This window comes from Thalia democratica, chromosome 2 (assembly GCF_965202585.1).
Source record: "Thalia democratica chromosome 2, ktThaDemo2.hap1.1, whole genome shotgun sequence".
NCBI lineage: Eukaryota > Metazoa > Chordata > Thaliacea > Salpida > Salpidae > Thalia > Thalia democratica.
The window spans coordinates 55098834-55159781 of NC_139166.1; the positions used below are offsets into that span (position 1 = coordinate 55098834).

A 60948-nucleotide genomic window follows, 5' to 3' on the forward strand; every position below is an offset into this window, starting at 1 on the left:
TCCAATACAAACTTATGGACCGCAAATTTTTCAACATCAATTTTCTTGGAAATTTAAAAAATCACTAAAACCTATCTTCTCCTTCATTTTTTGATCTAGAGACCTCAAACTTTCAGAAAAAGTTCTTCTTATAATTTAGAAGACTTTGAATGTTGGAATTATGAAAATATTAAAAAATAAAAATTATAGATAACAAACACAAAAAAAATAGGTGGTTTTTTATAATAAAATTATAAAAATTATTGGGCCTAAAAGTTATGTAAAATCCTTAATTTTTTTTTATAAACAAAAATGTCTTTATGAAAACGCTAAACAAGTAAAAAGTACTTTATATTTTGCAGAGAAACTTTTTCAACTTTAATACTTATTATTTAATAATAATAATAATAATAATAATAATAATAATAATAATAATAATAATAATAATAACATGTACCTCACAACAAAAGTTGTATTTCATACAAATCTAACTGTTACTGTAAAGATATAAGTCTTATATCAAGTCTGTCAAAGAGCACATACTCAAGTATGTAAAAAGGTATTTAATTATAGTCGAAAAAAAGTATAAGTTTATTTTAGTTGTAATTTCTGCAAAACTTGTGTTTATGATTAAAATCTAAAATAATATATAGTTATATATGTTTTAAATCTTTAATAATGTCTTTATTTAATTAAACTTAAAGGAATTTATAGTTTATCAAAATAATTGAATTTATGTGGATAAAAAACTGAATATACTCTATTATATATACTTAATTTATTTTTTTTCTTGCTTTTCTTATAAGATTTTTCAATACTTATAATATATGTATACTTACTGAACTGTGTTTTTGATAAATTTTATAATTATACTATACAATGTATGTTCCAATTATGTTAATGTGGTTACAATTTTTGCATGTCTAAGGAAAAAATAATGGGCTTTTTATTTAAAAAAATAAACTTTGGCATTTGTATGAAAGCTTTAAGTGTATACTATAAGATACTCGTTGTAGAAAAAATAAATCATTTTTTCTTACAAAATATTAGTTTTGTAAAAGTTTTTCAATACTAAATCAAATTTATAGAGGTGAACTTTTTCATGGCTAATTTTATTTAAAGTTTGAAAACTTACTAAAATATATATTTCCTCTTACATTTTTAAAGTAATTTACTCCAAAATTTTAAGAATATTTTAAAATCATTATTTAAATAACTTGTAGAAAGCAGAAACTCATTTCTTCTATTTGTTATTGAAAAAAAATTATTTGGAAGATTAAAGATTTCTTTTGACAAGCTGTTCATAAAATATAAAAACGATTCAAAATCTGTAACAAGAGATAGAACAAGTGATTTTTTTATTTTAAGTTGTTGCCTTCAACAGGGTTACCACTTTTTTAGGCAAAAAATTCTGTCTAGGGTGAATCAAACTGGCCTGAGTTTATTTTAAAACTGAAAGTATGAGCCAAAAGCCAAAAAAACTATTGATCAAGCAAAAATACCTTTAAATATTAAATCAATATCAAAAACAGTGATCAAAACAAAATCTTAGAGAAATAAAAAGATTAAAAGTCACAAAAAATTAACTTAAAATTTACTAAAAGTATCCAAACTAGTCTGAGTTATCTTGAGTGTATGGCAACTCTTGACTTATTCAATAATCTACTTAGATTTTTCACGTTGATCATTTATGATTCAAAAACCATTAAATTTTTTAAACGATAAAAAAATAACTAATTGCTCATTTATTTCTGTTAAAATAAGACTATACTTCCATATAAGCTCTAAAAGTCTAAAGCAAGGTTTCCCAAACTTTTTTTAAAAAGGCCCCCTTTAAAGAAATAAAAAAAGCAATGACCCCTCCAAAAGACTTCTGAAAAAACTACAACAAAACAGCCTAATAAGACCTTTTTTTGCTCATCATCAACTCCATAATACCTAGTGTTAGTTTCAAATTATGACCTCATGCTCCCCTTTCGCCCCTTTACCACTCATGGCCCCTAAGGGGCCACTTGGCCCAGTTTGGGAAATCCGGCTTTAAAGTTTACTGTTATTTGCATTTGTAATTACCTTTTGTTTATAAGGTTTTTATAAAATACTTTAGTATTTCTATAGTGTTATATAGTTGTTCTATAAAGTTATAATGTTTATGCTATGTAATTAATGACAAGAATAGCTTGAAATTTATTTACTTTTACTGAGTTAAGTATCCTTTAAATTTTTTATACATACATTAACAACTACTTTTTATCATGTTAGTTTTAATCCTATAAGCTTTTATAACTGACTTACAGTTATATATAAAGTTATTGAACTAATGAGAATATTTGTAAAAGATGTGAAAACAAATCTGTTAGTTCTACACTAATGTGTACAATGTACATATTTATTCTATCAAGTCTTTTAAAATTAATGAAAACAAGACTATTAGATGAACCAACAACTAGCCTTTCATTAATACGAAACTTTCTGCCATACGTAAACGTGCTGTTTAAAATTTGTATTTTGCTTGATAAGCTATCCAACAAATTTTGACGTCTTTCCAGTTCACCCTGGGTTCTGTTTGCAGTGTTATTGTAATGTATTCTACTTAAAAATATTCTTTACATTATGAAACTGTATTCAAAACTAATAGCTTTTAAAAATTTAATTTCAAGCACACTAAAATGTTTAAGCTTTGTATAATTTGTTTTATATTTTTTTAGCAACAAAAAACTTAATACATGTTTTGTAATTTATCAATATGTTAAATGTTTCTTAACTTAAGCTATTACTTAAAATGTTTTATTGAAATTTCTAAAGAGCATAAGGGGGCCAAAAACTATTTTTTACAAAAATTACATTTGCCCTTATTTGAAAACTTTGAGTTACTATTAGTTACTTTTTATAGGAGAAAAAACAAAGCAATTTTTAAGATATAACCAGTTTTGTAAAAAAATCTGATACCAAAACTATGAAACCAAAGCTATGAAATCAAAACTTTTCAAGGCCAAATTTCTCAAAATTTGAAAAAAAAAAGGAAATCAATTATATCTTTTACTTTTAGAGCAGATCATTTCAAACTTTCAAGAATTTTATTTTTTTATATTACAAATAACTAACAGGAGTGAATTTTTGAAGAAAAAAAGCATTTTTTAAAATATTATAACAAAATAAAATAAATAAATAAATATGTTTATTTTAAAAATATATAGAAAATACTAATAGATAAATATATTTTCTACAAATTGTTGAAAAACTATCAGATTACTCTGAGAAACATTTAAAACAATTTCATCTCAAAAACAAGGCATACTTTTAGGGGTAGGTGTCAAATATTTCTGAAGGGACTTTTTTGCAAGAAGGATTAATTTTGCACAATGACACTTTTGCACAAAGTTTCACTTTTGTACAAAGGGACATTTTTTGCCTTGAAAAGTTTTGGTTTCATAGTTTTGGTATCAGATTTGTTTACAAAAATGGTTATAACTTAAAAATTGCTCTGTTTTTTCTCCTTTAAAAATTATCTAATAGTAACTCAAAGTTTTTAAATAAGGGCAAATGTAATTTTTGCACAAAGAGTCTATTTTGCAATGGTTCAATTTTTACATTCTATCACTGTTACCCCTAACCCTGACCCTCAGTTGGTAACTTTGTCTTTCCTATTTTTTTGATTTTTTTTAAATTTATTATATTTTATTGTCTTTTTTCAACAAAACTTTATTTGATTTTTTACTTTTACTATCACTGTTACCCTTAATCCTGCAAAGGTTACCCTTTGTGCGAAATTGCTTTGTGCAAAATTGTCTATTTGTGCATATTTGACCCCTTGTGCAAAAATTTCTTTGTGCATATTTGGCTTGTATACATTTTTAGTGCAATAGTCTAACTTTGTCTTTTTAGTTTGCACCTGCCATTGAGAACCTATTTAACCCTTTAACTTTTATCACTTATATATCTTTCTCTGAACATATTTTTAGCTTCTTTGGATTTTAACAAGCAGTAAAAAGTAACTGGTAGATTGATTATTTACTTAGAAAATTATACTAATTTTCAAAAAAAGGTCTTTTACCCTCTATGCCTTTAAAAGTTAATATTATTTCTTTACATCAACTGCTTAAAGTTTAACTATCTGACTTTCTTTTTATAAAAGTTTTTGAAGTTAGAAATATTTTAAGAAAAAACTTAAAAAAACTCAAAAATTTAGGTACCTTTAAGATCAACCCTTTAAAAAAAAGTTTTTTTATTTTTATTCGTAAACATACTTTTGATTTAATTTTGTTGGATTATACAGTTCGACTTTTAGTTGCTCATTCAGTGAAGTAATCAACAAAATATCTTTTTTAATATGATCATTTACCTGTGAAATGTAGAAAAACACAATGAATTTTTACATTTTGGATTAAAACAGCAAAACTATTTCTGTACAAAAATTACATAAGAACCTTACTTACAGAATTTTTTTTGATAGTTAAAATAAGTATTAAACTGTTAAACTAGTAATATGCATATGAATGAATTTGAAAAATCTAAACATTTACTTATTAACACATTTTTAAACAAATTACCTAAATTTCAACTTAAGTTGTAAGTATGTTAAAAACCTGATAATAAATCAAAATTACTAAGTCTTGTCAGAAATTAATGCATTTTCAAACTTTTGGATACATAAACATTAAACAATATCAACAGGATTGTTTTTAACTGGTATAAAAAGTATAATAATTATATTTAAAATATTATTATCTTATATAAGCATATATTTTAATTTTCATACTTACATTAGCAACAGATGATGTACTTCCAAAATGCTGTTCATTGTGTAATTCATTTATTGATTCTGCTATTTCTGTGCATATTTGAATTGCATTCTGATACTTAGCAAGCCTGTAAGAAAAGTAAGAAATAAGTTTTAAAATAATCATTAGCACAATAAATTGTTTATAAATTAACAAACTACATTTACTACTCACAAAACAACAACCAATTGCAAACCTGAAAACAGAAGCTATGATCAATACAAAAACACAATCAAACTTTGTAAATTAATACTCAAACGAAAACTAGAAAACAAAACCTATGAACGAACTTGGAAAATTTTAGTGAAGGAAAACAAGTATATACCAAACAAGGAAACGTGCAGTCTTTGTTTGAAAGAAAAACTTTAATTTTACAAGCAAGCTGCAATTGTATAACCAAGAAATAAGACTAAAAGGGATGTTGCTGACACAGACACAAACTTATATTTGTAAATAAAAAATAAAACAAAAAGTTAGAATGCAAATGAGTATGTCTAACAGCGGTAAGTTTTTTTTTAATATACCTGAATTTGTTAGCCTTTAGAAAACTTAAAAGAGTGACTCATGTTTGTTAAGCAGTTTGTCAAATGTTAAAGTAACAAACGGCCACTAAATTATCACCAATTTAAATTCACATTCCTAATTACTTACATAATACCTTAATTTTAGCTGTACGTAGAAAAATTGTATTAAAACAGTTTACAAATATTGAAAACTATTCGTGGTGAAGAAAACTTATAATGGTAAGAAAAACTATATGAATGCTGGAGTTGGCTTAAATTAAAAATGCTGCAGTTAAGTTGGCTGTAGGCGTTTCAAATATTTATTCTAACCGCCTTCATAAACACCTTGAAATTCATTTGCTTTCCGATAAATATTTTATTAGGAACCGTTGGTGGTTTTGAACCCTTAATTTACAGATGTCGTTGAATTTCGATTGTTTTTTTATTTTGAATATAAAAACGCAGTTGTTGTAATATTTAAATATGTATTCATATCAACTTAAGTCAAACAAATCCAGAAATTTATAAAAATTTCAAGTTGTTTATAAATACACAAAATATAAGTAATATGTAATGTGTTAAGTATTAAAATAAAAATCATTTTACAGGTTTTAAGAGCAGACCAAGTAACTGAAAACCACGTCAGTTGTTTCGGTGAAATGGTTAGATGTGTTTTATAAACTGTTATTTAACTATTATTAAACAACAATTTTTTATAGTTATTTAAGTGTATGTAGGTAGTTTTTTGAAGGTTTTTTTTTCTATTACAAATATTTTTTACCTCATTTCTAAACTAATTATAAGTTATTATGCAACTCAAAATAAACTCAAATCAAATCTCAATTGGCTATACTCAATGTGTAACTATGACGTCACAGTTCAAGCTGACGGGGGCGGCGTTGGAGGAGGACGACCCGTCCACGATGCATCACCTCGTGTCGGAAGTGAGGGACTGCTCGCTCACCGTGGAAGACTCTCGGGTGAGGGGGATTTACCTCAAGTGCGTGCAGGTTTACGCGGGAAGGTGGGGAAACGTGGAGCTGGCGCAGAAGTTTGACAAAAAATAATTTCACTAAATTTTTTTAGGTAAATGAATGTGAGAGTTGAAAAGCTATTTTCTTTATTTCTTTATCAAATTAAACTTTACTTTTTTTTTAATACTTAGCACTTTTGTTGCTCGTTTCAGTGACAAGAAACGTTGCGAATACAGCCTCAACGTGTAGCAGCTTTTTATTTATTTCAACTAAGATGCAACTTTTTCTTTTTTACTTTCCAAAATATTTCTACTATATTCAAACGCCGAATGCTTGCTTTTTACTCAATTCGTTTTATTTATTCAAGTTCAAGCTGTTCGTTTTTTGGCCTTGTTTAAATATTTTTTTCTTTAAAACACCAGTTGCTAACAACGGTAAAAATATTCAACGAAATACAAAGCAAGTTTACATGGTGCAAGACTTCATATAATCTTTGTGACTATATGAAGTTAATTAAGTGAAATGCGTATAAAAGTTGCTTTGCTGCTGCCAATAAATTATACCAAAAAAATACATTTACTTATATATATATATGTTTAAATTTTTGCTTTAATTTTACTTAATTTTTCCTTGTTTTTTTTTGAATTTAAGTGTCATGTATGTTATCAATTTTCAAAAGTATATATTTAAAGAATATATACTTAATTTTATACTTGATAAAAACAAGTTCAACATCACTTCAGCATAAATTTTGTAGAAATAGGAAATTAATATATATTTAACTCATTTCGTCTCAAAATTCGTTTCAATGTTTTTTTTGCAATATGATAAATAAACTGCACTTGGTTGAAATAAACTGGCTTGTCAACTGACAGCTAATAACGACAAGCTTGCAGGAAAATATAGGCACTTCAGTTTAATATGAGTGTCGTCAATAACGCGATGTTAAGTGACGAGTTTGCATTATGACGTAATAACTAGATGGACCTTTGACTTATATGCTGGTGACTGATGTCTGTTCTTAAGAAATGTCAGCAAAGAATAATTCTTATAAGCTACATATTGAGTTTTAGCAAATGTTTTAACTTTTAAAACTAAAAAATCAATTGTTACAATACAGTACTTAATTGTGATTTGTAATAATTTTGATATTGATTTTATTGCTAGATTTTAAATATTCTGTATTTTATATTTTAAAATTTGTATTAAATCTTAAATGTGTTTAAAATTAACATATAGTATTTTTTTTAAAGTTACCTTCTTATTATATAAAATAGTAAAAGTCCTTATTTTAGAAATATTTCTTTATTCCTACAAAGTTCATGTTTTCTTTGTATTAAAAGTCTGTCTGACTTTATGAAATATACAAAGTTTTTAGAAGAAAGTTTTACTTTACATAAATTAAAGTACTTTTTTGAAATGATACTGAAATATTGAAGCAATCTTCAAAAAAAATCCATGTAGTTGGCGATAAATGAATAAGCGCTCAAAGTTGTTTGAAAATTGATTACTTCATAGTTTTTTAAACCGTAATCAATATGAAGTTTAATAAAAGTTAAGTACCTACTTTATTTTCAATTTGTCCAATTATATATTTTGTAAAGATCAGTAAAAAAAAATTTAGATAAGATATATTAAAGTTTCAATAGTGGTTTTGCTTTTGTATATATCTCATATAGCTTTTATACCCAAAAGTTTTTGTAGTATGCATTCTTTTGTTTTACTATGGTAAATTATACCTTTATATACTGTACAACCCAGCTGGATCGAGATCTAAATAGTTTTAAAGGGCATGAATCGAGTTACTTTGATAGAAAATTTTTTCTATAGTTCACAAAATAATAATTTAAATTTATAACAGTAAATCCTTTCCAAATATAAAAGCACTAAAAGTCTAAGCAGACCTTAAAAAACAAGTTAATCATTGAATACTTTTACAAACTTTATGTTGAATTTTTGGGTAAACTATAATTAACAAGTATATATTTTTTTCTTGCGAAAATGTTCAATGGAAACTCCAATAGAAATTTTTTAACCTGCACCTTTATGACATATGTAAGTAAGATTAGTAATATAACTTTGATATATCTTTTCCAAGACACATTAACACTTATATAAGTAAGAGTTCTTACAATAATAAAGCTTTTTGATGACTAAGATTTTTTTTAATATCGCAGTTATTAGGAAAAAATTAATCAGATTTTAAATTTCTAATTTTATTGAAGCACTATGTAAAACATTTTGTCTTCTGGGACACGTTTTAAAAGTATTATTTACGTGGGCTTCAAAACATTCTTTTAATTGATTTTTTTTAGTAAAAAGTTTTAACAAAGAACAAAAAACACCTTAGTAGAGTTTGTTTATATCGTTACAAAATAATAAATATTATCAAAAACTAATAAATGAAAGCAAATTTAGCTCTAAAAACGATTTTTTTGATTGAAATAGTTAATGGTAATTGACAACTCAAATACATACCTCAGGTTGAACATCTGTATGCTCTAACATGGTAACAATTGACAATATTATATTATATACTTTTTTAATTCGCCGGATCTTATTATCTGGATCCGGTAGATAACTAGTTATTACTATGACTTAAATTTTATCAACAGTTTATTAGACCAAGTAATAGTCTTACTGTGGGGTGGCACACTGGAGCTGTTGTTCCACCTATTCAAAAACAAAAAGAAGAAAAAGTAAAATTTATATTAGTTTCTTTTTGTTTTTTTCGTTAAATTTAAGGCTAAACTTGTTTGTTTTTCAGGTTTTACATTCGAACTTCAAACATTCGGTAAGTTTTTGCTGTAAGCTCAATCTGTGTCAGCTGCATTTTAAACAACATAATATGGTCAACACATATACAAAAAAAAACTGTCAAATCAAAAGTTATTACAAGTTTTCAAAGGGATTATAAAAAAATTACATAAATTAATAGTTTTCTGTGCGTTTAGTTCACAATTCTTTTAATAACTGCTCATATAAAAAATAACCATATTTTTCGCATATAATTTTTTTTTATTACTTTAAAGTAAAAGAAAATAAAGGCTACCTATCTTATTAGCATATAATACTTGGATTTTTTTAAAGATAATTACTTTTTTTTTTTTTTTTTTTACTATTGAAATAAGCAATATGTAGCTAACAAGTTACATGCAAGCTTTAAATGTAATTGCCCTATATAGATCACAAAACTTGTGTAAAAAAAAACAATTAAAAAATGAAAATACTCATTATAAATAAGTTTGGTATTCAACTAGTAGTATATTTTTAAATGAAAATCAACAACCTTTTATTAATTTAGTGGAGTGGTGAAAAACTTTACTTTGAAGTTACTTTATAAATATTTAGCTAGCCTACAAATTCATTTTATTGATATGTAATATTAAAATTAATAATTTCAATAAAACCAGTCAAAATATGAGCCTCTTATTGAAAGAGGAAACAAAACAATAAATTTTAAACCTATCTCTTCTTTTATTATTTAAGCTAGCAACCTAAAAGCTTCAGGAAGTGTTCCTAGCTTAATTTTAAATAAATTTTCTTGGACAATTTGAAAATATGACGTTGCAATATTATGATAATAATATATTAAAAAAAATTAAGACTTTAAAAAATACTCAAAAACCAAAAACATTTTCCAACAAAATTATTAAAATCTTAAACATTTTGCTAGAAAATTTTGTTAACAATTACTAAAAAAGAAGGAATAGGTAGGATTTTAGTGAACTAGACTTTTTTTTTTACCTAAAAAACCTGTTGTTGCCTTAGTTTTATTTCAGGAACTTATGTAACTATAATCAAAATAACTAAATTTCTACTCTTTAAAGAACTTTGGCACTACTTCATGATTATTGTATAGTTTGACTTGAAATTGATATCAAAGCATTTAGAAAGTTAATTTTTACAGCTTGATTTTACTTTGAAGGCTTTTAAGTATACTATAAGTTGTTTCAACTGCTGTTTTAATCGAATTTTTACATATAGTTGGTTAATGTTGAAGAGCACAAAAATTACATTATGTGAGGGAAGTACAAAATGACCAACCAAAAAACAAACTTATTATTTATCTCCAATTTTATTTTTTTTTGCAAACACATTCAAGTTTTCAGATAAACTTACTTACACAACAAAATAAAATGTATAAAAGACAATTCTTATACTTCAACTTATATCAACCTGTATTTAAACTCACAAGTTTTATGCAGTTGGTTAAATTAAAAAAGTTACTTTTTATAAAGTACATAGAAAAGTTGTTAATGGCATAGGAGTTCTAAAATTTTTATTACAAAAGCTAACATTAGACCGTATACAAAAGCTATGCTTATACGCTATAAGATACTTTTCACAGAAAAAAAATATTTATTAACTTTTGAGATATCATCAGTTGTGTAAAAAGATCCGATACAAAGGTATAGAGATTTTTTTTCCATTATTGATTTTCTTGGAATGTAAAATATTCACTAAAAGTCTATTTTATCCTTCATTTTAAGGTCTATCAACCTCAAATTATTAGGAAATGTTCCTTGCATTAATAGAAAAAATTCTATTGAAATTAAAAAAAAACAAAAAATTAAGAACTTTATGACCAAAAAAAAGTCAATCAATTAAAAAAAGAAAATGTTTTTTTTGTAAAAGTTTTTGGGTTTAGTTATAGTAGTATGATACAACTAAACCCAAAAACTTCTACTTACACCACCATACAACCGTCAAACCATTACTTTTTTAAGCTTAAATAGTCTTAAACCTTAAATTCTTACCTAAAACTCCTAATTGTAAGCCTTAACTTTCAAACATACACAATTACTAAAAAACTCAGATTTCATATCGTTTTGAACTTGACTCTTTATTTAAAACAAGTAACTTAATTTACTAGCATTTATAATGTTAAACTCTAAGCTTAACACTTAAACCCTATGAATTCTTCTATTACAAAAAAAAAAAAAGAAAGTTGCAGACTTGACGTTTGTCAAAAACAAACGTAAGCTTTGTAAAATTCAGCACTCATGCAATTCTAATTTCTTACTCTTTTCGAAACTGTTATCAGAAACTTTTCTAGAAAAATAATTAATTAACCAAACCCCATTTGTGTACAATACAACACATGTTGAATAAAGTTTAGAGGTATGTAAGATTTATTTAATACACATACAGCTGCTCAATTCTGAGTAAGCAGTTTTGCTAACTACTTATTATAAAACTTGGTTTTTGAACACGAAATTGGATTTTTTATACAACAAACAGTATACGGCAGTCAACGATAATTTTTATTCTTGCCCCTGGTATATAAAGACTTCAAACCCTTGCAACAATTTAAACCTTAGTAAGCATATACAGTGCTATATAATTTCACTTAAGCATATTGTATACAAATTGGAAGCTACTTAAAGTGTAAGTTTTAAAAGTCAATTATTATTTTAGTCCAGATGTCGGCAAACTGCAACCCGCTGGCCAAGTGCGGCCCTCAAAGCCAAAATCTGCGGGCCGCGAGCTACTTTTTATCTAAAAACTTACTTTTTTGAAAACATAACTTATGAGTTAGGTTCCTAAATCAATAAAAACTGTTTACTAGTGGTTTATTATGGCTTATTTTATCATACTTTTGGTTTAATCAAGTAATTTTATACTAATTATTACGATATTTTACAATAACTGCGGCCCTCGAAGACTTTTTGGTAAATAGTGCGGCCCGTGAGCAAAAAAAATCTGCCGACTGCTGTTTTAGTAATTAAAATGTTAGTATACGAAAATAGTTATATAAAGTTACATTAAATTACACAAAATTATTTTTTAATAGAAACTTTTAGGTTATCTATGTCATATAATAGTAAACATCGATTGCTATGAAAAGTTTTTTTTTTGTAAAAATAAATTATCCTTGCACATTGCAAAAAGAATCGAAGACAAATTAATAGTGATCATGGTGAAAATGTCAACATTTATGATAAACGAAAATTTTGTTCACGTAAGATTTAATTATTGTTATTAAACACTGCTTAAAGCAAAAGAATCAAAAAAGCTTATGCTTATAAAGCTGTATTTGTTCTAAAAAAAATTAACTGTCTCTATTGACAGTTCAAAATATATACTTAGTATTGGTATAAAACATTTTTTTAACAAGCTTGTTGTCTTGTTTAAATTATATATTCTTAATCAAAATTTAAGTTTGAACGTGAAATTTTAAAATGCATTTTCATCAAAACCTTAAATTATTGTTTAATTTTAACTTCAAATGTAAATATTTTTAAATGCTGAAGACTTTTACAGTCTTCAAACGCAGTACGAGCTTGTGGAAGGTCAGCTTGGTTCGATGGGAGCCGCAAACGTCCAGCTCTTGTTGCAGGACAAGAAGAGCCAAGATCTCATCAGCTCTCTGCGGGATCAGGTCACCGGCAACCACGTCGCCCTGATCCGCGGCAGCTCCGAGTTGGAAAGAAGAGTCGGAGAGCTGACCTCCAGGAACGAGCAGTTGGGAGCGGAAGTAGCAAGATTAAAGTTAGTTTGGTTTGTTTTGTATACTTTATCTATAAAAGTGTTTAGATTTTGACAAAGCAGTTGGTTGTTAATACTGCAAATGTTTCTTGTTGTTTTTTAATTATGTGCTTCGTTAATTTTTTTTTTAATGTAACACTCTGTCAATAAAAATTTTATTAAGTAAAACGTTTTATTAAACTTTGTGTTGACTTTTTTTTTTTTATTAACATGGATAAAATTCAATTCAAGTTTTATAATTTGTTTGTTTTAAACTTTGGACTGTTAAGATAAAATAGTAAAAGATTAAATTAAATTAAAGCTGTTGTTAATTGATGCAAGTTAAATCTAGTTTAAGAAACTTGTTTTAAAATGGTCAACTAGTACTAATACTTATGATATTTTAAAACCAAGCTAACATGTTTTAGTCACCATTCAATAGGCACTAGGCTGCACGACCATTAACAACAGCTTATGAGACAAATCTACGACCCTAGTTTTTTTTTTATTAGAACTCATCAGGCAGACAAGATTTTTTCTAGCGACTTTGTCTGCCTGATTATTTCTAATAAAAAAGAAACTAGGATCGTATATTTGTCTCATAAACTGTTGTTAAATGTTGTGCGGTGCAGTCAAGTGCTTATAAAAAAATCAATGAATAACAAATATTTCCACAACGATTTTAAGTGATCAGAGCTTTAAAAACTTGTAAACAGTTGTTATAAAAATGAAAAACTAATTAACTAAACTTTTTTTTTTAACTTTGAAATTTCAAGATAATGTTAACTTTCAGATCACAGATAAAAAAAATAATCAATCAAACAAAATAATAGTAAAAGAAATGATTTGGAAAATAATATTTTGTTTTGTAGTAGTATTTCAATAAAACCTGTTATGATAAGATTTTTTCAACAGAAATAAAATTAATGATGCTGATAGTAACATGGAGTCCGTATTGAACAAGCATGCAAATGAACTAAATGAGAAAAATTTTAAACACGATAATGATGAGTGAGTAAAATAAAATTTTATAAGGCATATATTGCACTGATTAATATTTATAATCTAGTTATACAATACTAAGTTTTACTATTTTAAACTAAGTTTATGCATTTTTGATTTTGTTCAATTAACTAATTTTTATACTTAAAAGCACGAATAATAACTTTTTTAAACTACATGAAAATCAAAAAAGAAAAATAAGTAAAAACTTTAGGATATCCAAAGAATTTAAAGGTTTAAAGGAATCGAAAAAGGATATGGAAAAAACACTGGAAGCAAGTTTGCTAGAAATTTCAATTAAAAAGATGGTAATTGACAAACAAGGGTTAGTTTCTTGATATTTTGTAAGAAATATATTTTTAAAGCAAAAGGAAAAATAAATTTATATATCATGATTTTTCAAGCAGTTTTTTGTCACAAGTTATTAAATCGTTTATTAAAACTTTACATTCCAAATAACTAACTTAAGTTTGATTTTATGATATTCGTTTGATTAATTTATTTCATTGATTAAAAAATATGTTAAAAAATCAAAATATTATCTACTTTAAGAGTAAAAATAGAAGTATAGAATTTCAGTAAGAAAACAAATTTAAACACTAAGTAACATTTTAGATAATAGTTGATGACTATTTTGTAACATTTATTAACAGAAAGGACATCAATTATTTAACTAAAAAATGGAATCCATGCAAAAGAATCATGCTTTAGAAAAAAACATTAAGAAAAACATATTTAAAAGCTTAAAGTGTGAAAATTATAAGTAAGTGTAAACTAGTTTTTAAAACGTGTAAAAGTTTAAGAAAGTAGTATTTATGGCTTAAAATAATTTATAGTTTACAGTAACACTTTAACATTGAATAAAAATAATAGTTTATTGGAGAACTTTCAATAACCATTGTTCAAGTATTAAATAGTTACATGTATTTCTTAACTGAGTTACAAAATTTTAAAAGACTATAGCATCAAAATATATTGACAACTAATTGAATCTAAAACATTTGAAATTCTATGTTTTTGCACAAAGTCTTTATACAAGAAAAACAAAATTTGTCGATAATGATTTATAAGCTAAAAATTAGTAAATATTTAGGTTTGAAGAAAATTTAAAAACTTTAAAAATGGCTAAAAAAAGCTTGAAAACCCAACTTTAATAAGTTTTTTTTTGAGGTTGAAACATTAAAAGAATTAATTCTCAGTAAAGAGTTAGTTTTTTGATAGTGTACTAAATGAAAAACTTAAACCAAAAAAACATCGAATTAGAATAAGTGTTTTTTATGAAATTAAATAATTAACGAATTACTTAAAAGAAAATAATTCAAACTATTATATACAAAAAAAATGTTAATTGAAAACTTTTCAAAGCCTTACTTTTAGTTATAAGTTTTAATAAATAACTGATTACAGTAAATATGAATTTATATTAAGTTAATTAAAGAATACATCATGAGAATACTATTACAAAAACCATAAACTAAACCAGTGCACAAGCTAAAATATAATTCTTAAAACTTAATACTAAGTTTTGAAACCAAACTAACTATTCTTTAAAAACTTTATCTACAGTTTAACAACTAATGAAACGGCTGAAAACATGAAGAAAGTTTTAAAAGAAAATGCTGAACAATTAAGCAGCAGAAACCAGCAAATAAAAATATTAAACAGTCTCAACAAAGAGTAAGTGTCATTTATTTTAAGAAGAAAACAAAGTTACAAAACAATTTTAATGGTTTAAGCAGTTTAAGATTAGTAACTTTTTTAGTTACAATTTAACATTGAATACAACTAGTCAATTAGTAAGTTACTTCAGCTAAAGCCTTCTTATAACTGAAATTCAAAAAGTAATCTTTGTATTTTAACAAATTCAGAGTTAAAATTAAACAGCCCAATAAATATAATGTTGTTGAAGATCTTATTATATGCAAAAAAAGCTGTAACATAAGTACAAAAAATTGTATAAGAATTAATAAAACTTAACACAGTAAAACTTCGAGGATATCTCAAGATCTAGACACCTTTAAAGCATCGAATATAAATTTAAACAAGATGCTTGAAGAAAGTTTGATGGAGACTAAAAATTTTAATAGTTTGAATGAAGAGTCAGTAACTACCTAGATAACAAGTTTTTAAATAATGTTTATGATCGAAAGTTTTAAATATTTTTGAAGTTTACGATAAAATTTCAATATTGAATAGAGTCAGTCAGTAAGTTACTTCAGCTAAAGCCTTTTTATAACTGAAGTTCAAAAAGTAAAATTTATAAAATCTTTAAAGCTAGTTATAGTATTATAACAAGTTTAGCATAAAAAAACATAATTTAATAAGTATAATGTTGTTGAAAGTCTTATTTTATACAAAAAAACTTTAACATAAATACAAAAAAGTCTATAAGAATTAATAAAACTTAACACAGTAAAATTTTTAGGATATCTCAAGACCTAAACACCTTAAAAGCATGTAACATATATATTACTTTTGCACGGCGTCACTTTTGCATTAGGGGACACTTTTGCACGGCGACTCTTTTGCACGGCGTCATTTTTGCACGAGGAGACACTTTTGCACGGACGTAACTTTTGCAAGCAGGTTCATTTTTGCACGATGACAATTTTTACGGCAGCATTGTTGCACAACGATACTTTTGCACAACGTCACAATTTCATGGTGTCATTTTTGAACAGAGACATTTAAGCACGATGAGTTTTTTGCACGGAACATCACTTTTGCATGCAGGCAGATTAGAATTTCTTTAGCTAGTACCAAACCTGTAACATAAAAAGAAACTGAAAACTAAAGTTTTATAACATACTTATATTAAAGGCAAAAAATAAATATTTAAAATCTTAAACAGTGAAAGTTAATGCTAGAAACAAACTAACGAAAAGATGAAATAAAATAATTTAAGATTCATACCAGGGACTAAAAATTTAATTTATTTAGAAACTAAGATAAAAAAATATATTTAGTGTAAGTAAATTGTTCTAGGTTTATTTTGAATTTTAATATATTAATTAACAACTATGTCTTTTTATATATTTTACTATACGATTACAAGTTTATTGTCCATATGATGGACCTAGGCATCAAAACCAAGACAATTTAAACTGAAAGACACATACATAAAAAAAATTAACACAAAAATTTTATTAATTGAATAAAGATAGCAAAGATAAAAACATAACTTGATACAAAATATATAGGTTAACATAAAAAGAAAAATTTTAACCACAAACTTATACTTATTTACGCTTTGATGTAGAACGATCGACATCAAATACTTAAATACATTGACTAACAACAAAAATAAAAACCTAACGCTCCAATGACATTAACAATAGACTGGCTAGATGTATAATCATTAAACACATTGAAAAAGGACTCATCATTAATAGAGTAAAGGTGTTGCTAATAAAATTGAATTATAAACTAAGCTAAATCTTAAAAATAGATCAACGGTTGATAAAATTTACTTATTAGTTTTACAAACAAAAATTTAATTTGAATATAAATTTTAATTGGAATTTATAAAAAGTCGAAATTCTTTAAATTTTTTGCAAGATACTAATTCATTTTTAAGTTTGTTCCATATTTCAACTGACCAAAAAAAATTATTCCAAGCCTAGTTATTGAAATAATGTTTGTACGTAATTTTTTTGCTATTTTCTCTCAGTAAGTAATTAGTTCTACAAGGTTCAAAAATTGATTATATATTAATTGTAGTTTCACCATTAACTTTAAAAAAAAAAGTAATGAGGTCAAATTCAAGTTTCCAGTATTATAATGATTTTATATTTAGTTTAGTTAGTCTATCAAGGTAAGAAATATCAGAAATATTGCAGTGGTTGAAGACTAATATGGTATATTTTCTTTTAACAGATTCTATATGGCTAATATCTTTTTTTAATTGTGTAGACCAGATTGATGCGTTATATTTTAACTTAGGACGAATTTGTATGAGAAAAAACTTATTAAGGATGTTTATATCCGGAGACTTAAAGCTCTTTAAATCTTGAAAAGATGTAGTTGATGTAATTCGGTAAACGTAATTAATATGTAGATTCCATTTAAACATTTTAGCAATAAAATTTCCGAGATCTTTAAAAACTTTAGTTGAAGATAAATTTATATTGTTTATCTTTAAGTCAAAAGTAGAGATAGTAGTGTTTTTTTAATATTTAGAACTTGACATTTACTTGGATTTTAGTTTAATTTGCTTTACTTTAGCCAATCAAAAATTTTATCTAGGGAATATTGTAAAGTTGTGTTCGATTGTTAAGATTTATTGCTTAGAAAACATACCAACCAAAAGTGTTAGCAATTTAGTAATTGAAAACAGAATGTACGGTTAGGGAGAAAACTAAATTGTTTAGGTAATATAAGTCTATGAAATAATCCAAGTTTAAAATAATGCGCTATTTTATTGCTTTTTAATTCTCAAAATAAATTGATAAAAAAAAAACTTTCCATATAACTAAAAAATAAACATCAAGTATATTCTAAAATACCTTTACATTTCATAAATTAACGAAATCTTTATTTTTAGTTTAACAATTGTTTAAAATAAAAATATTTGTTTATCAACTGTATAATGCTAATTTAAAATCAAAAGAATATAAGTTAAAAATAAGTCTCAAAAAAGCCCTACTAAATAAAGTTTATATTTCTGTTTAAGAACTAACGAAATTTATTTTATTTTTATCTAAAGTATTCAAAAAGGTTTTAATTTACAAATAAAAAAACTGTATTTATTTAGTTTATTTAAATTAAAACTATAAATAAGAATTAATGAATTGTAGTACGTTATTATATTGTTTTTCGTAATTCTTCAAATAAAAACTTTACATTAAAAATTTATTAAAACACTATCACATTTAGTTCTTTCAAAACAACTTGCGATTAAAAGCGAATATCATTTAAGGTAATTTAGTTTATATAAAATTTAGTTTGTTTAATTTTTTATTTGAGAAAATTAAAATTATAAGCTTGCGAAAGTGAAGCTCTGTTTAAAATTGACTGATTGTTTAAAATTTACGCAGTTTATAAGTATATCCGTGAAAATATAACGCCGTGTGAAAGTGACGCTTTGCAATGTAACATCGTGCAAAAGTTTCGACGTGTAAAAATTTCGCCGTGCAAAAATGACCCTGCGTGGAAAAGTGACGACCGTACAAAAGTGTCTCTTCGTGCAAAAGTGATACCAAGCAAAAGTGTCCCTTCGTGCAAAAGTGACCCTGCGTACAAAAGTGACGCCATGCAAAAGTGACCCTTCGTGCTAAAGTGGCGCTCTTGCAAAAGTGTCCCCTCGTGCAAAAGTGTCCCCTCGTGTAAAAGTGACACCAACCCGTTAATAAGAGCTGATATTACTATAGTTGAATGTACTAATATTTGCCAACAAGAGCCACCTTTGCTTTGTTTGATTTCTTGTTTTTCCGGTGACTTTCAGGTTTAATTATTAGTTTTTAAATTGAAACCAGTAACTTAAAACTGCCTTTGTGCTAAAAGTTGTTAGTTTTTTATTTTACGCTTAGGAATTTTTTTTTATTGCAAATAATAAACAAGGCGTTGTATATTTTTGTAATTATAAATTATTGACTCAATAGCAGGGGCCAGGGTCGTGTCTGGTCATTTTTCAAAGGGGGTTCACAATTGATTTTTTTTTGTTCTGCGCATTTCTTAGGTACGCACTGCCAGTAAGTACGCATTGTGCGATATTCATTGTGCGATTGTCCGTAAAACTCTGTATTTAAAATGATTTTTTCTGCTTAGAAAAAAAAAATATTTAGTGTAATGTATTAAATAGTATTGTAAAATGTATTAAATAATTATTTTTATAAAATTTATTTTAGTTAAACTACAATATTTTAATTAATGTATAAAATAAACTACTGTATCATCTGTATAAATGTTAAAACCTCAAACAAAAAACCTTACAATTACACTTATTATATAAACCTAATTGTTTTCATTTAGTAAATTGCTTGTTTCAAAATTAGAATAATATAATTACTTAAATAGTTAAAACCATCTGACCCATTTTTAACCAAATACTTTGACCTTTAAACAAGAGACATTGGAAACAGAAAAGTTCTTTTCTGATAAGGCAAGCTGTCAACCAGCTTTTCCTGTTATACCAACTGTTTTTGAATTTTATTACCTTGAGTTTATCTGTTTTTTTTAATAGGTTAATTTATTCAATTTTATATTGAAAAAATTGTTCCTAATTTAACTGAATATTCCATTCTAAAATTGTTACATTAGCAGTAGATAGATCCTATCAAACTGTGCAAACTGTATACATTAATTGTTTATATCAGAGAAAAATTGTATTAATAATATTTGTCTTATATTCTATTTTATATACATTTCTATGAGATATTCTAGACACTTTTTTAAAAGTTCTAGTATAAATCATGACAGTTACAATAATATGTTTTTAGTAGAAATAAAGAATATTTTTATAGATAATTAAATTTTTTTTTATTAAACTTTATAAGCCAACTGGTTGAAACCTTGACTTAAACCACTAATTAAAAAAAAAATATTTTATATTTAATCATTTTTTAAAACACTATAAACTAAAAATTCCCAACATTTGGTAACTTTGTTGTTATTATACTCTTAGATTTTAAACACTTTACATTTATATATCTATTTATATTTAAACAAAAATCAAATAAGTTAATCTATAAAGTTTGAAATTTCACTAAAAAAAAGTTTAGACTTATACAATTAAATTAAAATATCTTTAAAATGTAATTAAGTGTTTGCATGATGGTGCAGGGATTCTAATGATGGTTTTGAAATCTATCTGAGTTGAAAATTTCAAAAAATCAAGAATCAGCTTTGTGGCCAACAGATATACAAAAATAGAACAACTCAAATAAAGATATTAAAATACCATTAAATGATAAAAAATAAATTGCTAGGTGGTGTAGTGGTCTAAAGATGATTTTGAAAACTCTCTGAATTGAACTTTTCAAGGTTTAAAAGCTTCACACAACATTATAATATACAATAAACTAAGTAAGATAAAACTTTAGTGATTATATTGGACACTTATTAAGTAAAATTGTACTTTCTAGTTGAAAAACAATACTTAATAAAAAGTTATTTATACTAAGTAACAATTTATAATGGGAACTAAGAGCATCTTAGTAAAAAGTTTCCCAGAAAAAAAAATGCTACTTTAAAACTTTAAAATATTATCACGTCATAATTAAAATTTTATTTGAAATCTATTTCAGCTAGCTGGGCAAAAACAAGCATTTTTTGTTACAAAAACTTATAATCTTTCAGTGTTATAAATTCAACATTCATTATTCAAGGTTTATCAAATAACCAAAACGAAGTCTATAAACAACGTTTTTAGTGATATTCTAAAAATCTTTTTTTTTTCAGGGGGTTGGTTCACAGGAAACCAGTCAAAACACGCCCCTGCTTAATAGTACAACTATTCAATTTTTTATAATTGAAACAGGTTGTTCAAGTATTTAAGTAGAGGGAGTGCTGCTTGTAGAAATTATAAGAAATTTTGGATGATCACGGAACAAGAAAACAAAAACAAACATCTGAGATAGCCAGTGAAAATTTCTGGTGCGCCAAAATTAAGTAATTTTTTGTGAAATAAAGAAAAAAGCTTGAAGTTTTGTAATCTTTTATAAGCGTAAAAGTACGTTTAAATATGTTTAAGACAATAAGCTCATAAAAACAGAATAAAAGTATATACTGATACTTTAGTGTACTAAAAACTTAATACTTGCTATATATATGGTTAAAAGTTTTTTTGTATGTAATGCTTTTTTTGCTTTATTTTATTTACTGGTTCAAATTTTTTTGTCATAAAAAGTTATTGAAGTAGTACAAGTCTAAATAAGATGTTTGTCATAAAAAACTTTAACATTTAGATAACTAATGTGAACTGTTGCATTTAGTTTTTTTTGCTTGATGTAAATTTTTTAAATATCAATAATTTAGGGTCACACTTTTATTTTCATTTAAAATTGCAAACGTATCATCATAATCAAAATTTTTATTGTTAAAACAAAATAAAAAGATTTTTCTAACCAAGTTCTGTGAGTTAATCTTTGAAATATGTAAATATTTATAATTTAAACTTTTAAACAGAATTTCAATTATAAGTAAGCTACATATACCCAATTTCATTTTTTTAAACTTCTTTTTAATGCATTTTGAATATAGGTTTAGAAATAAACAAGATCTTGCGAAATATTTTGTCTTTAAATTGCAGCTTGTCACTTATAAAAAGCTGCCGATAACTTAACGTTGTACATTTTTTATAAAACTTAAACTGTTTAATTTGAAAACAGCTATGCACAGCCAATTGCTGAATAAAATTTTTGCTAAATAATCACTACTCTGCAAAACATTTTGTTAAATACGACTAAGTCAGTCATGTAAAAGATTGTTTAAAAGCATAACTTTGTTTTATCTCAAAAGCATATTCTGTGTTGATCAAAAAGTGTTTTACGGAGGGTTTTTTTTTCAATATGCATAACATATGGTTTAGTAGAAATAGGTAAACAATTTCTACGCTTAAAAATCTTTAAAAGGTTTTGCAATGTTTAGCAGATATTGTACGCAAGGGGCCAGTTTTTTTTATAAATATCTCTTGGATTAAACGCGTTTTTTTTTACAGAAAACACTAATATTGGCACTAAATCATGTTGTATACTATAATCTAAAAATATGTTACATTTTCCAGGCAGCAACAAATATCTTTGAAAGCGTTTTTGAAAAGTTTTTTGATTTATTCTTTGAATAATTTTTTGTTCAAACTTTGATTTTGGATTGTAGAGTTTTTGTTCTTGGTAAATCGGTTTAAGCAAAAAAAAAGTCTTTTTTTATAAAAAAGGTGAAACTGTTTTTTTATCTGTTATAGTTTTGTTTAGCTTTAATTAGTAAAAATAGTACATCTTTTTGCAAAACAGCTAATACTTTTATTTTGAATCATACACAGTAAAAAAAAATAGTTCTTCTTTTAAATACTAAGCTTTCTTTTTTATGTAAGTTTTCTAAGTGCAAAGTAAAAAACTTGGTACGTAAATTACGCTTACTGAACAAATTTCCATAAATCAATAGTTTTTTGCTTTTTAACAACATTCTAAGAATTCATATACCATGTCCAGTTTTATATAATATTTAGTTTAATAGAGGTTTACTTTAAATTTCAAGGTCATTAAGCTTTCGTTTGACTGTTTAAGATTATCATTAACAAGTTCTAGAGTTATAAATTTTGTCACTAATTATTATAGTTTTCTAGTTGATGTTATGATGTATTTTATTAATTAAAAAGTCTTAAAAAAACTTGATATAACCCATGTCTAAAAAAAAAAAGTAATTTCCACTACAATTACCAATTGTACAGTTTGTGTATAGTTAATGTGGCATAATCAGTTTTTATTAAATTAATTTAGTAAACTATTTAGAAGCGCAAAAAAAGATCCATGGTGAAGTGAAATGAAGATTTATAACTGAAATAAATACTTTTTTTTTATAAAACATAAATATTTATATACCGTGACAATTAAATCCAATAACATTCCAGTTTAGATATAAACGATACCATAAGTTTTTTATTATTAATTACTTTATGCTCGTTTAAAAAAAAAGTTGTGTTATCCAACTTAAAAAAGCTTGTACCTATCCTGCTGCAATACTAATTGATTTCTGCACAATTAGTTTTAAAATAGTATAAATTGATAGTTTTATTTAATTTAGATTTTTTTCTTTTTGATATTTTTTTCAGTTTGTAATTTTATAAAACTACACTACAAAGTTATTATTTATATCTTTATTTTTTAATTTTATATTTTAATTCAAGATATTGTTATATAAACTTAACCCATTATGTTTAAAAAAATTTCAATTATATTTCAACTGAAAAAATTAATTTGTATTTAGAAAGCTTATAAAACAAGTAATTCAAACAAAACAACACGTCATCGTCTTATAAAGCTTACGTATGTTTTTCTTATTTTTAATAAAATTTAAAAGTAAAAAAGTTAATATACTTAAAAACTATTATACTGTTTATAATAACTTATAAAGTTAAAGAAATAAGTTACAAGTTTAACTTGAAGTTATAATGTGGTTTTTTTGTTTTGTTTTCTTTACTTAAAACGTTCTTCTTAAAACACTTACTTGAGTTTTTGGAAACTATTTTGTTTTTACAATGAAATTCTAAAAATTCAAAAAAACAAGTAACATTTTTTTTTAATAATTTTTTTTTTAGGTATTAACACGCTCAATATAATAAAAAAGTAATACTAGTTTAATCATACTTATTTAACTTATTTAATTCTTATACAATGACATTAAGTACAGTGAAATTATTTTACTTGAAATAAACAAGGTGTAATATTTTTGAGAAAACTTGCAACCTTTGATAATTATAACTTTTTAAGCGATAAAAACTTTAAAATGACCAAGTTTAAAATGATCAAGTACGAAAGGATCGAATTTAAAGTTATCAAGCTTGAAATGATCAGGTTAAAAATGTTCGCGAGCTAAAAATGATAGCAATCCAAAGTAAGTATAACACATTTAATAATAGACAAAATGAATGTAAAGAAGCAGAAAGTAATCATTTCAAACTTTTTATACTTTTTTTTGTTAACTAAAAATCATTAGATGTTGAAAAATAATAAACCCAACTTCAGTAGCTAAACGATTTATAGTAAACGATCAAGGTTGCAGAGAAATTCTCTAGTTTACTGTGCATATCTTTTGAAATTTGGCAAACCGCTGTTTTAGTAGAATATCATATGTATTTTGCAAAATAAAACTAAAAATAGTTGGTAATAACAACAAGCTTCTTACTAATTTATTACACACACTGAGGTGATTTTGTTAGACAAAAAGTCACATTTATGTTCAGCATAAATACGCTGGTGTGTTGTGAGCATTAGCCAATTTACAAGTTTTGTAAAGGCGATTGAGAATGTTTAACTTTGTAGATGAAGTGCTCTAAGAGAGCTTGTTTTGTGATTACTATTTTAAGTTTATATGTTAAAAGACTTTTTTTAAATGTGTTTTTAAACAAAATAGTTTTACGACTTTTTACGGCTTAGCATTAAAATAAGTAAATTTTAGTTCAAAATTTTAGACAGATCATTAACTTATTTAAGAACTAAAAGCAGTTCTTATCTCGTAACAATATGAATTTATTTTGGATGACGATTGCCCTGCTATTCTACACGCAGGCGTCAGAATCAAAAGGTATGGTTAAGAACTTTCTTATTATTAGCAAAAGCCTATAAATTTTCATATCGATAGAATTAATTGTTATATATTTTTTTATTAGTTGCGTTTTAGTTAAATATAACAATAAATTACATTAAACAGACTATCATCAGTTAAAAAAAAACTGTTTTTTAATAACTTCGTTTACGTTTTTGGAATCGTTTTCCAAAAATTAATTACGATCGAAAACTATTGACTTTGTTATACAAAATGAATCGGTCAACATTACAGTTTTTCTTAAAACGCTAAAAATGTTGCACTCTAGGGTGTTTATGAAAATCAGTGTAATTTTTTATAACCTTTTCAGTTTAAAAATTAATTGTACAACACTGCTGCACCGTAACTAATTAAGATTGCGACTTTCATTTAAATTAGTCTTAAAACTCTGTTTTTGACGTGCACATTTTCATACTCTTTGCGCTGGTCAGAGGGCAAACGTGATAGTATTCAGCGTGCACTGAAATGATAAGTTACGTTTTCCACAGAGTGCTTCAAATACAAGGTTACCTAGGGCGATAAGAATGACCTGAACAAAAATGATAAAAGCAAAGATGCTTGCGCGGAGTTTGGTAATGCCGGAATGGCGTCGGAAGACCTCTTAGACAGGTTGCTTGCAAATTTACTAATAAAATTAGACTTATATTTTTTAAATACGTTTTTTGTTTATTAGAGGTAAAAAATAATGAGTTTAATAGACTTTGTGGAAATAAACATTTACCAAAAAACTTATACTGTAAAATAAAACTGCAACTTGATGGTAAAAAAAGTAATAGTATTGAATTATAATTTCATGATAAAATAAACTTTACGAAAACAAAAATATGACTTTAGTAAAAAAAATAAAATTAATTTTGTTTCGATAAAAACATTATTACTTAACCACTTATAACTGTAAAATAGTATTATTTGTTTATAGTTAAAAGAGCATATTAAAAAATAACTTTTAGAATAAAGTATAGCTTAATTTTAATAGAAAAATTAACTCTTTACAAAAAAAAGACTAGTATAATTTATTTTTCTAATAATAAAGCAAACTTATATTTTTAAAATGACAATATAACAAAAGTATGAATTTTTGATAAAGTATGCTCTTTGTTTAAAAAATCAAATTTGAAAAAAATAATTGTTGTAATAGACAAAAATAACTTGTTTTTTGTTGGTGTAAACAACTTTTTATGTAAGATTATTAATTTAAAAAAAGTATAATTCGATTTATAAATGAAGGAGCAAATTTTTTAGAAAAGGTCATGACTTGTAGAAATTTTTTTAATAATTTTAAGTCTATTTCAAAACTTGAGTTTCGCAGTGGTAAATATAGCCATATGTAGAGATTTTGCAAGTTTATTTTGACTGAAGAGCACTGGTAGTAATACCACTGTAAAACTCTAGTTTTGATGTAAACTTAAAATCACTGAATCGTTTAACTGAAGCTTTTTAAAGTTTTTTAAATGGAGCAAAGTTATATAAGCTTATTTTAAAGTCTATAAATTTTATTTTATTTTAAAAAAACTGAATTTGTACAAAAAATAAAAAAGTTTGAACTTTATTTTAAAATATGTTAAATGGATCAAAAAGCGATTTTACTTAAAATTGTGACTGTAGTTAACAAGTACAATGTATTTTGTGTTGTTAAAAATAACTTTATTTAAAATAATATAACCTTATAATAAAATTAAAACTTATCTACAAGTGTCTTAAAACAGTATTTTTTCAAAATAAAAAGTACTAGTTAGCTAGTATACTAAACAAAATAGGAGTAGCTAAGTTTTTTTTTTAACTTCAAAGACTAACTTTATACAATAAAAACATCTTGTAGAACAATAGTATCGTTTTTAAAACTAAAAGAAATATGGAAAAGGTAAAATCTAATAGTACAAAAGTATAAGTTTATGATATACTGTACTATATGATTCAAAAGCAATTAAAAAAATAGTAATTGCAATAGTACACAAATAAAGTTTGTTTTGTTTTGATAATAATAAAAAATTATAAACCTATAACTGTAGAACAAAAAAGCATTTTGCAATATAGTTGATAAAGGAAATTTATTTAAAAATACCGACTTGAAAAACAAAAGTGTTGTTGATTTTATTTTTAAAGGCTGTTTTACTATAAAAATTAAGAACTTGGAGAAAGTTGTGTAGTTTTTAAAAATAAAAAAATAGTTATTTGAATAAACAATGACTAATAGCAAAAAGGTTTAACTTTAAGATAAAGTATATATTTTGATTAATGGAGAAACTTTAAAAATAAAAACTATAGTAGACAAAAGCAATTCTTAATTTCCTTTAAAACAACTTTAAAAAATAATATTTTATATAATCAAATAAGAAATGGTTTTTAGAATATAAGTTTATATTTTTAAAATTTAATTTAAAAGTAATTCAATATAGAACATAAGTATAACAAAACTATGAAATATATGTTTTGATTAAAAGAGCAACTTTACTAAAAAGTAATGAACATTGCAGAAAGGAGCAATATATGTTGCATTGTTATAGGTATCTTCATAAAACAATTATAAATGTATAACAAAGTGTAATTTTATTCTAATTATAAGGGCTAGTAGTAATATACTTGCTGCCTTTAACAAAGCTGAGATTTTTCGTCATCACTCATAATGCTGCACGCACGACCATTACCAACAGTTTAACAGACAACTTACGACCAGTTTTGTCCTTTTTAGGGTTTGTAAGGCAGACAAGTTGCAAGAAACCGCTACTTAGGTCTAACCAAGCGGGCTAAAGTAAGTGTTTATATTAAACGATGGCAAAAAATCTTAGCTTTAATGAAAATACAAACACTTTTAGTGATGTACTCCGAACTACTGCGGTCTCTAGCTTTGAGGGAAACCGCCTCTGTAACAGGTTCGGCAGTTTCGACAGGAGCCAGATTAGCAGTAGCTTCAGGGCCATCTTTATCTTTAGTTGCTACCTCGGTCTGCGACCGAGTGCAAGAGTGTGTAAGAGCTAATACCCTTCTCATTCTACTTATAATTTAAGTTTAAATATAGACTAGCAAGTATCTATATGCTTTATTATACAATACAATCAAAGAACGATAATAAAAGTTATTATATGAGAAGGCTTCTTGCAGTTCACAATTCTAGTTGAGTTGTAACAAATGGTTGCTCGTACAGTTTACTGGTTCAGAAAGTAGGGACTTATACTTCCTCGTTGACACTGGATGTAGAGCGCGCGAGATAAAAAGATACAATATTTAAATAAAGAAAACGAAAGATAAGAGTAATAAGTTTATGCCACCGAATGCGTGGGCTTATGGGTCGAGTTCAATGTTCAAAATGATCCAAACTGGAAGTTGTTGCTGCTTGTCTGCTGCAGTATGCGTAGGCTTATGAGTATGGCACGTTAACAACTTAAATCAAGTTGTACGCCCCGTCGACGTTGCTAAAGTAGTTATACAAAATGTATATAGAACAAGATATAAAAACTACGAAGTTATGAAGTTAAGTACAAAGTAAATGTTTCAGACAAACAAACAAATACTTGAGTAAGAATGTTTCACCAGAAATCATCTAGATTTTCCAAGATGGCGGCTTACGCTTCGGACTGGAAACTGGCGTAGTGGTGCTTCTTGTTAACGTCGAAATCCAAATGATGTGCTTTCTCGTTTGCTCTGCTGTTTATATACGTCTTTCTTACATAACAATCGCCTGGTCAAGACATGGTTGCATGATGTAACATGCTGATTAAAGCATGAAACCCGGTGTGATCGGTAGTTAATTCTACATGGCAAAAATGCGTCAACTAGCGGTTGTTATTATTTTTCGAAACAATGTTTTTAGAAACCAAAGTGTTTTAATCATTTAAAAAATTAGTAGTAAAAGAAAAGGATTTAAATATGAAATTACTTATAAACTCAACTTTTGGATTATCGAAGCGAAAATAATAAAATTTTCACGTCGATGTCCAACATCGACCCTGTTAAAAAATTGTTCTTTTCATTTTTTTTTTCTTAAGTAAATTTTTTAAAAACAAAAAAGGAATTTAGCTCCCTACCTGTCAAAAAGTTGTTCTATATATAATATACAAGTTTAAAAAAAAAATTTAAGTACAATTGGTGACAGAAGAGTAAAAAGAAGGATGTAAAATCCAGAAAATAAACTGTACGCATACTAACAAAAAGTGAAAGATAAATTGCATTACACGACAAAATAAATTTGTTTTCTTAATTGCATAAAAGTTTGTATTGTTATTTAATACTTTTTAAATTTTGAAATATGTATATATGTTTTTTTCTAGAGTTAGTCAGAAAAAAGTTTACTGACAATATTTTTAAATCTAGATGAAGTAAAAGGTTAACAAAAAAATATTTTTAGCAAAGTAACTTGCAAAAAAATTTAATAAGACATGTTTATATTTAAAATTCATATATGTAAAATTGTTTTTGTTGAATTTTTATATAAAAAGAATAACTGTGCACTTTTTTAAGTAAAGCATGTAACATATTGAAAATAGTGAAGATAAAATATGAAGCAATGCATAAGATTGTGTTAGAAAAATTTATCGAATTATTAAATTAATATCAGTTTAGTTTAAAAAAAAATATTTTTTTAATGAAAGTATACTTAATTTAAAACTGTAAAGTATCTTACTTTTAAGAAAAACTAATGTCAGCACACATATACTAAAAATTTCAACTTTCTTAGGCATAAATTCTATAAAAATCTGAGTGTTGCTGGCTTAGATATTAAGATTATTAATTACAATGCAGCTGTATTTTATAAAACTAACAATCAAAAAACTCACTTTATTAAGCATAGTTTCTTTTTTTTTTTGGGTTTTGTTTATATGTTTTAAAAAAATTAAGCAAATTAAAATTAAAAACGATTTTATCATGTAACTGTTAATGTTTTAAAAAGGCAAAAGTAATAATAAAAGTAAATGTTTTTTTTTTCTTTTTAACAAAATAATAAAATTAATTTATTACATAGAGTAAACAATTTGTTATTTAACTTGTTAATACCATAAGCTTATAAACTTGACGTTGTTAAGTTAATTACTAATTTAAAATATTTGCACTACAACCACTCAACTCATGCAGTAAAAAAAAGAAGATTAAAAACTTAATTGACAATTTCAATAAAACCACTTAAGTAGTGTAAAATGTTGAAACAAATTAACGAAGAGTCATTTCTTTAAAAAAAAAACTTATACAGTAAAGAAAAATTTATATAGTTTTTAGTTTTGTTCATAATGAATATCAACAAAACAGTTTTTCTTTAATTAATAAGAAAAATTAAACTTTCCTTTTGTGTTACTGTAGACTTTTATATTTGACTTAAGTTGTTTTGAAAGCTATTAGTAATTGACTTTATCGGACCAATTTTAATGGTTCTTCTACTTCTATTCAAGATGATTGAAAAACTGATCTATGAGAAATGCTATAAACTCATTTTCACACTGTCAGTGAAAAACTTGAAATTAGAGATAGATGGAAAAGCGAAATTCCAAATCCTTTAGATTAAGCAGTTTGATTGACGGAACCTTTTGATAAGATTCTTTAGTGGCAAAAAACAATTTTATTTGCTTAACATCTGGAAGTTATTTATACTTTAAGTTTCTTTTTGAACAGCAAAAGTGATGAAACAAAATACGGAAAATTAACTTGATTGACAGAAGCTTTTGGTTAAGTTATTAAAGTGAGCTTAGCGCAATAATTAAACTCTAGGGAGTTAATTTTGATTGCACGTGTTTTGTATTTTAAGAAAGGATTTTGTCGTAAAATGTGATAATGGAAACAAAAACACCTGTTAATGTTTAAGAATTTCGGTGAGAACATTCATTTATAAAGTAGTGTTTTGTGTCTTTTTGATATATTTTTGGAAGACATCTTATTGCTGCAGCTGTTACGTGCATAAAAGGAGGAGAGAGTAAGTAAACTTGTAAAAAAGGGAAATCAGCTTTATATTTGTGTTAATTAAATTAGTATGCCGGATTCAATTTTGCGAGTTTTTGAGAAATTTATTAAATGTTATCTTTTTTGTTTTTTTAGGCATAAGCAAAAATAATTGTTTGCTTTTTTAATTAATTTACTTTAGGACAGATCGAGATTTGGTTTAAAAACACTTATTTGTTCATGATTTAAGTGGTTTAATTTATTGAACAGATATTCCAGAAAAACAATGTTTTCTTTACAAAAATGTTTACTTTAAAATAGACCAACTTTAAAGTTAAAAAATATTTTTTTCTTGCTTTTAACATAAAAGTTCGACAAGTACATATTTATTTATTTATTTTTGGTTTTAGATTAGTGTGTTTGCGCACTCTTAATAGAGCACGATCGGAGTAATTAGATACTTAAAATTATAAACAGAGAAAGACCAAACGCTTATTAATAATTTAATGCTTATTAAAATGGGATTAAGTTCATACTGGAAAAACAACATCTATGATTTTGAAACATTATTGTGAACGCTTCCGACATTTAATTTAAAATGAACTGATTAATCAATAATTCTCTTTTTTTTTTTCATCGTGGAGCTGTGCGAGAAAAATATAAACTAGTAAAATTGCAAGAACAGATACTTAATTATCAACTTTGTAAACTTGAGTATTAGGTTTGGTTATTGTGTGAGCACAAAAAATTGTTAGAAAGGGGGAAAAAAAAGTGTGGTTTTCATGTCATGTTTCATGTTATGAAAAGAATGAAATTAATATAAACATATATACATATATAAAAGTATAAGAGTAATGTATCTGAGTTTAAAACTTATATCTCCTTATTTACTGATAAAAGGAACTTGAAAAAATGAACGTAAATGTGACAGGATTAAGAGTTTTCGTTAGTCCGGTTGACAGAACTCCTGTTGTCTTATCATCGTTAAGTGACTAGATGGGTGTAGTCTTTAAGTTCGTTTTTTTGTTGATGATAAAAGTTGTCTCTTGTAATTTTCTTTGTTTCTATTAGGCAACTAAGAGATTGATTACTATGTAACGAAATTACTTTCTGAATACTGTTCCACTTTTTAGAAAAAAAATTCACAGCTTTATATAATATATTTGTTTTGTTTGCATAATTTTCGACCGTTGATAAAAATGATATTGGGAGGTTCTTGTTATCGTTTCTAAAATTTTTTGGAATGCTTCCTTTTGACAACTTGTTGAAGCTGTTTTTTATTTCTTTTGATGCTATTGCATTTGTTATGAAATCTTTTTGACGACGAGGCACGCTTTCATTTTTAAGTTTAATATCAAGAACATGCTTATGCTTAAGTTTTTCTTTATAACTTGATTCTTTTACAATTTCTTTCAGCTTTTTCACTTCACTTTTTATGGTTGTTTTACAAAAAGTATTTGTTAGTTCGAGGTTAACTCCTGTTTCTGTTTTGGTTATTATTTTTTCTTTTGCATTGTTTATTAAATTTATTTTTACGATAAAATCTATGCCAAGAATAGCAAAAGAATTGTTTGAATCTATTACATAAAAATTGTGAGATAAATCTTGTTGTAAACCAATTTTAACATTCAGAGCTGTATATCCTAAAACTTTTAATCTATTTCCCCTCACGTCACAAATTTCAGGTGCTAATTCATCTTCTTTATATGAACTAATTATTGCCTTAGAAATAATTGAATGTTGTGCATTGATATCAAATAAATAAGGTATTTTATTATCTTTATCAGTAATAACTAGTAGTTTGGTACTTATATTTGACTTTGTGTCACAGAGTACTTTATTTTCTCGAAATTTGCTATATGTTCTTTTTCGTTCAGTTGACTTTTGTTTAAGTTTTTCGTTAAGTGTTTTATAGGTTGAGCCCGTATTTGCTTCTTTGATTCTCATTGATTTATCTTCACATGTGCACTTCAATTTTTCCTTTTCCAACGTTTCTTCTAGAAATAGTGCTTGTTTTACCATTGCTGGTTTTTGTTTAACATATTTTATTTTATTTTCTACAAACTTTTTGTACATTTTACATTGCGGGCATTTACAATTTTTAGCTTTCTCACCAAAACGAACATGATAGCAGCATCTGTTAAGGTTCTTATTTCTAAATTTACTTTGATATTGTCTATAGTCTTTTGAGTAATTGTTTATGTTTTGATCAAGTTGCGAACAATTTTTATTTCGATTTTGGTTAAATGTCCTTCTAAATTTATTATTTGACTTATATTGGTTATTTGATTTTTTACTACTATAACTTATTTTCAAATCAGTTGGGCCTTGTTCAAGAACCCACTTAAGGCGGTTCTTAAACTTTCTAATAGGAAGTTCGAGGTCTTTTTTTAGAATTTTACTCGCCCATTTGGGACTATAATTAATAGTAAGATGTTTATAGAGGTCATCTGGTGAGCAAGTAAGACTTTTCGATACCAACTGATGAATGTCTTTAAAAGTTGGGGTATGACTCCAAATAGGTGGAGGTTTGTGTATATCCGGTAAGCATGGTGTAATGCTTAAGATTTCTTGTTTGAAACAGACATAGCTAGATGGTTTATCAACTTTTAAATAGTAAAGTACATCATCAATTGGCCATATTCGGATTATAATTTCAAACAGAGTTATATCATCGAAAATGCCCTGGCTTTTACACTGAAGCTCAAAGAGTTTGAATTCTTCTCTAGGGTTTTTCCCTTTAATTTTCCTAAACATTCGCTCTGGAAAACGAATTAATTGTCTTGAATTTATTGTTTGGTGGAAGTTTTGATTCTCGGGCGAATATTCTTGATTGTAAGAAATATAATTGCCATTAGTTTGATTCGAATTTCTAAAATGTTCAGGATTTTTGTTTACCTTATTTTTGAGAATGTCGATCTGTCGTTTAAGCTGCTCAATAGTTAAACTATTGCCGTAAATGCAATTTGATTTTCTGTAATTTGTTTGATCAGAGTTTAAGTGAGAATTTGGATTTTGTTGATGACAATATGGTTGTGAAAAATTGTCCAACGGTGTATTAATTGGGCTCATATTTGTAGTAAGGAATGTTTCTGTTTCAGATGTTACTGGGTAGCTGGATATATGCGATGTTCTTATGTTTAGAGAATCTTGAAAGTGCGTAGGATTGTTAGCAGCCGTTGTTTTGGTCATCATGTATTTACTGGCTGAGGGCGAGTCTGTCAAGTTTATTTGTAAATTAAAATCATTAACTGAACTTACCACACTTCTTGCAGAGGTATTGATTGGTTGACTGTTCTGTAAATAGAGTGCCTTTAAAATTTCATCAAATTTATTTTCTACTACTTTAGTTAGCTCATTTATTCGTTTAGTGTTGTCTTCAATGGTTGGTGTGAAAGAGCTGGAGAGGACGCCATTGATGTACTCCGAACTACTGCGGTCTCTAGCTTTGAGGGAAACCGCCTCTGTAACAGGTTCGGCAGTTTCGACAGGAGCCAGATTAGCAGTAGCTTCAAGGCCATCTTTATCTTTAGTTGCTACCTCGGTCTGCGACCGAGTGCAAGAGTGTGTAAGAGCTAATACCCTTCTCATTCTACTTATAATTTAAGTTTAAATATAGACTAGCAAGTATCTATATGCTTTATTATACAATACAATCAAAGAACGATAATAAAAGTTATTATATGAGAAGGCTTCTTGCAGTTCACAATTCTAGTTGAGTTGTAACAAATGGTTGCTCGTACAGTTTACTGGTTCAGAAAGTAGGGACTTATACTTCCTCGTTGACACTGGATGTAGAGCGCGCGAGATAAAAAGATACAATATTTAAATAAAGAAAACGAAAGATAAGAGTAATAAGTTTATGCCACCGAATGCGTGGGCTTATGGGTCGAGTTCAATGTTCAAAATGATCCAAACTGGAAGTTGTTGCTGCTTGTCTGCTGCAGTATGCGTAGGCTTATGAGTATGGCACGTTAACAACTTAAATCAAGTTGTACGCCCCGTCGACGTTGCTAAAGTAGTTATACAAAATGTATATAGAACAAGATATAAAAACTACGAAGTTATGAAGTTAAGTACAAAGTAAATGTTTCAGACAAACAAACAAATACTTGAGTAAGAATGTTTCACCAGAAATCATCTAGATTTTCCAAGATGGCGGCTTACGCTTCGGACTGGAAACTGGCGTAGTGGTGCTTCTTGTTAACGTCGAAATCCAAATGATGTGCTTTCTCGTTTGCTCTGCTGTTTATATACGTCTTTCTTACATAACAATCGCCTGGTCAAGACATGGTTGCATGATGTAACATGCTGATTAAAGCATGAAACCCGGTGTGATCGGTAGTTAATTCTACATGGCAAAAATGCGTCAACTAGCGGTTGTTATTATTTTTCGAAACAATGTTTTTAGAAACCAAAGTGTTTTAATCATTTAAAAAATTAGTAGTAAAAGAAAAGGATTTAAATATGAAATTACTTATAAACTCGACTTTTGGATTATCGAAGCGAAAATAATAAAATTTTCACGTCGATGTCCAACATTAGTACATCTCAAAACTTTGAACTTAAAACAAATAAAGCTTTTGATAGTCATATAAACTTTTATAATCGTTTAATTATGTGCTGGTAATGTTCAAAACTTAATGTAAAGTAAGATTGATGACGAAAAATCCCTGTACAAATAAAGTTTTATCAATAACTTTTGCTTTTAAGGTTAAATGTAATACACAGTTTACTTGTTAACTATATTATTTTCTGCTTTTTGTATATTCTATGTTTTTTATACTGTTGTTTTATTTATACTTATTTTTAGTAATTTTTTTATTTAAAATACCTTCCATTTATTTTTCTAATCTTTTGTATTTTATTTATTTAACTACTGAAGATCTCTTATAAATTACTATAGGAGTGATACATTGTATTGTTTTTTGATAATCTGCAAAATCTAATTTATCAACTTATGTCTAAATAAATTGAGAACTTTTTGTTGTTCAGTTTAAATAAACTACAATAAAAAGTTAAACAACATAATATTATAACTGTAAAAATATAAAAAGGAAACTAAAAACTTAAAGTTGTAAAATAAAGTTGATAAAACCAAAAGTATCACAAACTTTAAAAATTTTACAGAGAAAACGCCGAAACCTTTATACTGGACATCTTCAGCTATCGCGCTAAAACACAAGATGACAGTCCACTCTGGCTTGGAATATTTTTTAAGAATCCAAATGATACATTTAGTAAATCTAACCCCCTCGTGTTCTCCAACGGAGTTAAAATTAACGACACAGGAATGCTTCTGAAGTGGGGTGGTCAAAGACAACCCTACTATGGCAGCGTTGGAAATAAAGGCTGCGTTGTTATCTACAACAGAGCGCTCGAAACCAGATACTGTGAAAACGAATACAACATCGCATGTAGAATACCAGATGAAAATTGCGGTGATGCAAATAGCGATGATGAATGTCCAGAGAGTTCCGAATCTGACCGTTCCCGCTTAAATTTTCCCGTTTTCGCGATTATTTTGGCGGTCAGCATCTTCAAGAGCTTCTACGCTCTCGTAAAACCTGTGGCGTAACCTTGTGCGTCTTCTTGGAACAATTCTGTAGAAACTCGTCTTTTGAGTTTGCACCTGAAAAATATTTGATGCTGTATATTGGTTACAATGTGGCAGTTAGGTATATAAATAACTAAAACATGGATTTAATCTATAATTTGCTTAATTAGAATAATTTTTATGTTAAAAATTTTTCTATGAAATTATTTTTTAACTTAAACTAATTAAACAACAGTAAGTGTTGTTAATACTTTATATTTAGAACATTTTTATATCCTATTTCTTTACTTTTACAACACAATTTCACAAGTAACCACAAAAATAAGTGTAATTAACTATAAAGTGTTAAGTGTTTTCTATACTTTCTGTTTTACCATAATATCATATCTTAAATGCTTTCTTATAAAGCTTGTATTAAACAAGTAAATAAACCATGCTTTTTTTTTACCTACTAAGCAAAAAAGATCAAAGCTTAAGGTTTTTTTTAACGCAGGTTTAATCTATGACTATGTCTTTGTTGATTATAATATTTTTTTTCAGTAAATTTAAAAATCCCTTTATTTCTAGCATCTAAAGTTCAACTTTACGAGTCAATGTTGTGTTTAAAACATAATTTATGATTTATGTTTGTTTCTACTTTATTATTTATTTTCACAACATATGTTTATTGTTTTTTACATTAATAAACTTTGAATGCAAGAAAGACTTTCAAAGTATGAAATAAAAATATTAAAGACTTATGTGTGCTTTTACTTTATGAGCTTAACCGACAGTTTGTTATCATAATACTTTTAGAATAACTTTTCATAATTAAGACTTCCAATAAAAAAATATATGTAATAAGGTAAGGTTTAAAGAAGTTGTTTTTTTTTCTCGATATGTAAACTATGGGTAGGTGTCAGATATGCACGAAAGGAAATTTTTGCACGAAGACGCTTTTGCACGAGGGGTCACTTTTGCACGGGCTGTTTTTATTTTTAAGTTATTCAAATTTTTTAGGTTTTTTATTTATTCTATTTTTTTACTAATCTGATTTTTTTTTACTATCATGTGATACCCCTAGCCATTTCCCTCGGTCGGTAAATTTTTGTTTTAACTTTTATTTTTTTTAGCTTTTTATTTATTTATTAGTAACTGTTACTAGTTATTACTTTTTTTTACTATCACGGTTACCCCTAATCCTTACCCTCGATCAATATATTTTTTTTATAATTTATTTCTGTTTTTTTTTAATAATAATTTTTTAAATTTATTCTTTTATCATTATTTTTATTATAACTGTTACCCCTAACTCTTACCCTCGGTCGGTAACTTATTCATTTTTTTTTATAATGTTTGTATTTTTTTTACTATCGTGGAAAAAAGACCCTCCGTGCAAAAGTGACCCTTCGTGCAAAACTGACTGTTCGTTTATATTTTACCCCTTCCGTAAACTCTGTTTAATGTGCAGATACACGTTTTTTCTCAATATACAAGTGCAGTTGTTCAAAAGATAACTTCTGCATTTAAAATAATTGCTAGAATTGTTGGTTAACACGTAATAAAGTATGTAATTTTAGCTTAGTATTATAGTAGTTTTAATAAGGTTATTTTTTGTGAAAAACTACAATAAGTTTATTGATTTTCAAAGTTTGTTTTCTGATATATCTAATAAAATGAAAACTAGTTTTTATTGTTAGTATCTAGATATCTATTGTCTAAAAAGCAAGTAATAATTATTGTATTTGTAACCAGAAACGTTTTTTTTCCTCAAATGTTGTTTTGAGTTAGTCGACCCCATCAAGCTTATTTATTACTTGAAACACGTTTAGATAAAGCATCATGCTGAACTTTAACAGCTATAAAGTCGTCTTTAACGTTAAAAAACGTCAAAATTAACATTAACGTTTGTTACTTAAAAATTTTTATGCTTAATGTCAGCCTACTTCATTTTGAACTTTTTAAAGTTTTTAATATAATATCACTCTTATATTTGTAGTTTTTATTTTTTCATCCTATTGTATTTGTCAAAAAGATATTCTATCACAATAAAATGAAATGTAAACCTATAGTAGACTTTATACAACAATTAAACATTAATAATCTTTATTTAAAGTTGAAATCAAAAGTAAAAATCTATTATAGTAAAATCGTAGTAAAACTTAAACGGTTGAAATACTATGTGCTGATTAAAATATCTTTATTTAGTTCGTTTAAAAATCCAGAACTATAAACTAATATATTTTCTAACATTTGTACGATACAAAAAACTATTAAAAGATACATTGTAAAACTATACAGTATCAAAAAGTTTGTTTGTTTTTTAGAAACAGATGTGCACGTATTTAATTTCGATGAAAAAGTAAAGATAGTAAGAACCTTCGCTGTATACTACAACTAGAGCATTGGTTCTAAAACTTTAGAAAGCAATTCAAAGACAGTTTTTAAAGTTTGAAAAACTTATAGTACTAAACGCAATATTGAAGTCAAATAAATTTTTTATTTACTTGGTAATAAAGCAACTATTAGAAAAGTTTATTTTTTTATAAATGCACATTTACAAGCTAAATAACTGCATAGCTATAACCCGTAGGGCCTTAAAGATGAAACACCCAGCTTTACGGCCTACGACTAATTTGCAAACGACCCAAGTAAGTATATTCAATTTAAACTTTAAAACATAAAGTAAACTTGGTAGCAAGTAAGCAACGATTAGTTGTTGATTTCATTAAAAAAAATTTATAATGCAAAAAAAAATTATGATTTTAAAAAATTAGAAGGCTTTAAAAAGAAGTGTTCTACCAAATCAAGCAAAAATTAATTAACATTACAAAAAGTTTGAACATTGTACTTAAGCAAAGAAAATAATGAAAACTTGTCAAAGCGTTATGTTTAGCTATGAATTTTTTATAAACAAATGTGTACTATAAGAATTAATAAAAGTATTTTACGTATTAAAACAAAAATCAAAAGCTAAAACGATATAAAAGCCCAGATATAACTTTGAAAACTAATATATAGTCTTGAAGTAAAATCAAATGTAACAAGAAACTTAATAAACAGTGAAACAATTAACAGGGCTGCTGAAAATATTTTAAGATTTCTAAACAAAATGCTGATGATTTATTTAACAAAAACGAGTAAACAGAAAAATTAAATATTCTCAATAAAAAGTTATTATAAACCTTTTTAAGAAAAAATTAAACTATTAAAAAGTTTTAAAGTTTAAAGAAACATTTCTTTATTCGATAAATATCGTCAGTAAGATAATTTTTATTAACTTTTGTTTAAATATCATATTTATAAAGTTTAGAAATAAAACTAAGTTATATTATTTTATATGTTATAAGTAAAAATACACAGTTAGAAATTCTAATGTAATTAGAACCTTAATTTTTACACAAGAAGTTTTATACTACAAAATATTAATCATGTCTATAAAAAAATAAACTAGCTAAAACTTGTAGGTTAACTTAAATTTTTTTAAATATAAAGATATGAAACAAAAATTAAGAAAACAGATTATAAAAAACATTTTTGGCAATTAAAGATTCTAGATGGTGAGTAAGTACAACTTACTTTAATTAAACGTTTATAAAAAAATATGACTATTTAAAGTTAGCATTAATATTTAAAAAAGCTCAATAAATGATCATCTAGTAATTTCAAACCAGTAAATAAAAACATTGAAATTTTTCAAACAGATATTAAAACACACCACTACTCTAATAAACTACTAAAAACATAAGTTGTTACTGATTTTCAATTCGGGTTTTAAAGGTTTAACTCAAATTTAAGTTGTTTGGTCAAAGTTAATAATATTTTAGTCTCCTTTTAACATCGTAGAGCATAAATAAAATGAGAAAATTGTGTTTCAGGAAACTGAAAAAAAAGTTTTTATTTAGAATATCTGTAGTCCTACTTACAGCTTTCTAAAAACACAGTTATCCGGACAAGTATTTTTTTCGATAAGTAATAAAATCATTTTTAAACTTGAGGACCGCTAAATTAGTGAAATGTTCCAATAAAATTTAGTTTAAGTTTCAAAAATACCCTAAAATACGCCTAAGACCTTTTCTTTGTTCTTTATCATCAACTTAAGAATATCTAGAGTAAGTTTCATATTATGGATATATAGCCCCTTACTACTCATGCCCTTTGCTGCTTATGACCCCCTAAATTTATATAACGGCCCCAAGGGGACCATGTGACCCAGTTTAGGAAACCCTGGCTTAAGTATTTGTATCACGCAAAATAGTTTATGTTTAAAATTAAAGTTTTTTGAATTTCCTACTCAACTGAAACTGTACGGATAAGTGAATAAGCACTGTTTAAAAGATTAATTCAAAGGTATAACTTACGTCTCGATTTATTTAGATTTCTATAGGAGGAACGCCAAAATATTTTTTCAGCGAGCTTTTGGTAAATAATTTATTTCATGTATTTGAAGACTACTTTAATCATAAATAAGATACTTCTAATGATATAACCTGATTTGTCTTTTTTACTCAACGAATTCAAGTAAACAAATCATATACAACTTATAACAAAAACAAACCTTATCTTTTCTCAAACTTTTAGTTGTGCAATTACTATTAATATAAGAAAAAAATTTTGTATGTAATTAGTTTATAGACGTAGAAAAGCCATTATTTGAAAAGTAACCAAGAAAAATTTTTTTGATTTTTTGACGCTCTATATTTGTTTTATTTAACCTTACTTGTAAAAAATTGTAGTAGCAAAACATTCTACATTTAATAGTTTTTTTCATTTTTTTGTTAGCCAAGATCATATTCATTCTCAAAATTTAAAACATAAACAACTTTTATTTATTATAAAATTAGTATAAAAGTGGTCCTGGGCATGACGTTAAACTGTTCTGGTGTATGACACGATAACCGAAAGGTTTTTTGTACACCAGGTCCTCGGACCAAACCTTTTGAGCGTATTTTTCGTCGTTCAATAATTAATAAAACTATTTATATATTCCAAAAGTTTGTATCTCAATTTAAAAGCTTAAGTCTTTTTCAGTTGCATGTACTAATAAATGTTTAAAAAGAGCAACTCTTACTTTGTTCATTTTCTTGAATTTCTTACGACTTAAGGTCTGCTAGCTAGTTTCTCGTTTTATATCAATTAAAAAAAATTCTAAATATGTTTACCTTTATTTTAACAATTGATAAGTTTGAAAAAAATATCTATCTATCAGCTTATAGTCTAAAACTAATTTACGTTCAAATATAAATTTAGACGCAGAATTTTTCTGTTAAATATATATGTAATCATGATAATATGTTTAAATTCTCAGATACTGTTGTTGATGGTCGTGTGGTAAAGTTTATTATTTATTGTTGATGGCTCGAAGCATCTTATTTGTTGATAATGGCCGAAATAAATACTGGGCAAAAGGAAATAATTGTTTTTTTTAATATATTCGATTAGTCAAAATTAGTCTATTTTAACTGTCAATGGCATAAATAATTATTAACGATTCTAAATTGCAAGTAATAATAAACAACTTTTTACAGATGTAATTATCAGCACTAACATAACCTATGATTTTTTTTATTATAAAAACCTCCCAAAATAATAAATTAAAAATTTTTGCATGACAAGCTTTGACATTTCAGACAATTAATGTAAAATGATATTTATATTTTTCGATGTTTTGTTTTACTTAAGTTTTTAAATGACAGTTACAGGGTTGCTACAGATCAAGCTGAGAAAAATATCCTGAAATTTTACTAAAATTTTCCTGTTTTTTCTAAATCAAACTTTTTATTTAAACTTATTCTAAATTACATAATTAAACACGTGAAACTATCTTAAGCTTTTAATCTTATTTTTATACAGATTAACCCAACAGTTTTTTGCTGAATTCCATCATCTTACTTCCATTACATCACTTAAACCATCTGTGTATAATTGATGTGTTTTCAATAAACAGCTCTATCAGCAAAATATAGTCGACTTAGCATAAAGTTGTAAAATAACTGAAGGTAATAATATCTAACAATAAGAAACATTTATCTAAAACATGTAATACTTATATAAATTGTTCACTTACTTTAATAAAATACTACCTAAACCATGTAATATAAAATCCTTAAATTAAAAATCAAGTAGAAAATAATATACTTAAGTAACTGTAAAAAATACATAAAAAAGTAAACTATATATCTGTTATAGAAAATATATTCATCTTATCATTTTGTATAAAACTTAAAACAAATAAATCTACTCTTATTTATTTTAAAAACTTTAGTTATTCTACAAAAAATTACAAATAAGTAAAATTACAATGGAATATAACTTATTATTTAAGTTTAAACAACTTAAAAAACTTATAAAGACATATAGTATACACATAAACTTGCTACATAAAATACTAAACTTAGTGCTTAATTATAAAGAACTTAATTATTTACTTAAACAAAAAACCCTTTTATTCTTAAATTCTACGAGATAAACTTTTGTGTATATATCACAGTTTCACTATGGAAGTGTCCTTGCAACAGACCAGTTACCAAATTTTTTCATCAAACTTTCTTCGGGTTTTCAAAATTTCCTCCAGGTTTTTAAAAATTAGACGTTTTAGGGATTATTTTTAGTTGAAAATGAATTTTAAGGTAAAACCTGTGATAAATAGTATATAAGCATGGAAAAGAAAACTTAAAGATTCTTTAAGTGTGTTTTTAGATAATTTTTTTTGATGATGACAAATTAATTTATCAAAATGATAGATTTTTTGAGTCAAATAGAAACTTTACCACTTAACACATGTTAAAAATTCCAGGTTCTTAAGTTTTTTGGCAACCCTGCACAGATCATCAATACTAAAAAGCATACAAAAACTGCTTGTTCAAGTAGGGTAGTTGTTCAATACGTTGATAGAAAAGTCTTGCAGTTTTACAAAGGATATTTTATTAATTTATACCAGATGAAGGCATTAGAAATTAAATAGTTTTGTAAATTTTTAGGAAAATTTTACAATTTTAGTCTGACATAAGAATTTTTAATTCATTTTCACAATTCGAAGGCTTTGGAAAATAAAGAATTTTGTAAATTTAAACTGCCAATATCTAACTTTTTCTTTAATTTCTTGACCTTTTTTCAAAAACCCCCATTTTTTCCTGACTTTTGTGATTTATTATAGTTTTTCCTGACTTTTCCTGACTATGTGGCAAACCTGCATTTAATAAATTTCATGGTTAATTTGTTTGGCCTGTTTTAAATATCTCTTAAACGTTTACAAATATCATTAAGATCAAAGCTTAAATTGTGAATCAATAGAAAAAAAAATAAATAATTTAGTCATACCTAAATAAAAGTCTTGTTTTACAAATAATGATTTAAAAACACTTAATGAAAATCTAACAAAAACGTTTTAATGAAAATCCAATAGTTTTTCAAGAGTACCTCAAGACGCATAAGAGTAGTTGTATTTAAACAAGTAATTAAAAATGATTTAAGTCTTAAAAACAAACTAAGTTAATCAATAAATCAACAATATATAAATTCAATCTATAAAAGATTAGCATAGTTGCCACTGAGAAAACTGAGAAAAATTTCACGACTTTTTACCTAAATTTTCCTGACTTTTCTAAATCAAACTATCAAATTAAACTTATTCTAAAATACATAATCTAACACTTGAAACTATATAAAGCTTTAAATCTAATTTTAATACAGGTTAAAAACAACATTGTTTGCTAAATTCTATCATCAAACTTCCAGTACATCACTTAAACCATCTGTGTATGATTGATGTTTGTGATAAATAGCTCTATCAGCAAAATACTTGTATTATTACCTTATAAACACAGCTTGTCTGAAAAAAGACTCTATTTTTAGCATTTCCTAGTATGAATGTATCTAGATAAACTAACGACATATAAGGAACTTTTACAATTAGAACCTTGAATTCATAACGAACTTCACAACTAAAATCTTAAAACAATAACAAATTTTTACAGTTGAACCTTAAAACAATAAAGAACACAAATTTTTAGAATATGTAAACTTTGGCATAATTAAAATATAAAAAAAAATTAAATACTGATCTGAAAAAAACAATGGTTAGTCTGAGTTTGGAAACCCAATACATAAAGTATTAGTTTTCTGTACAAATAATTCTAATCTAACACCTTAAGACGAAAAATAAATTTACTCTCTACCAGTAATAAGCTATTTATCTAACTAAAAGTAAACTTTAGTCAGACTTAGCATATAAGTTGTAAACAACCTATAAGTTAAAAATATATAATAATAAAAAGTATTTATTTAAAACATGTTTTACTTATATAAACTGTTTACTTAGTTTAACGAAATACTACCTAAACTATTTAATATAGAATCCTTCAATTAAAAAAGAATATACTTAACAGAACTGTAAAAAAAAAGACATAAAAAAGTAAACTATATGTCTGTTGTATAAAATATTTTCTCTTATCATTTAGTATAAAATTTGTAACAAATAAATATACTCTTATTTACTTTAAAAACTCAAGTTACTCTACAAAAAATAAAAATAATAAGTAAACTTAATCTTGGCATATACCTCTCTTATAACTTATTTTATAAATTTAAACAACTTTGAAAAAATATAAAGAGGTAAAGTATACATATTAACTTGTTACATAAAATACTAAACTAACTGCTTAATTATAAAGAACTCAATTATTTACTTAATCAAAAAACACTTTGATTCTAAAATTATGCTAGATAAACTTTTGTGTATATATCAGTTTCACTATGGAAGTGTCCTGCTACGGATCATCAATAGAGCTTACAAAATCTGCTTGTTCAAGTAGGGTACTTGTTCAATATGTTAATAGAAAATTATTGCAGTTTTATAAAAGATAACTTACTAATTTATTCCTTATGAAAACATTGGAAATAAGATTAAATATTTATGTAAATTTCTAGGAAAATTTTGGAATTTTTTTCTGACTTTAAAGGACTTTTAATTAATTTTTACCATTTGAAGGCTTTGGAAAACCAGGAATTTTGTAAATTTAAACTGACAAAATCTGACTTTTTTTTAATTTTATCAAATTTCATGACTTTTCCTGACTTTTGTCATTTTTTTTAATTTTCCTGACTTTTCCTGACTTTTTCTGACCGAGTGGCAACCCTGAGCCAAAAAAAAGTTATTAATTATGAGTACTTCTATATAACTATATCTAAAACTAAGTTAATTTTGTTTTCTTAGTACTGTGCCAATAACTTTTTTCAAGTCTTAAAAACATCAGAAAAGAAACTAGAGAACTAAAAAAAGTAAATTTGTTTTTAATCACACAACTTAAAATTCAAATATATAAGATCCTACATTGCTAAAAAAGTTCATACAAAAGTAATAAAGAAAACAATGATTAGTAAACACAATTCTTTTTTTTTATCTTTAATTTGTATCTAGTATTTTAGAATGTAGTATCAAGTAAAAAGTCATTATCTCATTTACATTCTTTAGAAATCAAAATGCGACTTTGAAAATAATCAAAAGATTTTATAAAGATATACCAGCTAATAGAGTTTTTTAAAACATATTTTTAGATCAATTTACATCTTAATTATAGTTTAACTAAACCAGAAAAAAAAACCAATGAAGCTGATACTTTTTCCATCAAGTTTCGAGTAAATGTAGATTTTATTTTAATTAATGTTTACAGTAAAGATATTTATATTTTGGACATGATTGGGCTTTAAACAACAAGCTAACATCGCAAAACAATCATTTTAAAACTTCAAATCAGTTATCAAGTTTTGAAGAAAATGTTTTTTTGAAGGGAAGGTTCACTTAAATAAAAAAGTTAAAACTAAGTTTATAACTTTATAATTATGTTTACTAGTTATCTATAACACGAATGAATAATCAATGACTGTATTGTAATTGCACTTAGAGGTATATGTTTTTATGATGTCAAACTGGAACGAACGCCACTACAATTAAGACTACACCGAGTAACACAACAACCATCTGAAGACCTGTGAAAATGTTATACTGTATTCAATTAAAAAGGCTACTTAATGAAACGATGTATATAAAAAAAAATTCTTAGTTCAAGATGTTTAACTTCCTTTAAATTCTTTTGGAGGCAATTTACATAAACAATTTTACTTAACTTAATTATATATTTCCATAGTGTAAATTTGAGTCACACAAATATTATAGAAAAAAATATCTGCTATAATAAAATATTTTAAGCACTATCAAAGTTTTAATTAACTTAATATTTTTATTTTTTATTTAAAACTTTACTACTATACTTTCACTTTATTACTTTATACAGGGTTACCAAAGGTTGTTCTGTAAACGTCTTCCAGGTTTCTGAAATTCTATTAGGTTTTTAAAAAACAAGTTTTATGGTACATACGTATAAAATTAAACTTGAGTTTAAAAAAATGTTCTAAGTAGTATAATAACATTAAAATGATACTGTGAAGCTACTTAAAATATGTATTTTAATGAAAAAATTAAAGGATTATCGTTATGATAGGTGTTTTGTATCTAATCGATATTACGATACTTAACATGTAAATATAGTTTAGAACTGCAGGTTTTTTAGTGATTTTTGTTCAAAATTCAAAGTTTCACCAGATATTTTCAAAATTTCTTAACTTCCATGTTTTTTACCTTAATTGTCAAATTCCAGGTTTCTTTAAGTTCCATGTTTTTTGGCAACGCTAGTTAACAACAAAAATTATTCATGTCAAAAAAATTAATCTGACAAAAACTACCAAAAACCGACTGAAGCAGTTTTTATTAAGTTTTTAGGTGGAATTGAATTAAAGCAGCATAAAATTAAAATTTAAATAAAAATGTGTTAGAAAATAAAGTAATGCAAACGTTATTTCAAAATGATGACAGAAAACAATAAAAAACGTATTTTTATACCAAACACTTCTTAATTACTTTAATATTAAGCTCTTTTAACATTAAGCTTGTTAATAACATTAAGTTTCTTAAATACTATAACAAACTACTTTTAATGATAAAATCAATTAGAATTAGAACATAAAATCTCTAAACAATTCTTTATTGTATCATTTAGATTAATATTTTTCTAATAATTCTCAACACAAACTATTATCATTTATAAATTCATAACGTGAATTTCTACTCACCAAAAGTAGACTTGGTCATGTTAACAGTTGCAACTTGTAACAAATTTTCATTTAACATGTTGTGGTTAACTTCTGTTTTGCTGTTTATTTCATCCAAAATATCTGTAGTAAAAAATAATTAAAAATTAAAAATATTATATTAAGTTAAGTACAACCATAGAATGTTTAAAATAATTCAAAACTTAATATAGAACTATAAAATTATTGAAATATTTTAATTAATAAACAAGTACCTTTTTTCGGTTTACTTATATTTTACTTAAAAAAAAAATAAATATCTGAGATTAGATAGAACACATTAATTACAATAACTAGTATAGTTTTACAATTCATGAAAATATTTAATATACTGAAGCTAGACCTATGCTTAAACAGTTTCAAAGCCTTATTATACTTTTAAAACTACTTTATGGTTTCAAAACTCTTTAAATATTCAACATTTGCTGGTAAACTTACCATGTATACGTTTTTTATTATGAAACTGTTAAGTATTCAGTTTACTGCTTTTTTATCTAAAGTAAAAACAAACGTTGTTATAACATTTGTTAATCTAACTTTATAATTTTAAAAAGAAAGTAATAATTTTCAATCAAGAAAAGCACTCACTCAAGCAAATAATAGAAAGTATTAAATTGTAGATAATCACAAACCACAATGCTCATTAGCCTGTATTCCAATGTTTATACCAATTTCTTTTTGTCTGTTGAGTGACCCTGCTAGTAAATCAAGTCCTTTTTCTTGCTCTGGAAACAAAAATAATACTAATAATAATAAAATTATAAAAAACAATAATACATACAATAATCATATTATTACTAGCTTAATACAAACTTTAAGTAAAAAAAGTTTTGAAAGAAGTTATAATGAAATTAAACAAAAAATACAATTTATTTGAAATTTACAGTTACTCAGTTTCACAGAAAAACGGATTTTCAAACTGTGATTTTTATTCAAACAGAAATCAAACTTAACTAATAACCAACAACTTTTAACTACCTTTATATATTTGTTCTTTCATACTAAGTTGTAACGTGTTAATTTCGTCGTTTTCAAGCCAATAGTTGCTTGCTTGAATGTTCGTTCCGCTTGAAGTTGATTCCAACAACTCTTTTCTGTTTTTATAAAAAGTTCACAATTTTAAGCTGTGTGTGTTTTACTTTACAATTAATTGAAAGAACATCTATTAAGGGCATAGGGGGGGAGGTCCGACATTTTTTTTTACTAAAAATAACATTGTATCTTATATGAAAGCTTGAAGTACAAACTAATAGCCAGTTTTTATAGAATTAAAAAATCTGATTTAACTTTTGAGATATTGTAATTTTTATAAAAAGTTTCCAATACAAACTTATGGACCGCAAATTTTTCAACATCAATTTTCTTGGAAATTTAAAAAATCACTAAAACCTATCTTCTCCTTCATTTTTTGATCTAGAGACCTCAAACTTTCAGAAAAAGTTCTTCTTATAATTTAGAAGACTTTGAATGTTGGAATTATGAAAATATTAAAAAATAAAAATTATAGATAACAAACACAAAAAAAATAGGTGGTTTTTTATAATAAAATTATAAAAATTATTGGGCCTAAAAGTTATGTAAAATCCTTAATTTTTTTTTATAAACAAAAATGTCTTTATGAAAACGCTAAACAAGTAAAAAGTACTTTATATTTTGCAGAGAAACTTTTTCAACTTTAATACTTATTATTAATAATAATAATAATAATAATAATAATAATAATAATAATAATAATAATAATAACATGTACCTCACAACAAAAGTTGTATTTCATACAAATCTAACTGTTACTGTAAAGATATAAGTCTTATATCAAGTCTGTCAAAGAGCACATACTCAAGTATGTAAAAAGGTATTTAATTATAGTCGAAAAAAAGTATAAGTTTATTTTAGTTGTAATTTCTGCAAAACTTGTGTTTATGATTAAAATCTAAAATAATATATAGTTATATATGTTTTAAATCTTTAATAATGTCTTTATTTAATTAAACTTAAAGGAATTTATAGTTTATCAAAATAATTGAATTTATGTGGATAAAAAACTGAATATACTCTATTATATATACTTAATTTATTTTTTTTCTTGCTTTTCTTATAAGATTTTTCAATACTTATAATATATGTATACTTACTGAACTGTGTTTTTGATAAATTTTATAATTATACTATACAATGTATGTTCCAATTATGTTAATGTGGTTACAATTTTTGCATGTCTAAGGAAAAAATAATGGGCTTTTTATTTAAAAAAATAAACTTTGGCATTTGTATGAAAGCTTTAAGTGTATACTATAAGATACTCGTTGTAGAAAAAATAAATCATTTTTTCTTACAAAATATTAGTTTTGTAAAAGTTTTTCAATACTAAATCAAATTTATAGAGGTGAACTTTTTCATGGCTAATTTTATTTAAAGTTTGAAAACTTACTAAAATATATATTTCCTCTTACATTTTTAAAGTAATTTACTCCAAAATTTTAAGAATATTTTAAAATCATTATTTAAATAACTTGTAGAAAGCAGAAACTCATTTCTTCTATTTGTTATTGAAAAAAAATTATTTGGAAGATTAAAGATTTCTTTTGACAAGCTGTTCATAAAATATAAAAACGATTCAAAATCTGTAACAAGAGATAGAACAAGTGATTTTTTTATTTTAAGTTGTTGCCTTCAACAGGGTTACCACTTTTTTAGGCAAAAAATTCTGTCTAGGGTGAATCAAACTGGCCTGAGTTTATTTTAAAACTGAAAGTATGAGCCAAAAGCCAAAAAAACTATTGATCAAGCAAAAATACCTTTAAATATTAAATCAATATCAAAAACAGTGATCAAAACAAAATCTTAGAGAAATAAAAAGATTAAAAGTCACAAAAAATTAACTTAAAATTTACTAAAAGTATCCAAACTAGTCTGAGTTATCTTGAGTGTATGGCAACTCTTGACTTATTCAATAATCTACTTAGATTTTTCACGTTGATCATTTATGATTCAAAAACCATTAAATTTTTTAAACGATAAAAAAATAACTAATTGCTCATTTATTTCTGTTAAAATAAGACTATACTTCCATATAAGCTCTAAAAGTCTAAAGCAAGGTTTCCCAAACTTTTTTTAAAAAGGCCCCCTTTAAAGAAATAAAAAAAGCAATGACCCCTCCAAAAGACTTCTGAAAAAACTACAACAAAACAGCCTAATAAGACCTTTTTTTGCTCATCATCAACTCCATAATACCTAGTGTTAGTTTCAAATTATGACCTCATGCTCCCCTTTCGCCCCTTTACCACTCATGGCCCCTAAGGGGCCACTTGGCCCAGTTTGGGAAATCCGGCTTTAAAGTTTACTGTTATTTGCATTTGTAATTACCTTTTGTTTATAAGGTTTTTATAAAATACTTTAGTATTTCTATAGTGTTATATAGTTGTTCTATAAAGTTATAATGTTTATGCTATGTAATTAATGACAAGAATAGCTTGAAATTTATTTACTTTTACTGAGTTAAGTATCCTTTAAATTTTTTATACATACATTAACAACTACTTTTTATCATGTTAGTTTTAATCCTATAAGCTTTTATAACTGACTTACAGTTATATATAAAGTTATTGAACTAATGAGAATATTTGTAAAAGATGTGAAAACAAATCTGTTAGTTCTACACTAATGTGTACAATGTACATATTTATTCTATCAAGTCTTTTAAAATTAATGAAAACAAGACTATTAGATGAACCAACAACTAGCCTTTCATTAATACGAAACTTTCTGCCATACGTAAACGTGCTGTTTAAAATTTGTATTTTGCTTGATAAGCTATCCAACAAATTTTGACGTCTTTCCAGTTCACCCTGGGTTCTGTTTGCAGTGTTATTGTAATGTATTCTACTTAAAAATATTCTTTACATTATGAAACTGTATTCAAAACTAATAGCTTTTAAAAATTTAATTTCAAGCACACTAAAATGTTTAAGCTTTGTATAATTTGTTTTATATTTTTTTAGCAACAAAAAACTTAATACATGTTTTGTAATTTATCAATATGTTAAATGTTTCTTAACTTAAGCTATTACTTAAAATGTTTTATTGAAATTTCTAAAGAGCATAAGGGGGCCAAAAACTATTTTTTACAAAAATTACATTTGCCCTTATTTGAAAACTTTGAGTTACTATTAGTTACTTTTTATAGGAGAAAAAACAAAGCAATTTTTAAGATATAACCAGTTTTGTAAAAAAATCTGATACCAAAACTATGAAACCAAAGCTATGAAATCAAAACTTTTCAAGGCCAAATTTCTCAAAATTTGAAAAAAAAAAGGAAATCAATTATATCTTTTACTTTTAGAGCAGATCATTTCAAACTTTCAAGAATTTTATTTTTTTATATTACAAATAACTAACAGGAGTGAATTTTTGAAGAAAAAAAGCATTTTTTAAAATATTATAACAAAATAAAATAAATAAATAAATATGTTTATTTTAAAAATATATAGAAAATACTAATAGATAAATATATTTTCTACAAATTGTTGAAAAACTATCAGATTACTCTGAGAAACATTTAAAACAATTTCATCTCAAAAACAAGGCATACTTTTAGGGGTAGGTGTCAAATATTTCTGAAGGGACTTTTTTGCAAGAAGGATTAATTTTGCACAATGACACTTTTGCACAAAGTTTCACTTTTGTACAAAGGGACATTTTTTGCCTTGAAAAGTTTTGGTTTCATAGTTTTGGTATCAGATTTGTTTACAAAAATGGTTATAACTTAAAAATTGCTCTGTTTTTTCTCCTTTAAAAATTATCTAATAGTAACTCAAAGTTTTTAAATAAGGGCAAATGTAATTTTTGCACAAAGAGTCTATTTTGCAATGGTTCAATTTTTACATTCTATCACTGTTACCCCTAACCCTGACCCTCAGTTGGTAACTTTGTCTTTCCTATTTTTTTGATTTTTTTTTAATTTATTATATTTTATTGTCTTTTTTCAACAAAACTTTATTTGATTTTTTACTTTTACTATCACTGTTACCCTTAATCCTGCAAAGGTTACCCTTTGTGCGAAATTGCTTTGTGCAAAATTGTCTATTTGTGCATATTTGACCCCTTGTGCAAAAATTTCTTTGTGCATATTTGGCTTGTATACATTTTTAGTGCAATAGTCTAACTTTGTCTTTTTAGTTTGCACCTGCCATTGAGAACCTATTTAACCCTTTAACTTTTATCACTTATATATCTTTCTCTGAACATATTTTTAGCTTCTTTGGATTTTAACAAGCAGTAAAAAGTAACTGGTAGATTGATTATTTACTTAGAAAATTATACTAATTTTCAAAAAAAGGTCTTTTACCCTCTATGCCTTTAAAAGTTAATATTATTTCTTTACATCAACTGCTTAAAGTTTAACTATCTGACTTTCTTTTTATAAAAGTTTTTGAAGTTAGAAATATTTTAAGAAAAAACTTAAAAAAACTCAAAAATTTAGGTACCTTTAAGATCAACCCTTTAAAAAAAAGTTTTTTTATTTTTATTCGTAAACATACTTTTGATTTAATTTTGTTGGATTATACAGTTCGACTTTTAGTTGCTCATTCAGTGAAGTAATCAACAAAATATCTTTTTTAATATGATCATTTACCTGTGAAATGTAGAAAAACACAATGAATTTTTACATTTTGGATTAAAACAGCAAAACTATTTCTGTACAAAAATTACATAAGAACCTTACTTACAGAATTTTTTTTGATAGTTAAAATAAGTATTAAACTGTTAAACTAGTAATATGCATATGAATGAATTTGAAAAATCTAAACATTTACTTATTAACACATTTTTAAACAAATTACCTAAATTTCAACTTAAGTTGTAAGTATGTTAAAAACCTGATAATAAATCAAAATTACTAAGTCTTGTCAGAAATTAATGCATTTTCAAACTTTTGGATACATAAACATTAAACAATATCAACAGGATTGTTTTTAACTGGTATAAAAAGTATAATAATTATATTTAAAATATTATTATCTTATATAAGCATATATTTTAATTTTCATACTTACATTAGCAACAGATGATGTACTTCCAAAATGCTGTTCATTGTGTAATTCATTTATTGATTCTGCTATTTCTGTGCATATTTGAATTGCATTCTGATACTTAGCAAGCCTGTAAGAAAAGTAAGAAATAAGTTTTAAAATAATCATTAGCACAATAAATTGTTTATAAATTAACAAACTACATTTACTACTCACAAAACAACAACCAATTGCAAACCTGAAAACAGAAGCTATGATCAATACAAAAACACAATCAAACTTTGTAAATTAATACTCAAACGAAAACTAGAAAACAAAACCTATGAACGAACTTGGAAAATTTTAGTGAAGGAAAACAAGTATATACCAAACAAGGAAACGTGCAGTCTTTGTTTGAAAGAAAAACTTTAATTTTACAAGCAAGCTGCAATTGTATAACCAAGAAATAAGACTAAAAGGGATGTTGCTGACACAGACACAAACTTATATTTGTAAATAAAAAATAAAACAAAAAGTTAGAATGCAAATGAGTATGTCTAACAGCGGTAAGTTTTTTTTTAATATACCTGAATTTGTTAGCGCCTAATGATTTACAGTAGTGTTTTTCAACATCTAGGATTTGATCTTTCAACATTAACTCAGAGAGTTTTCACATCAAAGTGTGCATATAAATTATTTTGTTGGTCACAGAAAACATTTTAATGTTTTGAATCAATAGTTTTTATTTTATAACATTCCTTATGATAACTTTTATTGTATTTTAGCATAATATAAAAAAATGAGCAATTATAATATTGTAACAAAAATATTGGCAAAAATTATCAGAGCCAAAGTTTGGACTTTTATTTAGTGTGAGAAACAAGCTCAAAGTTTGTTAAGAACAAGTTTTGGTTATGTCACTTCAATTATCTGAACAAAGCTCTGGATAGACTAAAACCCAACTTTTTTTCTCATTGAAACTTGTCATCTAGCCATAACTGAAGAAAGCTATAGTGTTTAATTTACAAATACTCATTAATTTTTATCATTAATATGGATGAAATTATCAGAGACATTGCATTTCCACGCAAAGCAAAAACACGTTGTTCACTAGGAAGACAGCTAGCACACTTGTTTGTGATAATAGTCAAAAGAAAAGTTATTCTGTAAAAAAAAGATTTTTAACAATCTAGTGGACAAAAAAAATTTTCTTTGTTATTATTTTCTATACAGTTTTACAATTTAACAAACCAAAACTAGCTTAACATACATTACAACAAAATTATACAAAACTAACCATACAAATACTAAAATAAACACATGATACCAATAAAAATAAACAAATACCAACTAAACACAATTAAGCAACATCCATATGTAACACAAATTACACATTAAGCATTCTGAACTTTCTTTGTGTATTGGCTGAACAAGAATTTCCTAAGTCGCCACTTGTTTTTGAGAAATTTCTTCCACGTTTTCTAAATTTCTTCAAGGCTTTTAAAAGTACAGGTTTTTAGGTATATTTTTAGTTTAAGTTAAGTTTAAGGTAAAATACTGTGTTAAATAGAATAAAAAAATTGAAAAGATACTGTAAAACAACTTTAATTTTGTTCTTTAACTAAAAAATTGATAATGACAAAAAACTTTTATCTACAGTGACCACTTGCATGTATACACATATTGTGTTCACAGCAATGTGGTAACTGAATGAGATAACTAAATAAACAAGTTGTAGGTTATATACCTACTATATTGGCTGTTTTCTTACAATGGATTTGATTAAAAACAGCTTGTAGGCTTTCTCACTTTTTTGGTTTACAAAAATAGTTTTTATTTAAGTTTTACATATATGAATAAATGGTTCAAGTGTATGAAAAGTGATTTTTTCTACTATGTTTCTTGCCCATCTAAGATTAAGGTTGTATTGCATGGTATTTAACAAAGATCTTTCTCTAACACAATGTAAGACAAGCTTATTTTCATCTGGGCTAGAAACAATTCAATTAAAAATAAGATATTTATTGAGTTGAAATGAAACTTCTGCCATAAATGTTTTGAGTAAATTGAAAATTTTACCTTGTCTCATTTTAAGGTATAAAGGGGGGCTAAGACACCTAAAAAATAAAGAGCAAAGCCTAGAGTTTGATAGGTTTTAATGAAAGGCACAAACTAAAAATGCAAAAACATCAAATTCCGTGAAAATCCACATCTTTATTTATTAGCATTTGAAAACTATATAAAAATTAAAATATATAACTTACTTAATGCATACAAAAAACTTTCAATAGTATAGATTTTTTGAATTTTTTATTGACAATTCTAAAATGCTTTACTAAATAACATGGTTGCCACTGATTAAGCTGAGAAAAATTTCCTGACTATTTCCTGACTTTTTACCAAAATTTTCCTGACTTTTCTAAATCAGTTTTAATTATATTAACTATTCACTAAGTTTAAAAAAATACTACCTAAACTATTTAATATAAAATCCTTAAACTAAAAATCAATTAAAAGAGAATATACTTAAGTAACTGTAAAAAAAGACATAAAAAAGTGAACTATATACCTGTTGTATAAAATATTTCCTTTTATCATTTAGTATAAAATTTGTAACAAATAAATATACTCTTATTTACTTTAAAAACTTAAGTTACTCTACAAAATATACAAATAATAAGTAAACTTAATCTTAGCATATACCTCTCTTATAACTTAATTTATAATTTTAAACAACTTTAAAAAAATTATATAGAGGTAAAGTATACACATTAACCTGTTACATAACATACTAAACTAACTGCTTAGTTATAAAGAACTCAATTATTTTAACAAAAAACACTTTGATTCTAAAACTATGCTAGATAAACTTTTGTGTATATATCAGTTTCACTATGGAAGTGTCCTTGCTACAGATCATCAATACTAAAAGCTTACAAAATCTGCTTGTTCAAGTAGGGTACTTGTTAAATATGCTAATAGAAGATTTTTGCAGTTTTATAAAGAATATTTAACTAATTTATACCAGGTGAAGGCATTGGAAATAACATTAAATATTTATGTAAATTTCTAGGAAAATTTTGGAGTTTTTTCTGACTTTAAAGGACTTTTAATTAGTTTTTACCATTTGAAGGCTTTGGAAAACAAGGAATTTTGTAAATTGAAACTGACAATATCTGACTTTTTTTTTAATTTTATCAAATTTCCTGACTTTTCCGGGCTTTTTTTCAAAACCCCCCTTTTTTTCCTGACTTTTCCTGACTTTTGTCATTTTTTTTAATTTTCCTGACTTTTCCTGATTTCCTGACTTTTCCTGACCGAGTGGCAACCCTGAAATTATAGTGAGTAGATTTGTAAGATGTGACTGTATATGATAATTTTTTTATGTTAAATTGAAATTTTACTTTTTCATGTAAAAATTGTTCAAATTTCCAGGTTTTCAGTGATTTTTGTATAAAATTCCAGGTTCTTTTGGCCTAAATTGTCAAATTCCAGTTTTTCCAGAATTTAAAGTTTAGTAGCCGACCAGACTTTTTTAATGTATTTAAACTCATACTTTTTTAAGTTTTTAGATTTTTGGAACACTATACCACAACTTAGGACCCAAATACTAAAACATATGTTTGTTGTTGTAGAGAAATGAGTAAGTATTATGCTTTACTACCATAATACAAATACCTGAAGGAGTCATACTTTATAAGTAAAGCTTATAAATAACATAACTAATGATCCAAAGTATTTTATAAAAAATAAATTTATCAATCCTTAAAAGAGTTACAATCAGTGAAATTACAATAAATTTTTTTATTATTATGCATTTGAACTCAGACATAAGAAATAGAAAATGCCCAAGAAAAACTTATGGACTGAATTTGACTTAAGTAAAATTTTTCAATGCTATCTAATTGGGAACTTTCTGATAAAAATATAACTTACCATGGATCTGCCATTTCTATTTAATTTCAATGAAAAAATTTGCCTTTTGGTACATTATATTAATTTGTTTATTTTACTATACTAATTGTAATAATTAGGGTTGCTTGAATTTCACACAATTTTGTTATAAAAATCCCCCGTTTCAATAAGCAGCATATATATGCAAGTAAAGCTTAATAAAGTAACATGGCAGTAAAAATATCTCAAGAGTTAAACTTTAATCTAATAAAATAATAACAAATACTTAAAAAAAGTTAAAAATAAATTAATAACTTAAGCTTAATGTTACAGAATAACTGTTCAAAAGAATTTTTGTTGAATAAAAACATAAACTATTTTTATAAAATAAATAGTTATAATTTTTTATAATAATAAATTTAGAAAGACTTTAAAAAATAATCTTATTTAAAATTTTGTAAATACATAATAAAAACGCTGTACATTTAAAAAATTTGATCAAAAATTTTTATGTTTAAAATAACTAATAAATAAATAGCTCAAGAAGAATTTAAAACTCGAGTAGTACATATAAAATATAATAAAACATAAGAAAAGTATTGGAAATATATTTATTTTATAAACTTACTATTTATTTTTAAACTAAGTTTTTGATATTTTATAAAGATTTCTTTAGCATTTTCAAATAAGCCTATTATAACAATAGTATTATCTATGCCTCATAAAAAATTTTGTACTTTTTGTAAAACTAAGCCTACTAAAATAATATCTTTATTTTTAGCATATTTTACAAGTCAGTACTAAAGAGTATAAAATAGTAATAATAACTAAAATTTTTATCATACATAACATCTTCAATTTTGTTTTTATTGAATGGTAAATTTTAACGACTTTTCCACCAAATTAAATTACAATTTCAAAAAATTTTATACGAAATAGTAACAAAGAATAATTTAACAATTATTCAGTTTAATTTAAAAAATATTTTATTTATACAACTTAGCTTAAAACTTAAAGACTATTTTCATTTAAAAACTTGTTAGTTACAATTAAAAGTTTACAATGTTGTTAGTAACCGTTTACTGAAAAAGACATTTCGACAAGAAATGCCAAACTTAAGTTATTACACAAAAGGTGCAAGATATAAGTTTTAGCAGTCCATAAATTTATAATTGAAATTAAATATCTAAAATAGTAAGGATTCTTAAAACACCAATATGTTTATTTGTAAGATTTTTGAACTATAATTCTAATTTAAATACAATTTGTGTAGAAGTTTGAATTTTTTAATTTTAATTTATTGATAAAAAGGTAAGCTTAAATTATGTACTTTTTTGTTGAGTTAATCTTAGAAATTAAATCAGACTAGTTTTTATTTTGTATCATTTTGATTTTTTCTAAATTATAAAAAGCTATAGGTTAATGAAAATATATATAGCCAAATGTTAATGAATTAAACTTAATGCATTTTGAACAACTGAATAATAACTATCTGTGGAAGCTAATAAGTAGCACCATTACTTATATAATGTAGTAAGAGAAGGGAAAAATAGCTAAATACCTTTGGCTTACTAAAGCAATGTTATAAGCTGATATGACTTGATTTAGTTTTACTTTTTTTCAGTTTATTTGCTTAATTTTCATTCTTGTTAATTTAACACCATATTTCTAAATTGACTGTTTACGTAAGTTTTTTGATATAGGTTTATTGACTTTATCTATAAAAATATAATTTGTTCAACTCACAGAAGTAAAGAAAAAGTTGGAAGGGAGCCAAAAATATCCAAAGGAAGGTTAATTTTTTTTTCAAAAAGTCTAGCATTATCCTTGCCTCTTGATTTTAAAAAAAGTATTTACACTCTAAATACAAATCTAACTTTCAAATGTTAAAAGTATTCGATAGCTAAGTATTGAAATAATTGAAAAATAAATAAATAGATAATAAAGTGTTTTAAATATTTAGTGAAATTGATTACTAAGTTAGGGGTGGACGACTATTCAAATTCAGATAATTTAAATTCTATTGTCAGACAAAAAATTAAAATAAGTTCTAAAAATTTGGTTAGTTACTTTTTTGATCTTGATAACTTCGTGTACTGTGTTAACTCGTTTAACACAAATAAACATACATCAGTTTAATCAAGAAAGTCCTGTGCAATTTTTTTTGATATACAATAGCAAACTCGTTTTAATAGGATCTTTATAAATTTTTAGTTTGAAATTTTGAATATGTTTTTAAGATAGCAATTTTTATTAATTTTGTAAAATCTTTTTTGAACTTGTTTAACTATCAAAATATTATTAATAAGCCTTACAATAGTTTTTTTTTACTGTTTTTGAAACTGACCACTTTTATAGTTGTGGTCCGGTCTTTTAATTTTTTTAAAGAGTTTAAATTGTTCAAATTTTAATTGTCTGAGATTTACCTAAAAAATACCTATATTTGTTTTTTTAAATTATTAAATTATTAGACTTGTGAAGAACAAAGAGCATATCAAAATTTAACGTGTTTTGACTGATTTAAAACTTGAATCAACATTGTGATGTGATACATTCAAGAAAGGGTGGTTATGTTTTCAATAAAAAAACATCAGTGTATAAATTTTCCTCTTAAATTTTAAATGTCATGCAAAATTCAAGCAAGTACTCTTCGTCATGTTAATTTCAAAGGTTGTTATTAATTAAATTTCTGACAATTCAAGTTTTAATAACTTTTGTTAATGATATTTACGCTATAAATTAATTAATAATTTTTCACCATAACTCTTGAAATTAAACTTACATAAACATTTCTTGTTTAAAAATCAAATTTTTTTTGAGGTACATTAAAATGTTTCATCAGTTACAAGATTAGCTATATTTAATAACTTTGAGTGTTATAAACGTCATTCTTTATATTTTTATCGATCGATTTTTAACTGTTAGACCTACATAACCATTTTATATTTTTTCTAATATAATTTATCTTTAGAAGTGTGGACCCTCTAAAGTTCTCTAGGTCTAGACCAGTGCTTCTAAACCTTTTTCTAGTGGCGGAATCCTTTTCCAAAGTTCAACTTTTCCGCGGAACCCCTAATCTAATTTTACATAAATGTTTAATATTTCCTGCAAAAAAACAAACAAATTTCAGTGAAAAACTAGTTTTTTAGCAAAACTATATCATTGTTAGAAATCATACCAACTGTAATAGTATTAAGTCGAGTCAAACAAAAAGTGCACCAGAGGCAATAGGTATGTTATGGTTCTATAATAAAAAAACGAAAACAAACATGATTAATCGCAACGTCATAAAAATCTTTCCTTGCATAATAAAAACAAAATGAGAGCTACAAACAATAACGAAATGAACATGAACCTAATCGAATTCGCAGATTACTGTAATAAACGGGTAAGATGCCTAACGAAAAATAAATAAAAAACATTTAGTGCAAAACTTGAACTTGTCTCTTAGCAACAAGCATGTCAATGCGTGGCCGGAACTTCGATAGACAGAGACGGAGACAGGCAGATAAGGTTGGAGTCAGCATACAGTTCCTT

The 60948-nt window shown here is 25.5% G+C and overlaps 2 protein-coding genes across 3 annotated transcripts in view; both read right to left on the reverse strand.

The window, feature by feature from the left end:
• The window catches only part of LOC145828728 (syntaxin-8-like), an 8848-nt gene extending 3525 nt beyond the window's left edge, over positions 1–5323 (reverse strand). Inside the window, exons 1-4 of the mRNA XM_082936483.1 lie at positions 5307–5323; positions 4740–4845; positions 4224–4318; positions 2428–2538 (exon numbers count right to left, since the gene is read on the reverse strand). Coding sequence (XP_082792609.1) covers positions 2428–2538; positions 4224–4318; positions 4740–4845; positions 5307–5323 — 329 coding nt within the window. The remainder of the gene's footprint in view (positions 1–2427; positions 2539–4223; positions 4319–4739; positions 4846–5306) is intronic.
• A 30776-nt stretch (positions 5324–36099) lies between these two features.
• On the reverse strand, positions 36100–57531 carry LOC145829510 (syntaxin-8-like). Of its 2 annotated transcripts, XR_014369560.1 has the most exons (10): positions 57454–57531; positions 53563–53668; positions 53047–53141; positions 51251–51361; positions 48488–48603; positions 48142–48234; positions 47492–47593; positions 46247–46351; positions 42224–42313; positions 36100–36460 (listed from the first exon to the last, which is right to left on the reverse strand). XR_014369560.1 is itself a non-coding variant. In XM_082937331.1 (8 exons), the coding sequence occupies exons 1-8, from the start codon at positions 57465–57467 to the stop codon at positions 46287–46289; spliced, it is 702 nt and encodes a 233-aa protein (XP_082793457.1). In that variant the 5' UTR covers positions 57468–57531; the 3' UTR covers positions 45303–46286. The 2 variants fall into 2 exon arrangements, 1 of the variants encoding a protein (XP_082793457.1); XM_082937331.1 differs by lacking the exons at positions 36100–36460; positions 42224–42313 and having other exon boundaries at positions 45303–46351.
• Between the last annotated feature and the right edge of the window lie 3417 nt (positions 57532–60948).

What these genes read in the sequence shown, in the direction of transcription:
- LOC145829510 (XM_082937331.1), bottom strand. An exon ending in GAAAGAACAAATATATAAAG is followed by an intron (nt 48,235 to 48,487) that starts GTAGTTAAAAGT and finishes TTTTGTTTCCAG; the next exon opens with AGCAAGAAAAAGGACTTGAT. An exon ending in ACAGGCTAATGAGCATTGTG is followed by an intron (nt 47,594 to 48,141) that starts GTTTGTGATTAT and finishes TTTTTACTACAG; the next exon opens with ATATTTTGGATGAAATAAAC.